At 38.1% G+C, this 72,089-nt stretch overlaps 2 protein-coding genes across 13 annotated transcripts in view; both read right to left on the bottom strand.

The window, feature by feature from the left end:
- Positions 1-10,872: 10,872 nt before the first annotated feature.
- Positions 10,873-31,180, bottom strand: AFP (alpha fetoprotein). Its single transcript, XM_035004396.1, has 15 exons — positions 30,998-31,180; positions 29,947-29,998; positions 28,889-29,021; positions 26,637-26,848; positions 25,381-25,513; positions 24,375-24,472; positions 22,026-22,155; positions 19,898-20,112; positions 18,168-18,300; positions 17,550-17,647; positions 16,816-16,954; positions 14,211-14,434; positions 12,937-13,069; positions 11,587-11,641; positions 10,873-11,025 (listed from the first exon to the last, which is right to left on the bottom strand). The coding sequence occupies exons 1-14, from the start codon at positions 31,131-31,133 to the stop codon at positions 11,597-11,599; spliced, it is 1,881 nt and encodes a 626-aa protein (XP_034860287.1). The 5' UTR covers positions 31,134-31,180; the 3' UTR covers positions 10,873-11,025; positions 11,587-11,596.
- A 14,876-nt stretch (positions 31,181-46,056) lies between these two features.
- ALB (albumin) overlaps positions 46,057-72,089 on the bottom strand; it is a 134,360-nt gene continuing 108,327 nt past the window's right edge. For 6 of the 12 annotated variants that reach the window (XM_035004832.1, XM_035004829.1, XM_035004827.1 and 3 more), the window contains exons 3-15: positions 60,421-60,478; positions 59,414-59,546; positions 57,456-57,667; positions 56,723-56,855; positions 56,113-56,210; positions 54,622-54,751; positions 53,497-53,711; positions 52,194-52,326; positions 50,721-50,818; positions 49,540-49,678; positions 48,734-48,957; positions 47,167-47,299; positions 46,057-46,542 (exon numbers count right to left, since the gene is read on the bottom strand). In XM_035004832.1, coding sequence (XP_034860723.1) covers positions 46,501-46,542; positions 47,167-47,299; positions 48,734-48,957; positions 49,540-49,678; positions 50,721-50,818; positions 52,194-52,326; positions 53,497-53,711; positions 54,622-54,751; positions 56,113-56,210; positions 56,723-56,855; positions 57,456-57,667; positions 59,414-59,546; positions 60,421-60,478 — 1,748 coding nt within the window. In that variant the 3' untranslated portion in view covers positions 46,057-46,500. Of the gene's footprint in view, positions 46,543-47,166; positions 47,300-48,733; positions 48,958-49,539; positions 49,679-50,720; positions 50,819-52,193; positions 52,327-53,496; positions 53,712-54,621; positions 54,752-56,112; positions 56,211-56,722; positions 56,856-57,455; positions 57,668-59,413; positions 59,547-60,420; positions 60,479-61,386; positions 62,223-72,089 lie in introns of those variants that run through there. The other 6 variants (XM_035004825.1, XM_035004824.1, XM_035004828.1 and 3 more) reach the window with 4 other exon arrangements.

Genomic DNA, 72,089 nt, shown 5'->3' on the forward strand with positions numbered 1-72,089 from the left:
ATATTCTCTTTTCTTAATTTTCTGGAAGTGGGTAGAATTAGTAATATTTCTTCCTGAAATGTTTAGTAAAATTCACCAGTGAAGCCTGAAGTTTTCTTTGTGGGAATGACCTTAACTACATTTCCATTGCTTTAATAGATAGAGCAATAAGCAGATTATCTAGTTTTTCTTGACTGAGCTTTGTTAGTTTGGTAGTTAATGGCATTTGCCCATTTCCTCTAAGTTGTCAAATTTATTGGCAAAATATTTTTCAAACTAGCCCCTTATCATTTTAACTTCTAAGGTGATGTCTCCTCTCTCATTCCTGATATTGGTAATTTATCTCTTCTCTTTTGTTTCCCTTGGTAAATCTGGTGAGAAGTTTATCAATATTATTGATCTTCTCAAAGAACCAGCATGAGGTCTCATTTATCTTTATCTGTTTTTTTGTGTGTGTTTTCTATTTTGTTGATTTCTCTTTTGGTCTTTATTATTTCCTTTCTTCAACTTTCAACTTACTTTGTTTTAATTTGCTTTTTTTTTTTTTTTTTTTAGTTTCTGAAGGTGGAAGCTGGAAGCTGGGTTCACAGTTTGAGATTTTCCTTTTTTTCTAATATATGTGCTATAAATTTCCTTTAACCACTGTTTTACTGGCATCCCACAAATTCTGATATGTTGCTTATTTTCATTCAGTTCAAAATATTTTTAAATGCCCTTTTTATTTTCCCTTTGATTCATGAGTTCTTTAGAAGTGTATTATTTAGTTTATGAGCATTTGGGGATTTCCAGAGATCTTACTATTATTCTTTATCAATTTAATTCCATACTATCAAGCAATTCTCTGGAATCTCTCTTAACTCTTTGAAAGCAGCATCACAGGGAGAAGACAAATTCATTACATGGAAATCCACCAGTGCTGGGGAACTGGGGAGTGGCAGGGAAGAGTTGGAAGAGCTAATTCAGGCTGGTCTATATTCACCAGTTTCAATAGTTTGTCATCCCAACAGTTTAGTCCTATCCTGATATTATGCTGTGGACACCAGGCAATCTGGGCTACTGCTTCTGATTTATGGCAATGGGACAAGTGACAGTCTCCTTTGCAATTTAGCATACAGACAAGAGCACAAGTTAAAATCTATCCCCTCCCCAAACCCTCTTACACTGTTGGTGGGAATGCAAACTGGTACAGCCATTCTGGAAAATAATATGGAAGTTCCTCAAAAAGTTAAAAATAGAGCTACACCATGACCCAGCAATTGCACTACTGGGCATTTACCTAAAGGATACAAAATACTGATTCGAAGGGGTACATATACCCCAACGTTTATAGCAGCAATATCAACAATAGCCAATTATGGAAAGAGCCCAAATGTCCATCGACTGATGAATGGAAAAAGCTGTACACACACGCACACACACACATACACATACAATGGAGATATATATATATAATGAAATATTACTCAGCCATAAAAAAGAATGAAATCTTGCCATCTGCAATGACATGGATAGAGCTAAAGAGTATAATGCTAAGTGAAATAAGTCAGTCAGAGAAAGACAAATACCATATGGTTTCCCTCATATGTGTTATTTAAGAAACAAAACAAATGAACATGGGGGGGGGAGAAAAAGAGTCTTAACTCTAGAGAACAAACTGATGGTCACCAGAGGGGAGGTAGGTGGGGGCAGGGGTGAAATAGGTGATGGGGATTAAGGAGGGCACTTGTTGTGATGAGTACCAGGTGTTGTATGGAAGTTTTCAGTCACTAAATTCTACACCTGAAACTAATATTATACTGTATGTTAACTAACTGGAATGTAAATAAAAATGTGAGAAATAAATAAATAAATAAAATCCACCCCTCCCCCATCACCTATCCACCGTCTTTGAAGCCAGCTGCCCTAGACTGCTACACACATCAGATCTTAAGAGACTTTAACTTCCTCAGTGGTTTCTCATGTTTTTATGTTAATTTCTTAGACCTATGTTTCTCCTTCTTCCTGGTGTGACCATTAGAAGATGGACCTAGCAAAAGAGGAAAAGATGGCGGAGGAGTAGGGGATCCTATTTAACCAGTCCCCCGGAACTGAGCTAGGTATCTACCAGACCACTCTGAACACCCACAAAATCAGCCTGAGAGGTAAGAAGATATATTTGGATCTCTAAAAATAGAATATTGGAGGCAGTTGGCTTCAAGGTATGAAGCGGGGAGCTGTGATTCCACAGGCAGATATCGAAAAATAAACGGAAGGGGGAGGGAGCCATGGGGATCCTGCACCCCTGGTGAGCACAAGCCTCCTGCTCTGGGGACAGGGCACAGACTAGCAGACCGGTAGCAGTGGGGAAAGGATGTTAGGGCAGCCCATTGGACTAAAACCTGGAGCAGTGGGCCGAGTGTGTGAACTGGGGATGGCTAGCGGTTTTAGAAGCAGAGAGGGCAGAGATGTGCCCCGACCTGGAGGCAAGGACTGGGAGTGCTGCTGAGGGGCTCACAACCCAGGACGCTGAAATTTATAGCAGCACAGACAGAAATGGAGGTAGTGTGGCCTGGAGACCTCACTGAAGAATAGACTGTGATCTCTCTGCTCTGAGGCAGAGGGTTGGAAACGATCTCTTCTGCTCTGACTTTTGGAAGAGATGTGGAAAGCCGCCAGGGTAAGGCACCAGAGAACAAAAGCACCCCAAAACCAGTTTTCACTGAGCCCATCCCCCACCACAGGGGGCAGGGCAACTCTGCCCAAACAGGGTTGCCTGAGTAACAGCATGGCAGGCCTCTCCCCCAGAAGACAGGCTGGGAGAACAAGAGGCCGATAACCCTAAGGTCCCTATAAAACAGGTGCATCTTCCTTGGGTTGTGGTCAATAATTTGGCATCTGTACATTCCCTCAACCACCCCTCAACAGAATGACTAGGAGGAGGAACCCCCAAAATAGGAAAGACTCAGAGACTGTGACCTCTGCCACAGATTTACAAATGGATACAGATATAACCAAGATGTCGGAGATGGAATTTGGGGTAGCAGTTGTGAAGACAATAGCTAGAATGGAGAAACTGATTAATGGCAACATAGAGTCTCTAAGGGCAGAAATGAAACCTGAACCAGCAGAACTTAAAAATGCTATCAATGAGATCCAATCTAATCTAGATAATCTAACAGCTAGGGTAAGTGAGGCAGAAGAATGAATTAGTGATCTAGAAGACCAACTGATAGAAAGGAAAGATAAAGAGAAGGCCAGGGAGAAACAACTCAAAGTCCATGAAAACAGAATCAGAGAAATAAGTGATACCATGAAACGTTCTCAGAATTATTGGGATCCCTGAGGGGGTGGAGAGAGAGAGAGGACTAGAAGATATATTTGAGTAAATTGAAGCTGAGAACTTCCCTAATCTGGGGAATGAAACAAACATTCGTGTCTTAGAGGCAGAGAGGACCCCTCCCAAGATCAAGGAAAACAGGCCAACGCCCTGGCATGTAATAGTGAAACTCGCAAATCTTAGAACCAAGGAGACCATCTTAAGGGCAGTTGGGGGGAAGAGATTCCTTACGTACACAGGGAGGAACATCAGAATAACATCAGACCTATCCACAGAGACCTGGCAAACCAGAAAGGGTTGGCGAGACATATTCAGGGTACTAAATGAGAAGAACATGCAGCCAAGAATATTTTATCTGGCAAGGCTGTAATTTAGAATGGATGGAGAGATGCAGAGCTTCCAAGACTGGCAGAACTGAAAGAATATGTGACCACTAAGCTGGCCCTGCAAGAAATATTAAGGGAGGTTCTATAAAAGGAGAAAGACCCCAAGAGTGATATACAACAGAAATTTAGAGACTATCTATAGAAACAAGGACTTCAAGGACAACATGATGACAATAAATTCACATCTTTCAATAATCACTCTCAATGTAAACAGCCTAAATGCTCCCATAAAATGGCACAGGGTTGCAGATTGGATAAAAAGACAGGACCCATCCATATGCTGTCTACAAGAGACTCATTTTGAACCTAAAGATACATTCAGACTGAAAGTGAAGGGATGGAGGTCCATCTTCCATGCCAGCGAACTTCAAAAGAAAGCTGGGGTAGCAATTCTTATATCAGACAAATTAGATTTTAAACTAAAGACTGTAGTTAGAGACACAGAAGGACACTATATCATTCTTAAAGGGTCTATCCAACAAGAAGATCTAACAGTTGTAAATATCTACTCCCCCAACACAGGAGTAGCCATCTGCATAAGCCACTGTTAACCAAAATAAAGAGTCATATTGATAACAATACATTAATTGTAGGAGACCTCAATACTCCACTCTCAGCAATAGACAGATCATCTAAGCAGAAAATCAACAAAGAAACAAGAGCTTTGAATGACACACTGGCCCAGATGGACCTCATACCTATATACAGAACATTCCACCCTAAAACACCAGAATATTCATTCTTCTCAAGCGCACATGGAACTTTCTGCAGAATAGACCACATACTGGGTCACAAATCAGGTCTCAACCAATACCAAAAGATTGAGATTATTCCCTGTATATTCTCAGATCATAATGCTTTAAAACTGGAACTCAGTCACAAGAAAAAATTTGGCAGAAATTCAAACACTTGGAAGCTAAAGACCACTCTGCTCAAGAATGTTTGGGTCAACCAGGAAATCAAAGACGAACTTAAACAATTCATGGAAACCAATGAGAATGAAAACACATCGGTCCAAAACCTATGGGATGCTACAAAGCTGTCCTAAGGGGGAAATACATAACCATCCAAGCCTCACTCAAAAAAAAAAAAATAGAAAAATCCTGAATTCACCAACTAACTCTACACCTTAAAGAACTAGAGAAAAAGCAACAAAGGATGCCTAAGTCACACATTAGAAGAGAAATAATTAAGATTAGAGCAGAGATCAATGAATTAGAAAGCAGAAACACAGTAGATCAGATCAACGAAACTAGAAGCTGGTTCTTTGAGAGAATTTTAATAAGACTGATAAACCACTGGCCAAACTTATCCAAAAGAAAAGAGAAAGGACCCAAATTAATAAAATTATGAATGAAAGGGCAGAGATCACGACTAACACCAAGGAAATAGAAACAATTATTAGAAATTATTACCAACATGCCAATAAATTAAGCAACCTGGAAGAAATGGATGCCTTCCTGAAAACCTATAAACTGCCAAGACTGAAACAGGAAAAAATTGACAACCTGAATAGACCAAGAACCAGTAAGGAGATTTGAAGCAGTGATCAAAAACCTCCCAAAAAACAGAGTCCAGGGCCTGATGGATTCCCTGGGGAATTCTACCAAACATTCAAAGAAGAAATAATACCTATTCTCCTGAAGATGTTTCAAAAAATAGAAACAGAAGGAAAGCTTCCAGACTCATTCTATGAGGCCAGCACTACCTTAATCCCCAAACCAAGCAAAGACCCCATCAAAAAGGAGAATTTCAGATGAATATCCCTGATGAATATGGATTCCAAAATTCTCAACAAAATCCTAGCTAATAGGATCCAACAATACATTAAAAGGATCACCCACCACAACCAAGTGGGATTTATCCCCAGGATGCAAGCGTGGTTCAACATTCGCAAATCAATCAATGTGATAGAACACATTAATAAGAGGAGAGGGAAGAACCATATGGTCCTCTCAATTAACACAGAAAAAGCATTTGACAAAATACAGCATCCTTTCCTGATTAAAATTCTTCAGAGTATAGGAATAGAGGGAAAATTCCTCAAGTTCATAAAAATCCATCTATGAAAAACCCACAGTGAATCTCATCCTCAATGGGGAAAAGCTGAGAGCCTTTCCCTTAAGATCAGGAACACGACAAGGATGCCCACTCTCGCCACTATTGTTCAACATAGTACTAAAAGTCCTACCAACAGCAATCAGACAACAAAAAGAAGTAAAAGGTATTCAAATTGGCAAAGAAGAAGTCAAACTCTCTCTCTTTGCAGATGACATGATACTTTATGTGGAAAATCCCAAAGACTCCACCCCCAAATTACTAGAACTCATACAGCAATTCAGTAATGTGGCAGGATACAAAATCAGTGCATAGAAATCAGTTGCTTTCTTATACACTAACAATGCAACTGTAGAAAGAGAAATTAGGGAAACAATTCCATTTACAATAGCACCAAAAAACATAAGATACCTCGGAATAAACCTAACCAAAGAGATAAAGGATCTATACTCTAGGAACTACAGAACACTCATGAAAGAAATTGAAGAAGACACAGAAAGATGGAAAAACATTCCATGCTCATGGATTGGAAGAATAAACATTGTTAAAATGTCTATGCTACCCAGAGCAATCTATACCTTCAATGCCATCCCGATCAAAATTCCAATGACACTTTTCAAAGTGATGAAACAAACAATCCTAAAATTTGTATGGAATCAGAAAAGACCCCAAATCACCAAGGAAAGGTTGGAAAAGAAAAACAAAGCTGGGGGCATCACATTGCCCGATTTCAAGCTATATTACAAAGCAGTGATCACCAAGACAGCATGGTACTGGCACAAAAACAGACATATAGACCAATGGAACAGAATAGAGAACCCAGATATGGACCCTCAACTCTATGGTCAAATAATCTTTGACAAAGCAGGAAAAAGCATGCAATGGAAAAAAGACAGTCTCTTCAATAAATGAGGCTGGGAAAATTGGACAGCCACATTCAGAAGAATGAAACTTGACCATTCTCTAACACCATACACAAAGATAAACTCAAAATGGATGAAAGACCTCAATGTGAGACAGGAATCCATCAAAATCCTAGAGGAGAACATAGGCACTAACCTCTTCGACATCGGCCACAGTAACTTCTTTCAATATACGTCTCCAAAGGCTAGTGAAAACAAAAGCAAAAATGAACTTTTGGGACTTCATCAAGATAAAAAGCTTCTGCACAGCAAAGGAAACAGTCAACAAAACAAAGAGGCAACCCCCAGAATAGGAGAAGATATTTGCAAATGACACTACAGACAAAGCGCTGATTTCCGAGATCTATAAAGAACTTCTCAAACACCCAAAAAACAAATAATCAAGTCAAAAAATGGGCAGAAAACATGAATAGACACTTCTCCAAAGAAGATATACAAATGGCTAACAGATACATGAAAAAATGTTCATCATCATTAGCATCAGGGAAATTCAAATCAAAACCACATTGAGATACCACCTTACACCAGTTAGAATGGCAAAAATTGACAAGGCAAGAAACAACAAATGTTGGAGAGGTTATGGAGAAAGGGGAACCCTCTTACACTGTTGGTGGGAATGCAAGTTGGTACAGCCACTTTGGAAAACAGTGTGAAGGTTCCTTAAAAAATTAAAAATAGAGCTACCGTATGACCCAACTGATGCAATTGCACTACTGGGTATTTACCCCAAAGACACAAATGTAGTGAAAAGAAGGGCCATATGCACCCCAATGTTCATAGCAGCATAGCAGCAATGTCTTCAATAGCCAAACTGTGGAAAGAGCTGAGATGCCCTTCAATAGATGAATGGATAAAAAAGATGTGGTCCGTATATACAATGGAATATTACTCAGCCATCAGAAAGGATGAATACCCAACTTTTACATGAACATGGATGGGACTGGAGGAGATTATGCTAAGTGAAATAAGTCAAGCAGAGAAAGTCAATTATCATATGGTTTCACTTATTTGCAGAACATAAAGAATAGCATGGAGGACATTAGGAGAAGGAAGGGAAAAATGAAGGGGGGGAAATCGGTGGGAGAGACAAACCATGAGAGACTATGGACTCCCAGTAACAAACTGAGGGTTTTAGAGGGAGGGGGTGTGGGGGGATGGGTTAGCCCAGTGATGGGTATTAAGGAGGGCACGTACTGCATGCAGCACTGGGTATTATATGAAAACAATGATCATGGATCACTACAACAAAAACTAATGATGTTTTGTATGGTGACTAATGTAACATAATAAAATTAAATTAAATTTAAAATAAAAAAGAAGATGGACTTAGTAACCCCTCTAGTTCACCATGTTATAAAAAAAAAAATACAGCCCATGGCATGTGCAATTCACCCACATATCCAACAAATATTTATGGAATGTTTATTATGTTCCAGGAGATGTTCTGTATGCTGAGGATAATAGAAGTGAACAAAACAGACAAAATTTGCTCTCCTCAGGGCCTTACACTAGTGTGGATAGACAGAAAATAAATAAACAAGTAAAATCAAGTGTATGTCAGATGGTGATAAGTGGTGTGGAAGGTAGGTAAAAGGGTACAACTTAAAATAGGTCAGTCAAGGAAGACATCATCCTGCAGATGATAATGAGTTGAAGCCCGAGGAGGTGTTGGAGTGAGCCCCATATATCTGAGGGCAGTTTTCCAAGTGAGAAGAATCACAAGGGCAAAACTCAGCAGGAAATGAATTGGTAACTTGAAGAACAGCAAAGAAGCAGGCCATTGTACCTGAGCAAAAAGACCCAATGGAAAAGGGGAAAGAGAAGAGGACAGAAAGGTATCATCATGTAGGGTCAGTGGACAGACTTTTCATTTTACTCTGAGTGAGATGGGAAACATTAGAGGTTTTAAGCGGAAAAGTGGTATAATGTACTTAGGTGTAAAGGATCATTTCAATTACCATGTTGAGACCAGAGCTGGGGGTTGGTCAAGGGTACTTGAGGGGAGACCAATTAGGAAGATATTGCAAGAATCCATGTGTGGTATTATTGTGACTGGTACTAAGGGTATGGGGAAAGAGTCAAATTCCAGATATACTCTGAAGGTTAGAACCAACAGGCTTTGCTCATAGGTTGAATGTAGGGGTGATATGGAAAAAGAAATCATAGATGACTCTAAGACTTCTGACTTGAGCAAAAAGAAGGATGGACAAGACAAAGGGAGACACAAGTTTGGGACAGGATGGTGTCCAGTTTGGAATGTGTTATGTTTGAGTTGTCTCTGCATTATCAACATGAAGATGTCAGGGAGAAAGTGACACAGGAGCCTGGAAAGAAAGGAAGAAATCCAGGGTGGAGATAAAAATATGTGTTGTCAACATCTAGATGGTATTAATACACAAAGTCTAGATGAGATCGCCTAGGGAGCGAGTTTAGATTCAGGAATAGTTGCTCTGGGACACTCCAACATTTATAGGTCAAAGAGTTGCCGAAAATGCAGTGAAGACCGAGTAGACACAGCCAATAAGATTGGAAGAAAATGCAGATGCCAAGTAGGTAAATGTTTCAAGGAGAAAGGAGTGATCAAATGTGTCAAATTGTGCTGCGAGAAATCAGGTAAGGACTGAGAATTGACCACTGCATTTTGCAGCATGGAAATCATCATAACCTTTACTATGCACTTTTCTACTTTATGGTTTACCCAACTTGTTTTTCCAAAGAAGTAGAAATGCTCTAAAATTTCCAGTTTACTCTTGTGTTTGTGATACTTTGTCCTCGTGTTTCCAATCATTTTCTTTCTTTATATATGTCAGTGAAAGGTCATTTGGCTCATAAATTTTCCTAACAGTTTTATCTTCATTGAACTTTCCTCTTAATAATAAAAAAAAAAATTTCCTGTTTAAAGCTTTTATACTGAATTCTACCTTGCCTTATTGTGATCTCTGAGTTAATACCTTTTAGAACTACACCAAAATCAGACAAGGTCCACAGATGTGACAATAGAACTGAAAGAAGAATATCAAGTACTAAGCAATTGAGTTAGATCTGAAACTCATTTTGTTGGTCTGGAGCAATTGTTTTCTCCTGGAGCAGAGGCCAAAGCATGAATGTAATTTTTAGATTTCTATTTAGAACTAATATGATAAACAGCCTCCCTATTGATGGGCTAATCTTTTTGCACCACTTGCTGACCTTGGCCCTCTTCTTCCCCCCCCCCCCCGCCCCCACACATACTCCCCATCCTCCATATCTCATGAGTTATCTTCCTAAAAACTAACCATGGTCACTCTTCTCTGCTTAGATATCACTTTGATCCCTGTTACTTATAAGATATTACCCAAACCCTTTGGAATCAAACTCATGAGAATCTTCTCAATCCTACAGTTGATGTATCTTGCTTCATCTTCTAGATCTATATCCTTCCTACCCACCTAGTACTGCCCTAAAACAATTTATTGGGTTTTGTCATAGGCTATGTTTTCCTCTCTAATGAATTGGACTTCTCCTTTACGTGAACTGACGAATGCCCACTCATCTTCCAAGGTTCTTCTTAAAAGTCTGTCTCTTTCAGTGTGAACCTTTCCCCAGGCAGAACTGGCTTCATCTACCCATTGATTTGCTCCACAATTTGTTGCCACCTCTATGGTGACCATAATCTCGTTGCATTGCTATTAGTTGCTTTCTTCTCTACTGGAGCACCGGGAGGACAGTGACCACACCCAGAATGGGAACTTGTACCCAGTGAGTGCTCAATAAACACTTGTGAACTAAGAAAAATCAATGGCTAAATATATTAATATTTAATCAAAACAACTACAATAAACCCTTACTTAGATTTTAAAATGTCTGTGAATAAAGAACTGAACAAGATGGAGAAAAAAAGATGTTATATTTTGAGTAGTATCATTCTTGATGGATCCCATGAAAGCATAATAATTTCTTTTTTCATCTCCAGTTTATCTGTTCGAATACATAAGTGGTCATTTAATGAGCAAAGTGCCCTGGCATCACAGTGCTTAACTTGAACATCTTTTTAGTGCACCAAGGCATCTAGCCTTTAGGGTTGTAAATCCATCCTTGAGTGGCTTTAATCTCCTATAACAACCAAGACCCAATGTTTTTTTATCAGAATCTGCTTCAGACAATGGTATACATAACTATTTTTAAAGGTCATCTATAAACTTTCATAAATAAGCAGGCTAGGTAAAAAGGAAAAAATTGGAGATACTTTATTTATATGATAGAGAAATCTCACATTAAAGTCTTCATCCTTTCATTAATTCACAAAAAGCACTATCTCAGTTACAATTAAAGGAAAAGATTCACACCAAACCATAAAGACTTATTTTGTCTTCTTTTCTTCCCCCTGTAATAAGAACAAAAATATACTAAGTACCGATTCAATGAATGGGTGCAGAAGGTAACTGGTTCTATTATTTTACATCAGGGAAATACTAAGTAGAAGGGAAGGTCTTCTGATGGCATTTGCTGAAACCTTAGAAATAACCTAAAAAGACATAACCTAAGAGAATTTTGAGGTTGTTGAGTCACTGATTTACCATGGTGGACACAACTTTGTTCCAGTGTTTTTAAAATAAACTTTCTGCTGCATTGCATTTATTTTTTAAGAAAAGAATTTAATGGGGGCACCTGGGTGGCTCAGTTGGTTAAGCGTCTGCCTTCAGCTCAGGTCATGATCCCAGCGTCCTGGGATTGAGCCCCGCATCAGGCTCCCTGCTCTGCGGGGAGCCTGCTTCTACCTCTCCCACTCCCCCTGCTTGTGTTCCCTCTCTCTATGTCAACTAAATAAAAATAAAATCTTAAGAAAAGAAAGAATTTAATGGTAGGTCTCAGGACATATTTCACTATGGATCAGTACTTTGGGAGAATGATCGTTATATTTATCCTTGTCTGAATTTTTTGTTACCTGAAGTAATTTAAACTCCCAAAGCAGCACGAGTCTTTGCAATCAGTTTTGGACCCTGAAAAATATAAACAAATAAGAATCAGCCAACGAAGACATGGATGACTGTGTCAGTTACACAGTGAACTCTCCACTATCTAGGGGTGAATTCAAGTACATCTCTGATGCCAACAAGCTGGGACAATGGAAGTCAGAGAAAAAAAAAAATCCACTCACCCCTACAGTATAGATAGTGTGTTCTTCCTATGCCAATTTCCAGATTGTGACCAATCGTCACCACACCCCTCACCTTCCTCCACATGTCAGTCATAGCAACTGGAAGGTTTGCAGAGAAAGTATAACCACTGTGTGCTAATGGTCTCTAAATCTAAATGAATGTCTTCTCTCATCAAGGGACATTTTTCTTTTTGTAGCTTATATATCAGAATATATCAGAAATGGTTTGCATCAAACCTATGTTATCAGTTTTGTTTCATCTGATTTGGTTATCGGTGTCCCACCCTCTTCTACTAAAAACACAGACATATACTGGTAAGTGTACACTTGACAAAAAGGCAGAATTACAGGATATCTTTTAAAATTATAATGATGCATGGCGCCTGGTGGCTCAGTCGGTTAAGCGTCTGCCTTCGGTTCGGGTCATGATCTCAGGGTCCTGGGATCGAGCCCCACATCGGGCTCCCTGCTCGTGGGGAGCCTGCTTCTCCCTCTGCCACTCCCTTTGCTTGTGCTCTCTCTCTCTCTCTCTCTCAAATAAATAAATAAAATATTTTTAAAAATAAATAAACAAAATTATAATGATGCTATATTCAAATATATCTAGTAACATAAACTAAAGGCTTACTAAATGTAGCCAATTATAAATCCAGTTAAAATTGCTAAATAATAAGATTAAGATAATTCCTAATTACTAGTCTGTTGGAATACCAAGGTATGCTCCTAAATGAGTTTAAAAATATTTTTTATAAATATTCCCCCAATATCTTGTTTGCATAATTAATTTGCTATTAAATCCTCTTAATCCATTTAGCTGAATTGATCAGTTTTTAGGCCAGAAACTGTCTAAATTATCTTCAATTAATTACATATTCACTTTATAGTTTACTCTACCAGGAAATAAATCAAACTTACTAATTCTCTTAACATATTTGAAAATTATGCTTCTTCCTAATATTTAGTGAGAAAATTGGGATTATTTCTTAAATATCATAAAATCCCTTAATCTATTTCTAAGTAAATTTAAATCTCTCTGGCATTATTTTCAAGTTATAGATTAGTGGAATATTCTTTTCATTATGCATTACAGAAAATGCCCTCCCAAGGATTTCGAATGTGAAAATGAGCTGCACGTACCTCTTCCTCAAAGCAGGCTTCCTGCTCTTGGCCTTGGCAGCACTTTTCCAGTAGACCAGAGAAATCTGCAATGACAGCCTCAAGTTGTTCTTCTGTTATTTGTGGCTTTTGCTTCACAAGGTTAATGAGAAACCTATAATTTAAACGAAATAAAAGAGAAATCTGTTACGCAAAGGTATTTTTCTAAAGCCTTCCTAGTGGAGAATTTTTAGGGCCCTCTCAACCCTCTGCCCCCAAACCTTACTCCATCAACCCATCACCAGACTTACAACCCCTACTCTGTCCAATGCCTGCATCAGAAAGACTGAGGCTAGAAATAGACAGGTGTTCTACTGGTCTGGATTTGTGCAGATTATAGCTGAAACATGATTTTATAGTTCCACCGTGCTTACATGTAGTAAGACACGGTCTTTTTCTTACTTACCTGGAATATCCTTTCCAGTTCTCCACTCTAGAGTACATCCTATCCATACTCAAAGGCCCAGATTTCCAAACTCCTGCCGTCCATAATTATCACACCCTTACCTGAGCACTGGCTCCACTAATCATCTGTGCTACTCAGTTAGCAACACTTTCATATAGGAATTGATGTTGACCGGGGAATAGGGAAGAAGACTTGGCAGAGGAGGCAGCATTCTTACTGTACCTCAGGACATGACACAGATTGTGACAACGGAAAAGGGAAGAACAGGTTTTCCGAAATGAAGGAAAACCATTTCCAAAGCAAGTGGGTATTAAAATGCATGGGAATTTGGAGAACATAAGTTCCATTGACTTGGATTACCATCACCCCATTACAGGATGCCTCATACAATGAAATGAAATGTGCATTCTATCTCATAACACCCATACTTCATGGTTGAATCAAATATTATGGTTATTCTCTTCAAAAAGTAAACAGTGTAAAAAAAGGTTCAATGGTGTTTTTCCAGTGTTTTGGAATGGAAATACCCAAACTTACTGCCAAGACATATCCCAATTCTCCAAAATAGATTGCCCACTTTCCCTCAGTCCCAACACATATCACAACAATAGTTACAATGGAGACTATTTTTACAAACAAAAAATCGTCTGCCCTTGTGAATTTTTCCAGACCTATGTTCCAAGGAGGCTGTGAAGACACTGAGACAAAACTATTTTAAAAGCCACTTTCAGTGCTTTGGGGCAATAATTTCTCCTAATGAGTCCAAGATTGTTGGGTGTGTAAGGCAGAAATCTCAACTACTATTTATTGTTGTTGGTCTTCTCCATGCTAGCAAATGACAATTTCTTACTGTTGCTTCATTCTTTGCAGTGCTACACCCTGAGCTTGGCACAGATCCTTATGGAAGATGAACTTGTCAGAAGAGAAGGGTGAAGGGGTGTATGTTTCATCCACCACTAAGCTGCTGAAACACGGCCTCCTGTTGGCATATGAAGAAGTGCAGCACTGACCAACACCAGGGTTTACAGGAGTCTCCTCGTGCCTGATGCATAATTGTCCAATAATAAGGTCAGCCTGGTTAGGAAAATGAGAAAGAAGACAGCAAAGCAACTCAGCATTAGCCACTAAGTTGATTCAGGTTTCCAGAGAATCGTTGCGATTTTTAATGCCCAGTAATTTATAAATATTACAGAAAAATTTGCTACCTGTGTAGGGTCATGTGTTGCCACATTGCAGATTCTTTTTTACCCATTTGTTTGGGATAAACCTCACCATTTAGTGGCAGATTTTCCATAGGTAATGTTGAAGATAGTCCTTTCAGCTAGTTCTGTCAGCTATTTGAAATACACTTCCACTTACACACCTACTTCCAAAGGGGAAAAAATTATGCGCCCTGACCTAGGAAATCAATACATGGCTTAAATTTCTTACGTATACCTAGCTGAGCTTTCTATTTTATTTTGCAGATCCAGAGAATCGCTTTCTGAAGGTAAGAATAGCACAAGCCTAACCCATTCATATACATACATACATGCACACATGCATGCATACAGCTAATATATAATCCTAATTGAAAAGAAGTAAGGCTGGGGCACTGGGTGGTTCAGTCGGTGAAGTGTCTGACTCTTGATTTCGGCTCAGGTTATGACCTTAGAGTCTGGGATCAGCCCATCTGCGGCTCTGTGCTCAGCTCAGAGTCTGCTCCCTCTGCGCCTCCCCACCCCCTAAAATAAATAAATAAACCTTAAAAATAAAAAAGAAAAGAAAGAAGGCCAAAATGTGTGTGTGTGGGGGGGTGTCTTTTAAGGCTTTCCTAATGTAGAATCCTCCTACCTTCCACATGTCGGAGATATTTCTTAAACACCTAGCAATAACTTGTAATAAGGGTCAACATGTTTTGTGTGTATATTGTGTATCAGGCCAGTGCTGAATGAGTTACAAGGATTACCTCATTTAAGACAGTGTGGGTGGTAACAATTCTTACTCCCAAATGTCAGATGAAAAAGCTGAAGCCTAGAGAAATAACTCGCTTTCCAGAGTGACGCTACTAACAAGTGGTGAAAGTGGGATGAGGATGTGGGCAGGAGGCTTCCAGAACCTACACTTCTGATCTGTTACGAAGTCCTGTGTCCCTGCAGCCTCTCAATGTGTGGAATTCAATAAATGATGAAGACGACTCTGAATCACAGGAATCCTTTCACTCCTAACTTTTGGTGGAAAATTCCAAGACACGACGACTAGCTAGCAAGTAAGTCCTCAGCATCAGAAAAAGGAAAAAGAGGATAAGGGCAACAATAAATGTACAACTTTGTTCACAACTGTGATTTTAAGGGGAAAAATAATGAAAGAAAATTCAGACTGTAATCTGACGTGTGATGCTGGTGACATTAGAAAATAAAGATGACTGGCATTGCTAACTAGAAAGTCCTGTTATTATTCAGAAGGACTTACCCTGCTCTATACTCTTTACCTTGTTAAAGGGGGAAAATGTCCCTAATATAATAAGACTATACTACAAAAGGCAAATATGTAAGTATGGCTGAAAATAAAATGACTAATTTTCATCTCTCAGAAGTGAAGCTTTCTATTTTATTAACTCAATTCACATTTTTTTCACTGCATCCATTAGACCAAAGCCAGTGCTCATGGGTGCACAATGGTGTAACTCAGATACATGGGTGAACTAGATGCAGGGGGATAATAACACCAGTGGAGGTGTGTGAGACAAGCAAGGAAATTCTGAAGAAGGTATGGCCTTGGGTGCTGGAGCTTGGGCTCCAGGAAGAGGTGTACATGCATTCAAGTATCAGCCCCACCATTTCCTACCTGGGAGACATTGGTCCTAACATAACTTCTTTGAGCTTCATTTTCTCTATCTATAAAATGAAGATGATAATGGGGCATTTCAAAAGGGAGTAGTATAATTGTTAAATGAGAGAATACGTCTGTTAAAAGAAGTGCAGTGTGGGTCTTTAGAATAATCCTGAAGAATTGCTATGTTGTTATTAGGGTGAAGTGATGGTCTCCATGTTGGTTTAGGAAAGGTGGCTGGTGAGAAGCAGGGCCTCAAGGTGTAGGGGAGTTTGAAGTCCAGTAGGCTCACTCCTTGGTTTTCTTTTTCTTCTTCTTTTTAACAATAAAGTATATAGTGAACAAAAAGAAGAAATCTTGAATTGAACGACTTGTTGGTTGTTATATCTTTCCCATCCATAAATCTTGCTCAGACAGTGCTGGATACACCGGCCGCACTCCCACCAGCCATTCTAGAAGGACAGGCGGCCTAGCCACATGCCAACTGTTCAGAGCTGAGTTCATGCCCTCTCCAACTGTAATGAGTTGAACAAGCCTGGTAAAGCCATCTCCACAGTGGTTTTTACCATTTGCCCTAGGTGGGAATCATGAGACTATTTCAAGCCACACGGGGCAGAAACAATGGGACTAAACAAAACACTCACCGCTCCCTCGCCACAGGCCAACTGTTTGTCCTCACTGAGTTGGCAACAAGTAGCTGCTGCGGTTGCCATTTTCCTGGTGAAGGCCATCAGCTCAGGTGGGGTCAGCTGAGGGGCCTTCTTTGTGTATGCAACAAGAAACCTGGAAGAAGCATTTTTCACCAAATCCTGAGCCATTTGTGAGTTTTGGGACTCCTCACTCCTCAAAGACCCTCTTTTGGTATCAGAAGCCATGAAGTCAGCTCATTTGCTTTATCCTCATGGCACTGGGACCACCTTTCGAGATGCATTTACTCTAACAACCACCCCCTGTACTTCTATTCTATCAACATATCACAATGGGAAAACAAACGCTGGATGATAGGCTGACTTCTATTCCCAACCTCAAAGCTTCACTGATTGTAATTTTGATCTATTTCATGTTTTGCAACAGAATAAATAGCTTTTCTGCAAAAATCTGCACAATTTGGGGAAGCCAAAGCCAGTGCCAAAGATCAGACCTTCACAAATCATTCTTCCTCCTCCCTAAAAGAGGGAAATGGGGATCCCCACCTTCTCCCAAGGGAAACTGGGTGATCAGATTACACTGATTTCCAATCTGAAATAGGGGCTGAAATTAGAGTAGTGTTGGGTGACTAATTTAGGTTGCTATTTCCCCTCACCATTTCATCATTTTAAATCACTAAAAATACTGTTTAAAAAAACATACACAAAAAAGCAAGAAACAAAAAACATACGCATTTTGTAAGTAATATTCTCCTAGCTTCTGGAAGAGGCCACAGCTTCGTTTTGCCAATGCTTGACTTTCTTGGATGTATTTCTCTAATTCCTCTTCCTGAAAATACAAGTATTATTACATACTTTTTTCTCTTCCTGAACACAAAACTTTGTAAAAATTGATCAATAATATGTTATTCTATTATGACACCAATCTTAGAAAAAACAATTTTAGAGGTTTTTAATACTAAGGATAATAAAGTGTGAATTGCGAGAATTAAAACAAATGGACTTTGGGGAGATTAAAATTTTGTGAATCACACAGAATTCAATCTTTGGATAAAGGACTACAGTTCTTTCTGTATAAATTCCTGCTTTTCTGGAACTGTTCAACAATGATTATTATTTTTATTCTGTGTGTCAAGGAACTTTTGGTTAACATTTTTACTTCTAAAGTAGACCACTAGTTTTTGACTACTAGTTAATAACTACTTAATATCTAGATGACTACTCAATAGATATAACTCATTAGCTACTAGTTAATAACTAGATGTTCTCAAAAAAAAAAAAAAACAGTATTTTTAATGGGTAATATCCATGCAGGTTTTCAGACTCTCCCTAAAGCTAGAGCAAATTACCCCTTTATCCTGGCATTCAAGACGGTTTTCAGACTGGGAGCACTTCTCCAATAACTCCTGGTATCCTTTAGCGACTCTTAGAACAACTGGGACAGCAAGTTTCGTATGTCTTCTTGAATATTCATAAGTAAATCTGGAATATGTGTGAAAAAATATCATGTTATTGGAATTAAGAGACAATTTATTCCTGGGTTATATGGCATGAAAAAGTTAAAATTCAAATACATAAACCTGAAATCAAATTATGACTTGAACTATATGCATGGTAAAACTAATACAAATAACAATCCCTCCAACTGTTTTAAATGGTATTTTGTTTTCTTCTGCACTCTTCACCTGGGTTTTTCAATTATGAGCTTCACAGTCATTCATTCAACAAATGTTTTTCCAGTGCCGACTCTATGCAAGCATTTCTCTAAGCAGTAAGGATTCAATAATGTATAAGATAAAATGCCTGACCTCTCAAAAGCATACATTATTGAATAAATAAAGCATACAGAATTGAATAAGCGAGAAATAGGTCATCAGATTCAGGTGGTGATAAATCAATGAAGAGAAGATACAACAGAAGGGGAAAAGTGACTCCTGATTGACAGCATTGGTTAAGAAATGTCTCTTTGGACTGCTCTTTTGGAACAGAACCTGGGTGAAGGAAGCTACATAAAGATCTGGGGGAAGACCATTCTCAGCTGAGAAAATTTCTACTGCAAAGAACCTTTCTAAGTGAAGAACTGTTTCTGTTAAGCAATTAGTGTTGGATGTGTGGGTGGGTGAATTTAAAAGATAATTCTTGGATTTACTAATTGTATTTCCAAGTTATAGAAGTAAGTCATATTTAGTTCTGCCACCAATAAATTGTCAATGCAGGTTTTTTCAATCTGGACTTTGTTCTTGTGTGCGTAATTTTATTTAGCAAATGATGTGTGAATGTCCAATCTGTAAGCAATGATAAAGTGATATCCTTAGGGAATATTAAAAAGAAAATCGGGCCATTATTTTCATTCTTACATTAGAACCAGACTCTTAAATTTATAAAGACTCTTGGAGATCATTAGGCATAATATCCTAAGAGTTGCAAAAATCTCTCCTCTGATGGTGTCCATAGAACACTGTACAATAAAGGGCAATGTATTAACTTGACTGCTTGCTTCCCTTAAAGGCAAATAGAATGAGAACATGTGCTATCAATTATATCGATACAATTAACTACTATACTGCAAGTGTCTCAACATATGTTTTGATTTTCTTACAAAAATAAAACATACATTAAATAAATAGCAAATAAACTGTTCTAATAAAAGCTCTTCTATCTACCATTATCTATTGAGTTATACTTTGGGAGAAAGTTCTTAAAACATGCACAATGAAAAAGCACATTCTTAACCATGAGCCCTTCTTATCACAAAATACTCGGATCTTATTTGGAAGCTCAGTGGTGGTCTTTATATGAGTAATCCATACAAAGATGACAATGCTTCTGATCCCAGAGAAATTGATACAAAATAAAATATAACCTCAGTTAATATAGTGAAAGTCCCATCAGTGTAAGATAGATCCCATTTCCTTATTCCCTACTCACCTGCTTAATATATTTTGACTTTACATTCTAGTATCACCCTCACATGCTGAGCTCAAAAACCATAGCTATCATTCCCCATGTCAGCCACACAAAGCTGTCAGCTACATCCTAATCTTTACTTATGTGAACATACATTTACCGAGTGTGTTACCTTGCCATGAAAAGATCTTTTTCCCTTGAAGAAAATTGGTTGAAATCTCTTTCTCCTAAAAACCTATTTAGATTTGGAGATAAGCCTTCAGGTTTGTCATCATTTTCTGCATGAATTATGCATTGACCCAGTTCAAGTATGGGCAATTTGCAGCATTCTGCTATTTTGCTTGACAGAATATCTTGTTGAGAACATATGTAAGACATAATTTTTTCCTGTAATAGGAAAAATGAAGTATAAGTTTTACGGGTTTATTCTTTAATGAGGGACCTCAGGGCCAATTCTAGGAAGGAAGGGAGGGAGGGAGGATTGAAGGGTGGGAGGAAGGGTAGAAGGGAGAGAAGGGGGGGAGCAAAGAACTAAGGAAGGAATAGAAAGAAAGCATTTTACTTTGTCTCCCATTTTAGTGCTTTCTCCCTAGTCTGCCTTTCCTCACTCCTTTTCACCTACCCCTGTTTGTTCAATTCTTCCTTTCATAGCTGTCAACTAAAACCTATTTTATTTATTGGGAAGATTTTTAAAACAAGAGAGAAATATACGCTCCAAACCAAATGACATGCACATTGGTATATATCTTTCTATTACTACTGAAATTTGCTACTGGACGTTTGCTGTTGACGTCCTAATACGGAGAGCAAACTTTCTGCTCCATTGTTAACAGAACAATCTGCAGTGACCCACTGTGACCTCCAGAGGGCAGGCTATAGATAATGAAATGGCAGCTCATCTAAGTGGCCAGAATGAAGCCGAGCTTACATATCACTGTCACGGGACCAAAAATTCTATGCATTCTCAATAGGGACAATTAGAAAGCATTATTCAGCCATTAAAATCAATTTGCATACCATACTGAAATTAATTTTGCCATTTTAAAGGAAAAGGGTGGTTATGAGCTCCAAGAATGGAAAAATAATTTTTTAAGTGCCTATAGAAATTAGTAAAATTGTCAATTAAAACCAAGAAAACTAACTTCAAAAAAAAAAAATAGTTCTTATTATGGTGCCTACTATGCAGGTAAAAACTTTTAAAAGGAAAAATAGATGAAATCGGAAATCTGTCTTTGGGAATCTTCCCAGGCTCCTCGCACCAGGATCTCTGCGGGTGCTCAGAGACCGTGCCGCTCAGGCCTCTTCCAGCCTCAGCTTCCGGCTGCCTTCCAGGACTCTTTCAGCCAAACTGCGGAGGGACCTGCTGAAATAAGCATTTATCCTCACGTTCGATCTTTTGGAAACCATGTTCAAGCCCAGATTTTCGAGCCATTTGAATATCTAAGAGCAATAATTTTAAACCTTCTTGGAGAAGAAGGTGTCTCATCAGGGACTGGAGAGGGAGTAATTTGGGGATAGACGGGCCTCTGGTACAGTATAAAGGAAGCCTCAGGTTGGCCCAAAAGAGACCAATGCCACGCTGCTTAAATGGTGACCAACTATGGCATGCTCGAGGATTCTGTGTTGGGGGCTTGGGGGTTTTGGTTTTTAATTCTCCTAGCGCCCAATATCCACACCTCTCTTTGGCGCGGTTAGCTTTGTACCTTGTAGAACAGTTTCTTGTGTTATTTTTGTTGTTTCTTGTGCTATTTTGCTGTCTTCATATAATAGATATCTCTATATGATAGATATAATCGAGCCCCTTCTGTGTGCCAGGCATCCTGCTGTCAGCCTTTGGAGATTAACAGTAAACAGAAGACAGTCCCCAAGCGTCTCATCTCTATCAGACTATAAATTCCCTGAGCTTAGCTTGTGCCTTCATCACAAGTGCCCTTCACAGTGTCTAGCACACAGAAAGTATTCAATATATAGTTGTCAAATGAAATAATAAATGGATGGAAAAACAAATTTGTTAAAAGAGTCTGTCCCTCCCCAACCAAGATCCTGTGTGGAATTTACAATCTCCTTCAGAAGAAAGAATGAATGAACAGGGCACTAGTCTCATGAGAGGAGAACACCTCTTAAGTGAAAGGTAGGATCAACAGAAGATGGTTTCAGTTTCACTGTCAAGATGTCTGTGACTTTCCTCAGCCAGCTAGTTACCCTAGCCTGTGACCAGCTCAAACAGCCTTCTCCCGTTTAGAATGGGAGCAGAAGAAAGAGAAGTCAGTGGAATTATGTCAGGAGGCAAGACTCTTTACCCCATCCTGCAGACATTCCAGCACATTTCCTCTACAACATTCCTCATGTATGTGGGCCACATCCAGGACCAGTTTCTGAATTTCAGTAAAATTAGCTTTGGAAAACTTCTGACTCAGTTTTGTAACCGTTCTAGAGGAGGGGAAGAAATAGAAGTCAATCCTGGTTATCTACCAACATTAAATAATACTTAGAGTATTAGTGTAGTTGCTGCTGCAAAGAGAAAGAACTGAATGAAGTGCTCCTGCCGTCCCAAAAGAAAAGGAAAAGCGTTCTAAGTCCAGTATGTTCCAGCCCAATCTTTCAACGCAGTGGCTTTCTAAATTGACCTGTCCCCACAAGTAGTTTGGACATGATGTATTTGTCTTCAACAGCTTTCCTGTGAATTGGGATGAAATCTGTCTTTTCACTGCTCATCTATGATGCTGGGTGTTTGGAATCACCTTAGTGAGGGGGCAGGAAAAAATTAAAAGGACACACAATTAAGAAAGAGAAAATTCCATGAGAATAACAATCATTTTTTACTTGGGAGAAAAAAAACACTTGTGGGACTACAGGAAGGGGTGTCTATGTGCAAACCAACGAAGTGAGACAAGAGAGTAGAGCAGACTAAACATCCAGACGTGTCAGCACGCCAAGCCACATAGTGTGTGGCCCAAAAGGGAAGGAAGAAGGAAAAAGTCGTGTGACTTCTACATATTTCCTTAAATTTTAAGAGATGTCTAGATGAAGGCTCTACTCCCTAGAGCAACTGGTGGTGTTGCTGCTTCTGCTAAGGGTAGATTTTCTTTATGAATGTATAACATTTAAGTGTAATCACTTATGGATAGTAAATGATAAATACAGTCATTATAATAATATTTTAATTCATATTTTGTTAGTAATTCATGAGTCCATCTACGTTTCCAGTAGAGTTGGAAGGTAGTTAAAGCAACATCTGACCTATTCCAAGAAAAAAATTTCAGGCAGTCTTGGAACTAACTCCATAACTACAAACCTTATCCTAGATCTCCACTGTGTATAGTATGTTTAAATGTGTAATTTACCAAGCAAACAAATAAATAAACTGTGAATGCAGGGACTTAATAGTCTTCCATTAGCATCTCAGATACTTTACTCGACTAGAAACATCTCATCATAAAAGTTGAAGAGCACTTCAAACCAGTGACGTAGTTTCAAATTTTCTAGTAGCCACATCAAAAGGGAAAAAAGAAACAGTTAAATCCATCTTAATAATATTTGTTGATCCCAATATATCAAAAATAATACCATTTCAACATATGATTTCCTTCTTCTGTGGAAGCTAAAAAGTAAAACAAATGAGTAGCCCAACAGAAAACAGAATCAGACCTATAAACACAGAGAACAAACTGATGGTTGCCAGAGAAAAGGGGTATGAGCACGAACCTGAGCAGCATGGGGGAAGGGGAGTGGGAGATACAGGCTTCCACTTAGGGAATGAATAAGTCATGGGAATAAAAGGCATAGTATAGGGAGTATAGTCAACGATAGTGTAATAGTGTTGTGTGGTGACAGATGGTAGCTACATTTGTGGTGAGCATAGCGTAAGACAGAAATAAGTTGAATCACTACGTTGTGCACCTGACACTAATGTAACTTTGTGTGTCAACTATAGGCGAATTAAAAAATTCTTTGAAAAAGTTATTTCAATATGCAATTAACATAAAAACCTATTAAGACGATATTACACGTTCCCTTTTTTCATACTAAGTCTGTAAAATCTGGTATGTCTTTTCCACCTGGAGCACGGTTCCTCACTCACATCAGGCAGATTTCAACCGCTCAGGAGCTGCATGGGGCTAGCGGCAGCCATGCCCTGTAGCGCAGCCTTCAACCATTGGTAAGTCTGGTTTTTACATCTCATGTCCAAGTCTCAGCTGTCAGGAGACAGACAATTCAAGATCACTGACCTAGCAGACAGTAAGGAAAATAAATCCTGATCAGGACCTAGAAAACTGGGCTCTGCTGACGCGCAGTGTGGTCCTGCCTAAACGGCTTTCATCTCTCTGGGTCTCAGTTTATTCACATGTAAAAATGAAGAGGTTGAGCTAGATGATTAACTGTCTGGGGGTTTTTTGTATTCCTCTTTATCCTAACAACAAAGATAGAATATGAGACAGAGGTAAATTAAGTAGGCTTTAAAAAGTGTTAAGCAGCAGACTATCAGTTAGCTTCCTTCCAATCCTGGGATTTCATGATCCTAATCGCATTAGCTCTCATCAAAGGAACCTTCATTCTCTACAACAGTGACAACGAGAAAAATGAGCTCAAACGGCAAAATGGTAGTTTTGCAGATCTCACCTTCTTCCCTAGATACAGCTTAAACTTACATGGCTCGGAAGGTTCGGGGTCCAAAATTTTTCATTACTGCACATATATGTTGATTTAACAAACTGCTGTCTCTTAATTCTTTTATAATCAATGCTGTCTAGATACAGAAGAAATAAGTTGTCAGGAAAGGATGTATTTTCCTTTACAGGCGCTAATATTTAGAAAAACAACCAATACAGGTAAAACATCAAACCATAAAAAAATTTTACTAAAATTATAGATGTGATACATTTGTACAGAACTTTATCCATTCTTTCTTTCTTTTAGATTAGTTTATATACATCGAAGCCAGACAGATTTATTTAAAATACCTCAAAACAAGAACGTTATAACTTTCTTACTTGGGATAATGAGTAAACAACTGTACTTTTAAACAAATTGAAACCTGATAATTTCTTAAACGTTTGCTTTATCACAAAAAAAGAATGTCACAGCCTGACATTCTGGGAATAGTCACAGTTCTTAGGAAGTTTTCTTGTAGGACTTCTGGTGGCAAGTGATTACTTGTGGATGTTATTCTAGCTCTCCAAACCTAAGAAAGCTACTCACTTCTCTAAACCGAAGTTTCCTTTTGTTAGATGATGATGTTTACACCTCAAATTTGTTCTAAGGATCAAAAGAAATAATGAGCTTAAAGTGTTTGTTTTCTTTTTCTCCTCTCTCTCCTTCTGTACCTCCTTTTCTCCTCCTGCTCCTTCTACCCCATCTTCTTTCACCTCTTAGTCCCCTCTCTTACGCTTATGTTATCACCCATACCCTGTCTTCTTTCATCTCCCCCCCGCAATCTCCCGTCCTTAGTCTTATAATAATTATTGACCAAAGGAATGAATACAAAGCAGCAAGTCCGGCTGTTTTAGCCCAAAGAATATCAGACTGCTGAAATATGCTCAATTCTGAACATGGTATTCTGCATGCAAAGCATATTTCCATTTTTAACTTTGTTTGGTTTTAATGAGTCATAGCTAGATTAAAGTATTAGTTCAGATATCTATACAAATAGAATACCTTTGTTTGGAAGCATTCAACTGCATTTTCAGCTTTGCAGCAATGTGGAATTATTTTGCTATAGTGGGCAGCCAAAGAAAGAATCGTGGGTGCATACAGAAAAGGGTGCCTTCTTGCTATCTCATAGATGTACCTATGAAATGAAAAGGAGCTGTAAGATTTGCAAACATATAAAAATAGGACTACTATTAGAACTGGACTCTGGAATTTGCTTAAAGAGTCAGAAAACAGCCATATTTTTTTCCACATGCCGAGAAAAATTTTGCTTACTAGAGATCCCCAGGGGGAGAAACAATCTGACCACCAATACCATATTTTATTATGAGAACCAAATAGGCAGAAATGCTGAATATGATTCTTATCAAGGTGTCCTTTTCAATAAGCACATTCAGACATGCTTGGGGGGTCAGTAAATCCAGACCTCCACTAAGTAAGATAGGAAGGTGGAGTTGTTTTTTTTTTTTTCTTCATCAGTACAGAATGGAATCATCCTCCTTGACAGTCTCCATAGCAGAGATGGTCTAAGGGCAGGCTCTCTATTTCTCTGGCTCAGGCGTGCAAGAGAGCAGCGTGCAAGACAGACGTGATGGAGAGTCAGATATAGGATTCCCCAACGGAGAACCTGAGTTCAAGTCCCTGCTTGGGAATGTACTAGCACTGTGCCCTCAGTCCGCAGTGTGAATTATCTTAACCTTCTAAACCTCAGATGAGGACATCTGCAAAATGGGAGGAAGAATGACAGGAAAAAGGACAATAGACTTCAAAGGCAGGTCATGAGCACTAACCCAAGCAGACGTGCAAGAACACATGGTCCTACAACATCCTAAGTGCTCGGTAATTGCTAGCCTTAAACCTTCCTGGAGCTCTAAAATTTTTTTATTTCCAGGCATTTTGGTGAACATGAAACATCAAATATTTGACTCCAGAAGGAATCACTTTGTGTGGTACTAAAATATTCTTAGGCAAGCTAAAATGGAAAGATTAAAAGGGGGGGGGGAAATGTACCTCTCAGGAGACTAAGGGAAAAACTGGTGGGTCTGGTGCGTGGTCTGTACCACATCTACCACTCATGCTGTGGAAACAAAGTTGCACTCAGAATGGCTCACCTAATTTCCCAGGGCAGGACCTCAGTAGGTGCAACATTATTGCCACTTCTCCATATTTTAGAGTATATCCCTAAATTGCAGTAATTCTAGATTCTGCTTGATACTGCTCTCCTACGGGAGTTTTAATTTACCTTTAAATTGGATCTTTACCTGTTCATGAACATATCCCTGTTTTCTTCATATGCTTTACAACTGGTGACAGGTTCTGGAACTTGGAAGGGAGGGATCGATGCTGGAGCAGCCTTTTTGTGTGCTAGTAAACAGTTATGTCTTTCCTCTTCGCTTTGGCTGCAGCAATCTGAAAGTCCATACTTTTCAGAAATTTCCTTCTCATGGCAAATTTCTTCCAGAAAGATAGATAGCTATAAGAAAGATTTGGATTTTTTGATTGTTTGTTTGTATGTTTTTTAAATGTATTCATTTGAGAGAGAGTGGGCGAGTGAGAGAGAGAGAGAGCGTGACTTGGGGGAGGAGCATAGGGAGAGGGAGAAGCAGGTTCCCCACTGAGCAGGGAGCCCAAGCAGGCTCCATCAAAGGACCCTGGGATCATGACCTGAGCTGAAGGCAGACGCTTAACCCACTGAGCCACCCAGGCGCCCCAAGAAAGATTTGCTTTTAATGAAAGACAACTAAGTTTACTTTGAAATTCTGTAAAACACAGGAGAAGTTTTCTAATATCCAAAATCAGAACTACAGATTAAAAAACAATTCCCTATACAAATCCCAATATATTTAATTTCAGCCTATGAGAGCTTTCTTTCATGCCTTTTTGGAAATGGAATTTTGGTTTCCAACCTTGAGAAATACACGTGACTGTTAGACAAAATTACTTTATCTTAAAAAGAAAAAGGCCATGCAATATTTTATTTCCCCCCAAAAATATTTGAAATATTTTATTTTTCCCTTTTATATTATCAGCAGTTTGGCTCCATGATGTCTAGAAGCTATTTAAAAAATACATAAACCACTTTTTTTGTTGCCTTAATTTTACCAAAATCAGATGATTACACCAGTAGTCTAAAGAATGCCCCTGAGAAATACAGGCTTCATTTTTCTCAGGAAAGTTTTATTTAGCTTGTATAACTGCTAAAATTTAGGAAACCCTAGAAATTTTAAGTAAGACTTTCAAATCCCAATCCACATAAAAATCATGCCTTTAAGTTTACAATGATAAATCATCAACCTATAACATTATCATGAACCTCGCATTGGACATAAAATTGCAATACAGAATGTATTTTGCTCCTTTTATACATGCTTTTAGATTAGCAAGATAAGCCAAAAATAAAGATGCCAAACAGGGAGTTTAATTAAATCATCAATTTCAGAATTGGAAAATATTTTATATCTTTAAAAGGGCATCTCCTCTACAATATTCCAGATATAATGACTTTTGGCCATTCATCAATTCCACCATGACAGACGATTCTTTGGGCCTTTCATTCCATAACTGGGTCACTCTAATCATTATAAAGTTCCTAGTTTTCTCCATTGAGATAAAATAAACAATAAATGATTTCTTGACCTTCTACATTAAGATATACTAAAAAAAACTATTCATTGTTTAACTGAAATTCAAATTTAAGTGAGTTTCATAGTTGGTTATGGCTTGTTTGCTAATCCTGGCAATCCTCAGTATGTGCTGTGTTCCTCACATTCACTATTGTGTAGAGTGTAGCAAAGCTGCTTAAGGTGGTACTTTTGGAGCCTGATGGCCTAGTTTAAATCCTGATTCTGGGCTCCCTTAAAAAAGTTACCTCTCTGTGCCTCAGCTTCCTCAACTGGAAGAATAGCATTTATCTGCTAGGATTATTGTAAATATTTAATAAATTTATATTTGTAGGCAAAGCGGATATTCTACCAGTGAGCCCAGCAAGGGTCTCCTGGCTCACTGGACATCCACCTGATTCATCAGTGCTATGCTCTAGGTCAAAAAATATTTTTATTATCAATGGGTATGTAATACTCTCTAGAATAATGCCTGTCACATTGTGTGATTAATAAAAAGTACCTTCTATTACTATTATTATATCTATCTTAATGACAACCCTGAAATGGAAGCTATTATTATTCCTTATTTTATAGATAAGGCATCTAAATCTCAGAGAAGTTAAGTAACACGTTCATGGTCACCCAGATACTCGAATTTCAGAACCTTAGTTTTTAGTCACCATGCTTATATTGTCTCTTTACAACAGGCACCCACTCTTTTCCGCCCTCTTCAGCAGTTCAGAGTTAACCCAGTTCCTCTTTCATGCAACAGCTCTTCAAATATTTAAATGTATTTCTCATGCCTTCCCTGTGTCTGCTCTTCTGCCTGCTAAACTTTGGTCAAATATCACAGTGGGATATTATTATTATTATTATTATTATTATTATTATTATCATCATCATTCACTCACCTGGTTTTCTAAACACTCTACAGGATGCACACTGCCAGTGGATTTTTCAATTACAGTCAGTGTATCTTTCACCATTTTGCTTACTTCTTTGTAAGTGGCTTCTTGAACAAACTGAGCAAAAAATATGGTAGCTCTGAAACAAAAATACATATGAATGCTTAAGGAACAGACATGTCAAACTGCTTTTGCTCAAGAGTAGTTTTTGTTTGTTTTGGTTTTCTGTTACGTGACCTGTTTAAGGGGTGACTTTTGCTAAAAATGTATGTGAAATTAGGTTCTAGTCATCCAGAAAGAAATGTCAGTCTTTTTGCCCCTCCCCCTAAAATATACATATATCTATTAAAAAATCAAAGTGGATTTCCCATAAGAGTGGTTCCTGCTTTTGTGGTCACCTACCCACTGCAGTGTAGCTATAACTGAGGGTGTCTATATTCTATAGTTCCTTTTAAATTTAAGCAAAGAATTGGTCATTAAACCTCTATCTGTATCGACTCCCAGCGTGATCAAGATCTGATCCAAGACAGTGCTCATGGATTGACCCAAAGAATTGTTTTAACAGGTTTCTGGGTGCAAGTAGGAGCAGTAACATACTACTTTAAATTCCTTACTAAAAACTTCAGGAGTGTGGAAAGGACAGCACTCAAAAGGAAAACACTCTCTACAAATAACAGAAAGTAGAATGTTTTACTTCCATTATCTGCTACTAGGATTTACATAGTATTCAGAATAGAGCATATTGTAATATCAATCTATCAGTATTGATGTGGGAAATTCCTACCTTTATAGATGGTGGTCACCACTGATTTGATACTAATCTTGAGTTTCTAAAATCTGATTTGGTTTTTCCCGTGGAGTTTCAAGGAATCTAGAGGTTAATATCTAAGGCATGGGCCAACAGCTCAACCTCTTCAATATCAATTTGATATCCAATATAAGAAAGGTCTTCAATTCACTTTTGTACTTTCCAGAACTCATAGGGCTATCCAACTTCATTTAATTACCCCACTAAAATTATCATTGCTTCATATTTGAAGTGCATTTATATGAGCAAAACTTACAGGTCAACTAAATTCATCTCTGCAGGACATTGGGAAGAATCCAAAATGGAAGCTGAAAAGCAAAATAAACTCCATGAGAAATGGCAACTGCACCAGGAAAATGAACATTGTTACACAGAAATGTTTGTGTTTAAGTTAGAACTATACAATTTTGGAACCATACAACTGAGAAGACATTAAGGAGCATCTATCCAAATCCCTTAATTTTGTATTTGAGAAAACTAGAGACTCAGGAATAGCTAAGTTAACAAGAATAATTTATGGTAGAGCTAGCACTAAAATCCAATTGTTTGGTTTCCCCCTGTACTGCGACGTTCTAATTAGCTTGGAAATCAGAGGATTAAAAATGCATTTCAGGGGCGCCTGGGTGGCTCAGTCGTTAAGCGTCTGCCTTTGGCTCAGGTCATGATCCCAGGGTCCTGGGATCGAGCCCCACATCGGGCTCCCTGCTCAGCGGAAAGCCTGCTTCTCCCTCTCCCTCTTGCCCTGCTTGTGTTCCCTGTCTCACTGTGTCTCTCTCTGTCAAATAAATAAAATCTTTAAAACAAAAATACATTTCAGTCCTCCTTTTGAACATGATTACACCACAGTTCGCTTGCCTATTTATATCCCAGTCACACCGTTTCTTCTTTAGTCAAATAATGGTCCATTTTTTGGAAGTAAAGAACAAAGATGTTACTTATTTTACCAGTCTGAGGGGGTTTTGTAGGTAAAGGAACCAGGATTATAGACACATATATAGAGCTAGATAGAGATATAATATAGATACACATATTTCAAGTTAATATGTATACTAATTAAATAAATAATATACAAAGCATTAATTCAATGTTAACTATATAAGCCATTCATAGATAATGTTAAGCACCCCATGATTTTGTAAACCTCTTGTAAAGTCACAAGTTTATCATTCATTTAAAGATATTCACCATTAAATATTTTTCCTCTGTGTGGAACAGAAAATATAAATAAATCAGGACAAATGAATAAATGCAAATTTAAGAACTTTGATATAGAGAAAAGACAAAAAAGAAAACACAAAATATCTTACCTATTCCATATGCATTTCTATGCATTGTTCTGGATTCAGAAAAATTTAGTAGGAAAATTAAAGAAATTGATACCACCCACTTCATGGTTGCTATTTTGTTGTTGGCAATGGTGGGGGGGAGAATATTGAAAATCATGCTGTAATTCTTTTATACCTTTCTCAAGCAATGCCTGTTAATTAGTAATCTTTTGCTAGTGTATGGGGATATCTGTTACTTTATTTCCTTAGGTTGCAAATGGGACAACTTGTCGATAATTAACAGCACAGGGATTATTTGCATTTTATGTTCAAGGACACAGACTTCTTTTGGGAGGGGAAAAAAAAGGGGAAAAAACTTGCAAGTTCATCCCATTTTGCAAATATAACAAATACTCTTCTCAATCTACAGCATGTTTAAAGAAATCTTTTTTTCCTAAATTGCACAATAATTAATTCCTTTCAAATTAAAAAGTTAATGGAGCCATAAAGATAAAATCCCCAGGCTTCTTATGAAATTCAACTAAATGCAATCATTCATTTTAAAAATCTTAATTGAATGCCTATCATATGCCAGGCACTGGACACCATATTTGACCAACTCAGATTTCACTGAAGAATACATTGCTTATTACATTGTTTAGCTCAAAAATCCTTTTCACCTGATTCTATGTCAATAAGGTCCATTTTTAAGTAATCTATACTGTGTATGGCTTAACAGAAAACTTTGAGCACACACTCTGGTGAACGAAGCCCTATAATAATTTCATTTGTTACAAAATAATTTTGCATGTATATTCAAACTGAAGTGGATCAGTTGCATTGTTCATTCAGCAACTCAAAATGATTATGTTAATACTAAGAAGAACTTATGAACGCCTGCCTCACTCCAGGAGCGGTTCCGCTCCTATCTGCCCTGTCTGTCAGGGGCTCTCTATCTTAGCTGCACATTTAAATCACTAGAGGAACTTTTAAAATCCCCATTGCCTAGACTGCACCCCACACCAATTAAATCAGAACCTTTGGAGGTGAGACCTACACGTCAGTATTTTCTAAAACTTCACAGATTATTCACTCTTCCAAAGTTAAGATTAAAAAAAATAATGAACTACAGGTAAAAATAAATAATATGGTGCCTTCATTGAGTACAGTAATACACAGCCATCAAAATAATTTTGTGGAAGAATATTTAATGATACAGAAATAGGCTCATAGTATGTCACTAAGTAAGAAACAGGGAAAAAGATATCAAATAATCCCATTTTTTGTAATTCTCCTGTCTTTCCCCCTGCCCCAAACAACAACAACAACAACAACAACTACAACAACAACAAAAAAAAAACAGTGTAGAAGATCACAAAGTTTTAACACTGGGTTTCTCTAAATGGTAGAATTACAAGTGAATTTCTCTTCCTCACTCTTTTTCTCTTTCAAAACTTGTTCAATGAAAGGTTGATTATATAATTTAAAAATAAAGTTTAAAAAATTGAATGTATTTTAAAAAAATAAATTATATTGCATAAGTCAGAGAAAGATGAATACCATATGATTTCTCTCATACATGGAATTTAAGAAACAAAACAAAAAGCAAAGGGAAAAGGAGAGAGAGAGGCAAACCAAAAAACTGACTCTTAACTCTAGAGAGCAAACTGATGGTCACCATAGGGGAGGTGGGTGGGAGGCAGGAGTTACAAAGATTTAGCATAGCAAGATAAGTTCTTCATTGCTGGTCAAGTAAAATTCCCATTTGTTTGATAATTTTTGTTTATTTTCTGCTACATGTGGCCCCCCCCCCTAGGTTTTGTCTCCTAAGGAACACGCTGACGGGCACAAACCTTGTTCCTTCCTCCGTAGTGAGAGGCATGGCTGACTTGTCTGCCCATTTGAGTATGAGTGGGTCACCACTCTCCTACTATCCTGAAGAGGGCTCTTTACTCAAATATATGAAAGAAACAGCATTGATTATGAAGAACTGAACGCATTTTATGGAACAAACTGTAAACAATGTTGCTAGGCAGGGGCAAAATATCCCAAAGCCTTTCACAGTGCCTGGTCCATAATTCACCCTTAATAACATTTACTGAATGGATGCTGAATGTATTTGTTCAAAGACAGGAATTGAAGGTAGAGGATGAGAGTGCATCTGGCAAATCTCAGATTCTATAAGCTCTGATATCTTTGTGACTTGACAAACCATATTTCAAGTTTTATGCTAATGTGTATATATATATTATATATATAATCTGATTATTATTATATTATTATCTGATATTATATATTATATATATATAAAATCTGCAAGGCTGGACAATCTAATCCCATCCTTTCATCAAGAGATTAGAGGGTCATATGCAAAATGCCTGGCAAGTAGTAGGCATTTACTAAACGTGGTTATTTCAATATAATAAATAGACACATAGCTATAAATAATAGGTGCACATCAAGCTGAGGCATATTCTGTCAGCCACTGACTCATCAGGACTGACAAGACTAAACCAGGACTAACAACTCACCGTCAGTCCAGGTCCTATTTGAATCTTTCTTGTGATAATGAGCTGGTTTGGTGCCGTCCTTTGATCTCCTTCCACGTTCTCTCTTGCGGAGCAGGTCTTTGCTCTTCCCTGCCCTGTGATCAGAAAGGCAGTACAGTGTCACTGTTAGACAAGCGAGCTCAGGCACCCGGTTTGAATTTTTGCCCTACGCCTTAGCCCAGCATGACTTCGAGTGAGTTATTTAATCCTTCTGAGCTTTATTTTCATCATCCATAAAATGAAGGTAGTGATAATGCCTCCTTCGTGACTGAATGATTAATTAATGAATGTAAATGGCTCAGAATAGCGTCTTGCCCCGAGTAGCACTTAATAAATGGAAGTTTTATGTATTCATTCAAAAGTTGAAGTCTGCATACTAGACACTGTTCTTTGATGGGAATAATCAGCAAAACCTCTCCGTGGGGTGTAAAGAGCAAGGACTGTTTCTGTTAGCCTGTTCCTTAGGAGATGAAACCTAGGGTGGCCATGGGGAACAGAAAATGAACGGAAACCATCAAATGAATGGGAAGTTTACTTGACAAGTAACAGGCGCCATCACCGCTCTCACTGAACTACACCTAATAGGAGAGGCAGACAGTTATGTCGGCAATCACAACATGATGATGGATACAGTGAGAAGAGGAGTGAAAAGAGGAACACCTGATATTCTTCAGGGGGCTTAGGGAAGGCTTCAAAGAATAAGTAACCTCTCAGTGGAGACCAGGAGGAAAAAATGGAGGTGGGCCAAATAAAGAGAGTGAAGAATGTCCTGGACAAATGTAGAGAGCAATGCAAAGGCCCAGAGGTAGGAGCATGGCGTATTTAAGGAACTGGAAGAAATGCAATTTCTTTTTTTTTAAGATTTTATTTATTTATTTGTCAGAGAGAGAGAAAGCACAAGCAGGGGGAGCCGCAGGCAGAGGGAGAAGCAGGCTCCCCACTGAGCAGGGAGCCTGATGTGGGACTCGATCCCAGGACTCTGGGATCATGACCTGAGCCAAAGGCAGACGTTTAACCGACTGAGCCACCCAGACGTCCCAAAATGCAATTCCAATGAAACACAAAGGTTTAAAGATGGCGAAATTTACTCTGCAAAGGGAATTTCTGGCACGGTTTGCAGGGTCCCATCTCAAAGACCTTTTATATCAAGTTTACACCTCATCCTAAGAGAATGGCAGACTAAAGAGGGAACTGATAAAAATCACATTTGTGTTTTGAAACCATCTCTCTTGTTATAAAAGGGAACAAGACTATGAAGGAGACCACTTAGGAAGTTTTTGCAATAAAGTGGTCCAGGAAGCAGCCTGGATGAGAGTAGTACTAATGGAAAATGTCAGTTGTGGGTAGAGTCAAGTGATATGAGTGAGACAAAACCGCAGGGACTTACTTACTGAACACACATTCAGTTTGGGATGAGCTTACTGAGCTTAAGAGAGAGTGGCCAGTTTACTCAAAAAGTCAGGGTTTTAGCCTATTGACTTAGTGTAATTATTAAGCTGAACACCTTGGTTTTGCATGTGGAGGTATCTTTAAGACCTCCAGGTGGAGAAGTTGATGGGCAGTTGAATAGTGTTCCTTGTCCTTTGGGACAAGATCAAGGCTGGAGATGGAGATTCAGGAATCATCAACTTATAGAGGGTCTTTGTAGGCATGTGATTGGAAGAGAAAAAGAGATCATCGTGAAGAGAGGTACTCTCTCTTTTAAGAGACAACGAAAAAGAAGAGCTTTGAACCACAGTTTGCCTACTAACTGCAAACAACCCTTGATCTATATGTGTCATTGCTCAAAGTATAGCCCTGAGTACACAGTTCAGGTCAAACGCTTTTCCATTGCTGATTCTGTTTACTTTTTCATAAATCTATGAAAATGCTCCAAAGCAACATAGCATGGTAAACTGGATGTTGGTATCAGACAGATTCTAATCTCAGCTGTGCCAATTATTAGTCATATAACATTAGGCAAATAATTTCTGATTCTTAATTTTCTTTATAATGAAATTATAATATTTCCCTTGGATTTTTTTATATATAGATGAAATAATGTATTTAAAGTATCTGATACCTAAAGACGTTTTTTCAATAACCATAATTATTATCATGATTACCATTGCTATCAGTGTTAAATATTAGATGTACTCTTCTTCCAAGCAGTTAAGCTGTACATGTGGTTACTAGAAAAATGCCTTCCCCTCAGACAATACCAGACGACTTATTCTTCTGGGATCTATTTTGATCTTTGTGGGTTTGAGTGGGTAGTTGTTTGAAAGTTTGGTTTTCATCCTTTAAATTTTATGTCACTTCCCCTCCTCATCAATGCTTGTAAAAACTTTATCCATCCTTTAAGATCTGTATCAAATAATTTTCCATGAATGTATATTTGATTACTCCCTAGCTAGAAAAGAACCCTCTCGGGGCACCTGGGTGGCTCAGTTGGTTAAGTGGTTAAGCATCTGCCTTCAGCTCAGGTCATGAGCCTAGGACCCTGGGTCGAGCCCCTGCTCAGCGGGGAGTCTGCTTCTCCTTCTGCCCCTCCTCGTGCTCCCTCTCACTCTGTCTTAAATAAATAAATAAAATCTTAAAAAAAAAAAAACCAAAACCCTCTCACCTTTAGATTGTTTTCACATGGGACTTCTTTGACCTTCTATCATGTTTGTAGGCTTATGCGATTCTTCCTAAATAGTTGACTTCTTGAATTCAAGGACTCCTCTTGGTCACTCCTACGATGCTTAGGACACTGTCTGGCACAAAGCAGACCTTTTAAGTAGGAAATGCATGGCACTGAATTAGATTGTTCCAGCCAGGATTTATGTACTAACTGCCCTCATTCATTCATTTGACTCAAATACCCTTCTCATGTTGGCATTTATATTTTCTCTGATATTTAGAGTCTAGAGGCCCTGGGACAGATCTAAGAAGAGGACAATACCTAGGGTCTCGGGAGGAAGCTGATCAGTCTAGCTGCAAGTCCTGTAGCTTAAAATAAACTCCACAGAGGGCGCCTGGGTGGCTCAGTTGGTTAAGCGACTGCCTTCGGCTCACGTCATGATCCTGGAGTCCCGGGATCGAGTCCCACATCGGGCTCCCTGCTCAGCAGGGAGTCTGCTTCTCCCTCTGACCCTCCTCCCTCTCATGCTCTCTGTCTCTCATTCTCTCTCTCGCAAATCTTAAAAAAAATAAATAAACTCCACAGAGCAGACATAACCCACATTCCAGTAGGATGAATGTCTTCGAAGACCTTCAGTCCAATTGGGTCCTCCTGTCCCTTCAGATTTAATTACATTTAGCCCCATGCTATCCTACCTATAGCGAGCAACCAGAATTGCCACCATCACCCTCTCTAGTTTTCTAAGAATCCAAGAGTAGGGGAGGACTGCTTGCATTTATCCTTGAAACCTCTGGTTCTTATTCCCTGGTGCTGCTAAATTCTCTTTCTCTGTGCTTTATCTTCTCTCCTATACGTGCTGTCTCTTCCCTGTCCTGCACCCCATATTGCATATCCCCCAATCGCTTTTTGAAAGAGCCCCCAACACAAGTTTGTATCAAAGAACTTGAAATCAAACATGAAAAGGACTTTTCAGCTATATCAACACCACCTAACTCCTCGTAGAGCCCTGACCAACCTCCTCTCTTCTTGTGCTCTCTCCCCTGCTCTTTTCTTATCTTTTCTCATCTAGCTCTGCCTCCTACTCCCCTTCTTATTACTATCTTCAGGCAGAGCATATCATCTCTCCCTTTGTTTCATTTGAGCCTGTCTAAATCATGCTTTGGAAGGAGGAGGCCACCTTTCACATTTGCTTTCCCTCTGCCCGCACACGCCCCATGAAGCTATCAAAGTATTTTCCTTCATTCCTTCATCAAAGGGATTTTGCCTCTGGTTTTCAGGGAGAAAACATGTTTTCCTTCCCTCCTAGACCAAAAACAAAGTGAGAGGGTCAGAGTCAGAAAAAGCTGGCAATCTGCCTGCCCGACTTGAAAGGATCACAGTGTCACAAGGTCAGCAAGGTGAAGTAAGACATCAGTGTGAGTCAAGCAGAGATAGAGCAAAGTCAGTTAAGGGTCAGTTGGAAATACATTTCACAAAAACCTATGTTCCATTAAAAGCATCTCTCCTTATATGGGTCTGCTGCTCCTGCTAGGCTAGTCATGGGTCCTTGAAACAGCTGAGCTGGCCCACAGACTCAAACAGATGATAAACTACTGGAGAGAAACCATCATACTTTGAGACCATCTCCCAAAAGTCCCAGCACAATAACTTGTACAGAAAAAGCACTTTCTATGTACTTTTTGGCAATGGCATATACTTTCTCTGATGAGGAAATACGTATGGCCCCTCTCTTCCTACCTGCTGTAGCCATGGCACATTATGAGTAATAGCAAAGGGAGTCTTTGGCCTTCTGCCATCATCAGGGTAATTGTTAGATACTTCCTTTCCATAGCAAGGTTGAGAAAAGGCTCATTGTCATAGGAAATGTAGAAAAATCATCTACATGATCCAGAGATTTCATATAACTGTTATCGACTGAATGTTTGTGCCCTCTCAAAATTCATATGTTGAAGCCCTATACCCCAATGTGATGATATTTGAAGATGGGGAGGTAATTAGGTTTAGACAAGGTAATGAGGGTAGGATATTCATCATGGGATGAGTGTACTTATAAGAATAGACACAAGAGAGCTCTCTCTCTCTCTCTTGCCATGTGAGGACATTGCAAGAAGATAGCCATCTGCAAGCCAGAAGTGAGTGCCCACCGGAAACTGAATCTTGGACTTTCCAAAACTACAGGAAAAAAAATTTCAGGTTAAGCCACTCAGGCTATGGTATTTTGTGTGGCAACCTGAGCAGACTAACACACACACACACACACACACACATATCCCTGTAAATATACATTCTTCTCATAGAAAATATATGGAATAAAAAACCTAGAATTATTATCTATTGTTCTTAAGCAAATCACACTGCTTCCCAGAACATAGACTTTGTATTTCTAAACGAGTCCTCTTTATTTAAGGCAATGTTGCTTGATTTTGATGTTCCTAAAAAAGAATAAGAACATACGTGTTTCCAGTATTGTGTAGGAGATAAGAAGTTTGTGAGTGGATTGCATTGTGGCCTCACAATTTCTGTCATGAGAAAGGTAATAAAACGGGCCAAAGCAGACCTGCATTTCCCTCCTCAGTATCTCACAATCATCCTTGCATTGAGTCAGTTTTGTCTCAAGCAATGACTCTGTAGTCCACCCCATCACAAAGTTAGAGAGGTCAGCTCTCTTATCCAAGACTGTTCGGAATATAGAAGAGCTAATCTTTCAGCATTAAAAGAAAGCAGGGACGTCTGGGTGGCTCAGTTGGTTGAACGACTGCCTTCGGCTCAGGTCATGATCCTGGAGTCCCGGGATCGAGTCCCGCATCGGGCTCCCTGCTCGGCAGGGAGTCTGCTTCTCCCTCTGACCCTCCCGACCCTCCCCCCTCTCATGTGCTCTCTCCCTCAAATAAATAAATAAAATCTTTAAAAAAAAAAAAAAAGAAAGAAAGCAGTGGATCCAATATCTGGGTACTTTTGGTGATGATCTACATTTTTTTCTTATTGCAATTTTAAAAAACAGAAATCAGGGATCGTCTTTCCAGTAATGCAGAGTCATCTTAATTTTGGCACACATTCTGCTTGATAGCCACTGGAGCTAACTCTGCATGCTGCTCCCTCATGGCCTCTACTCTTGTGCCCAAGGGCCAAGCCCAAAGGCATGGGTTAGTCATATCTGAAACTTCAGAGTGTTCTTCTGCCTTGTTGATGTCTCCTTCCATCACTGGAAGTGCTTGTGACTCCTGATACTCAGCTGTGTGGCTCCTCACATCACCAAACTAATTACTTTACCGGAAGTGGGTAAGAGCCTTCATCCACCCAAACAGGATGCACTTCCTCTCTCTGCCACTTACTACACCCCCGGGGATACTGCTCCTTAGTTTCCAGTGGCACTGTCTTTAATTCAATTCCTCCCTTGAGATTCTTAAGACCAGCTCTTTAAGGAACCAGCCCTTAGGGTGCAGGTATCAATTGACTAAGTGAATAAAGGAAGAAATATGCAACATACAGAACTAAGACCTGAGTGGAGACAAAAAGTAAATATGGAAAAAGAATCTGTTCATTTGCATGAGGTACTTTTCAGATGTTGTCCTCGTAACTGCTAATAGTCCAGTGCTAAAGAAATTACACGAGGTTCACATGAACTAAGTGGACAAAATACATCTATCTATAGGTCAACCATCATATGTAACATTTTATAAACAAAAACAAATTTATTAGTCAGAAAAAATATTCTACCTTTCCCAAAAGACATATCTCAAAATGCTAAAGCACTTTCTTTGGTGTCATACAAGTATTCATGTACTTACCTGTCAGTTACTCACCTGAGAGATAACTTGGATAATTTTAGATCAATTGAGCTGATGCAAAACTGACACCATCATATGGGACATTACTAGGACTTTCAGTTCTTGAGGTATCATAATTTGGGGTAATCTTCATTATTTCACATTTTTTTAAAGATTTTATTTATTTGACAGAGAGACAGACAGAGAGAGAGCACAAATAGGCAGAGCGGCAGGCAGAGGGAGAGGGAGAAGCAGGCTCCCGCTGAGCAGGGAGCCTGATGCGGGGCTCGATCCCAGGACCCTGGGATCATGACCTGAGCTGAAGGCAGCTGCTTAACCAACTGAGCCATCCAGGTGCCCCTTATTTCACATTTTTAAGTAAAATGTATCATTATTATTATCTTAAAGCACAAACTTGCATGATTCAAATTCGCATAAAATTCATTTTACTATATCTACTGTTTTGGAAGTTCGAGAAATTATTGTAACCCAGATTCCATAATTTGTAGTTTAGAATATTTATAGCCCTTAGCATAAATCAGCTTATTCCTCTAATTTTTATTGAATATGCATTATGTACCAGGTTATGTTAAGTGCCAAGAGAGACACATGAACTTCCAATTCATGTCCCTTCTGGTGAGAAACACTATCTAGTTGAAGAGAGATATAGAAGTGAACTGATACCATTAAATGGGCTTGCTCTCAAGAGTCAGCACCATGTGTGTTCAAATTCCAAGTCTAGGTCTCAGATTTTACATGTTTAAAGTAGTATACTGTGTTAAATAAAAGATATTATTAAAAATTTAAAAAATAAATATAAAATCTACCATAATTATAATAAAGTGCGAATGCTATAATAATTCAAGTTCAAAAAGTGAAGGGGCATCAGGGAAGGAAGTGGCTAACCTAATGCAGGGAAATTTCCTCAAAGAAGGTGACCTTTGAGTTTAATTAAGCAGATAAAGTAGAGAGAGAAAGACATCTCAGGTAGAAGGAGAAAGCATCCATAAAAAAGCATGGTGTGTTAAGGAATAGCATGAAGTTCAAACTGCTTAGAATCTTGAAGGGAAGGTGAAAAAAGAGATGGGGACGATAATCACTTTATAAGGTGCCTGAAGAGGAGCAAAGAAAGTCGTCAGGTGAGAAGCAAGGGTGGAAACTGTGTGATTCCATGTGTAATGTCCACATAGCCCACACATCCGGTATAAAACAGTGCTCATCACACTGAGCCCATGTGATTATATTAATTTATTAAGATGTAAAATAGTGAATAGAGAGAGAAGTGATACTTACATGCTTGTTTATTGTCCAGTCAGTGCACAAGAAGATTCTTCCTAATGTCCAGAGAGCATATCTTCCTGTTCAGGTCCAGATACCATCTTTTTGTTGGTATATCTTCTTTATTCAAATGCATCTCATTCCTGGCTAATTTTCTATCTGCCATCTCAAGAAAAAGGTGGCAATGCTGTTACTATTCATGATGTGATGGCCCTTTGGAGCCTATTTGTATTGAAACAAATAAATCTCCTTCCTTGCCTCTGTAGTTCTCAACTATCGTCTATTTAATGCAGTATTGGTTACATCATTATTCACAATGATGCATCATTCATCATGTCACCATGAATTCTGGCTTCCAGTGATTCCCCTGAATGTTATCATTGTGCTTCATTGATGATAACCACAAATGCAAGTCTCTGGTCACCTTAAATTTATCATTATGACTTTCTTAGCATAAACATAGATCAGCACATCTTCCACCCATATTTTCTACTGAACTCTTAGATCATAATCACTGCATTTCTAGGAATGCAATCTCTTTCAATGTTAACTGCACTCCTGGTTTCCACACACAGCCACCAACAGGGATGATAGGTGAGGGCCCTGTGGTGAAGTAAGAAGAGTGATTCCATTCCTATAAGGGATATTTGGCAGAGTTTAAGATATTTGGCAGGGGGGGCGCCTGGGTGGCTCAGTCGTTAAGCATCTGCCTTCGGCTCAGGTCATGATCCCAGGGTCCTGGGATCGAGTCCCACATCGGGCTCTCTCTGCTCAGCGGGAAGCCTGCTTCTCCCTCTCCCACTCCCACTGCTTGTGTTCCCTCTCTCGCTGGGTCTCTGTCAAATAAATCAATAAAATCTTAAAAAAAAAAAAAAGATATTTGGCAGGGGAGCATGATATAACCAAACTGACAGAGGCAAGAGAGGACATCAACTGTAAAGGCCCAGTGGCATTTCAGAGCAATTGTCTCCAAAGCCCTTGGAAGAAATAGATATGTCCACTCCTGAAGACTACATGACACTTGATGTGGAGTTTGTGGAGGGACTGGAGTGACCATCCTGGGTGCCAGGGGAAGGGAGTACATAAAGGACTCCTGTCACCACCTACCACCTTTGCATATAGTAGACAGAGGCTATCCTATTGGAACACATACAGGAAAAATCTGCTAGGTAAGCCCATGCATGCAGCTCAAGCCAAAAGTCAGTCAACCTCCCAGGCCCTATATTCGTCTTGTGTCCAATGTGAGTGAGTGAGTCACCCAAAACTCACCAGTCACAACCTCACTGAAGAAGGTAGGAGAAAAATGGAATTAAGTAACTTTGAAAAATAAGGTTTTGACTGGAAATTATAAGGCATATAGACACTGTACTCTAGTTGGTAAATTGTTTTATATGGAGGTATGGGTCAATAATTTTGTATCTGGGGTTGAACAAATAAGTACATGCATGGTAGGTAATGGGAGCCAAGTTTCTCACTATCAAAAAGGGAAGTAATAAATATGCAAGAAAGGAAGGCTTGAGGGATGCCTGGGTGACGCAGTCGTTAAGTGTCTGCTTTCGGCTCAGGTCATGATCCCAGTCCTGGGATCGAGCCCCGCATCGGGCTCCCTGCTCGGCAGCGGGAAGCCTGCTTCTCCCTCTCCCACTCCCCCTGCTTGTGTTCCCTCTCTCTCTGTGTCTCTCTCTGTCAAATAAATAAATAAAATCTTAAAAAAAAAAAAAAGAAAGGAAGGAAGGTTTGGATGAACTTTGTGGTTCTGGGAATAGTCAGAGACATCAGTATGAACTCTTATGTAGAGAGATAGATAAATGATGATAGATAGATGATAGATAGATGATAGAAAGATAGATAGATAAATAGATACAGAATAATTACAGGTATGTGTGTGTACATGGGTTAGTACACAAACCCACATTTCTTAGCTCTCTTCCCTGAAAGAGTCTAGAAGTGGTGAGACCTCATTAACAAGTACAACCAGCGCTCAGATTATTGTTTAAACACCATTATCTAGTCGATAGAACCAGAACTTGAAGAAATGGCTGTTTCCAGGTCTGGGGAAGGGAAAATAACAAGATGAACTTGGATCATCTCAAAGTGCCAGAAAGTAAAGAAGTACTCAAGAAACAAAATATGGGGGGCCAGTCAGAGGGACACAGAAGCCAAACTAAAAGCACTCACAAAGGCCAAAGCTGAAATAATTTGAGCAAAAAAATACATTATGTAGCATTGAATTATAACCCAAAGTACAAAGTAAATATACATGAATTCATACTAATATACAGTGAATAAATAAATAAATGGAGTGAAGTGACAAATCTTTCCTACAGAAGGATTCTAAATAATATATATCAACACTCCTCCTTCGAGGAACTTCATCCTCTCCCTCCCTCAGTTTGAGTGTAGGCTAGATTTAGTGACTGCCTTCCAAAAATAGAGTATGGAAAGGGAAAAATAGTAACTTTAGAGTAGAAAAACCTGGCAAACACTACCTTAACCACGTGCTCAATCCTAACATCCCTGGCGATAAATCATATGAATATCATGTGCTCCTTCATATGAAAGGAAGAGAAGAGCATTTCTCACACACACACACACACACACACACACACACACTCTCACACATTAGTGTGTCTGCACCATTCTGGTGGCCCCAATTCCTGCACTGTGAAGCAAAGGCATACTGCAACAGCCACCCAGCCAGAATAATGTGCTTGCCAGGCTGCCCTGTCAGATGTAGAGCAGGCCTTGGGCTCCTAGACCACTCAGACTCAAATGTCTGAGCTCCCCAGGGGAATCTGACCCCTCAGGAAGCAGGGAAGCTGAACTCTGAGAGTTCTATGTTTTGGAGCATCTTTCTCCAAAAGTTTTAAGTCCCCCTTCGCTGGCTGAGTGACAATGCCATCCAGACAGGGCACCCAGACCTGGTCCTGTGTGGGTCCAGTTCTGTGAAAACATCTTACTCAAAATTTTCTAGATCTGTCTCCAGGGTCTTTGACGAAGTGCCTACCATCTCCACTTCTCCCCTTCCGGGCTCCTCCCACCTTTGTGATGATTGCATCCAATGTGGAAAAGTATCTGATATAGTCAGCAGTGAGGTTAAAATGGGTGGCGGGTGGGAATGGGTAGGGTTAGGGAGTTGGGGGGCTGGGGGATGCAACATTCCAAAAATGGAAGGAGACTTTTTTAACTTGGTACCAAAACCTTTTGTAAGCATCATACTTAAAATGAAACTATAAAGCATCATTATTAGGGCAAAATAAGCAGGTTGTCAATGGCAGGTACATATGAAACCAATTTTATAAAAATTTCTAAAGTACACAAATTAATAAGGCTATAAATGACTTTAGGTATGTAAATTCATAGATAATTGTCTGATATCAGTGGTTACCTCTGGGAACAGGGACAAGAGGCTCAGTTTTGAGTGTAACATCTCAGTTCTTACAAGAACATTTTACGTGCCAACTCTTGAGCTCCCTCAGTCTTCTACATCTTGCTCACTCTCTATTGTACCTTCATCCAGATCTCCTGATTCCCTCCTCCAACAAGGCTTCTCCAACCTGGTTAAGCTTCTTACACTGTTTATGTATTGCCATCCTAAACTTCCTTACATTTTTTTGAGGCTCAGTGTTTTTTTTCCAGTTCAATTAACCATCCTTACAATCATCTCTATCTTCTTTGTCCCTCACATTTCTTAGTCCTTAGTAAGGAAAAGCCTATACCAGTTTTCATTCTTTTATCAGAATTATGATAATGTTAAAATATTCCTTTGCATGTTTATGATCCATAACTCAGAAGATCATTAATGTTTCTTTTAATCAGCCAGCCCCTAAAGAACTAGACTGAAGTGGGAAAAGAGAGAGCAGTGGGACATTCACAAAACCTACAAAATTTCCAGGATGGCAATACATCTGTGAAAAATAACAGTCCTGGACAATAATGTTAGATTCTTTTCATTTTTTATTAATTACAGCACAGAGAAAAGAGGCAAAACATTTAAAGAAATTTGTGTTCTTTAGACAGAGGGTTGGTTTTACACCAACAGAAAAGAAAAACAGATGAATAAGCTCTAGGTCTTCATTTCTCTTTCTTTCTCTTATTCTCAGGGCAGACTGAAAGACAAAAAGACAAATATAAGTACTGTTTGTAAAATGCTATGAGTTTTTGAAATCTATTCAAATGAATGTTGAATTGCTTAGATTGTCTTCCTGCAATTTCCACCAAAGAAAATCATTCAGCCTGTCCTGGACTCTGAATTCTTCTGTTGGGCTGGGGGAGAGGACACACCAATAATATTGTAAAGTCCTCTCTTTGTCACTGATGTCATCAGCTCCTCAGGTTTCAAAGTTCCAAGCTTTTCATCATCACTCCTCAGAGTCACTTGCTTAACACCTACTTCTTACCTAAATTAATTACCAATAAAACAAGTGTCTCTCAAAGACCTTTCAGAAGAAAATCTTGCCATTTAGGATGAGAACAAATCACATTTTGAAGAGATCAAATTTACAGGAGATATGAAGTTGCTTCCTCACTTGAATGCACAATATGTAGGTATTCTCAGGTGGGCAAAGAGTAAGTGAAAACTCCATAGTGGGAACAGACCCCAGAGTTTGGAAAATATGAAAATAATTCATGCTAGAAAATAGTCGGACAATTTGTTTTAAAAAAGAGAGTTGATACTATCTTTTTTAATTTCCCACAAAATATTACAACCAAAATGGGTGAAACATGTTTATGTTCAAACATTTAAATTTTAAAGTGGGCCTCAGTAGCAAGTTATTCACTATAAAGTGCAAGTTCACATAAGGTAGATCTGTCATACTCTCCAATGAAATTAATCTGGTACTGGGCTGTTGGATTGAACCATGTGAAATCGTTGCTATTCAACTGTTTTTTACCTTAAAAAATGCACTTTCATATGGCCCAGCCTAATACCTAGAAACCCCACTGCTAAGCCATTGCTCAGTTGAATGATTCTGTCTACTGTGTCACATTAGGTCAGAACAGGACACTGGTTAACTCTCAAGCTTTGGTTTGAATTTTGAATTGTGGCTTCACCCCTCACGAGCTGGGTGGTCCTTGGGTAAATTATGGAACCCATGTCTATCTGTGCCTTCATGTTCTCATCTGAAAAATGGGAAAAATAATGACACTCAACTTAGGCAACTATTTTGAGAATTAAGTAAGTTAATACATATAAAGATCTTAGAACAGTGATTGGCACTGGTCTATATGGCTCTTGGTAAATGATTGGTCAACCTTTGCTATTTTAATAGTAACTATTATAATTACTTTTTTAAAACAAAAATCCAAAGTATAGTTACCTGAGTTGCTTGTGATGGTGTTCTTTTAGGCTAAGGCAGCTTGAGCTGTGGCAACAAGTTTTGGACCCTGAATACCAAGAAATGACAGATTTGGGGAAAATATTAGCATTACTATTAAGATGAAAAGTTGATACTTATACAGCCATTTGTAATTACAAACTAATTTTACATGAATCACATTCTTTAATTCCAGTTTAGTACTAGAATCTCTACAAGGAAACTTACTGACACCCATTGTTCCCAAAGGAATAAAAACATTACCGTCAAGTCATAGAGGGAATAATAAATGATTCAGACATTTAAATATAAACCTCCTTCATTAACCTATAAAATCAAACTCAGATTCAACCAAATCACAAACCAGCATTTTTCAAGAACATATTTCAATAAATTAATGTTTGGCTCAAAGACTTGAGCCTTACAAATATTTCTATCTATATTCATAAACATCACAACTTTGGAAACAGAGCAAATACTATGAAGATTTACTAATATACTCCAGTGCAGCAGGAGATTAAAAAAAAAAATGAGAGCTATTTAAGTAATTTTGTCAGATAATTTTGTATGTGGAATAAGATTCTGGTCCGGAATGTACAGAGTGTCCTTCAGATATATAAACCCCTAAGCCCTGGTCAGATCAAATGCGACAAGAAAGGAAATTAGCCATATTGCAATGAAGAGACTCCAGTACCTCCTCGGCAAAGCAGGCCTCTTTGTTTTCAGCTGCACAGCACTTCTCTACAAAGGCTCCAAAATCCCCCATAACAGTTTTCAGTTGTTCCTCAGTTGCTTTGGGCTTGTGTTTCACCAGCTCAACAAGTGCACTGCATTTGAATGAAAACAAAACAACAACAACAAAAATCAGAAAAAAAGTTTACTTACATAAAGAAAGTAATGGAATGAGTAAATCTCGGGATTAAAAGGCACAGCATAGGGAATATAGTCAGTGGTACTGTAATCATATTGTATGGTGACGGATGGCAGCTAAACTTGTGGTGAGCACAGCATAATGTATAGACTTGTCAAACCACTATGTTGTACACCTGAAACTAATTTAACATTGCGTGTCAAATACACTTCAATCTTTTTAAAAAAAGGAAAAAGAAAAGTGGAGATGGTAAAGGCAGTAGTAGTATTGTTGAAGATTATGAATCTTGGCCAGGCGACTCTGAGCTTGAGGCCCAGGCTTACCACTATAAGCTTTAATATTCTCATCTGCATAATGAGGACAATAAAAGTCACCTTCATAGGGTTGGTGGAAGAATCAAATGAGATAATCAATGTAAATTGCTTAACATCTCTAGTACCAATAAGTCTCAATAAATCAATAGATCTCTTTTTGGTAAGTCTCTGGAAAGGATGTCATTGTATTTATACATTATTCAGATTTTAGAAATTATGCCATATTAAAAAGAAAAAAAAGAGTTATACAACATCGAATTGAACTTTTAGTGATTTAAGAGCTAAAACTGATCCTTAAAAGCTTAACTATCTTGTTGGACTCCATTAAAAAATTTCTAACCTGAGAGTCTTTATATTTGGTCTGTGAAATTTACCCCATTCAGTTAATACTGGGGAGGCCATAGGTAATAAAACTATCCAAACTTATGGGAGCTGGTGGTTTTCTTTCATTGACATTCACAGAGATAATAGTGCTAGAGGGAGAGGGGGTTTTTGCAATATTACTCACAAGTCTCTGGCTATGATTAAAATCTCTGAGATGATAAATTTATGGAGCTAAATTTCATGCATTTCTAACCCCTGTGACAGCAATAGGGTGTTGAGCCTCAGAACTCATTTTTCTAGATGTTTTTCACCCAAGTTCCATTCTCAAAAGTTATATGTTGAGGATTTGCCTTGCCTGTGGGTTGCCATAGAACAAACTTAAAATAACCATTCATGCCTAGAAATAAATTCTCCTATGATTTCTACTAACTAATTTGCTATTTGCACAAATGCATCAGTTAATCGTTCATATTTTTCTACTGGATTTATGTTAAGACATTATTCCACTGTAGCTTTTATCCACAAGATTATTCTGAATGATTTGTAGGCAAGGTTATATTATAGAGGTTTTTTGCTAAGAAAACAAAAAGTTATCCATTTTATTCTTGACATTTTTATCAGCTTACTAACACCAGTACTTAAATACTATTTTCTAAAGAATATAATCACTACTTCAGAAAAAGTTACCCATTTCAACTTAAAATTCTCACTCTCAAGACTCTAAATGCTTACAATAATGAAATAGTACTCACGATTGTTTCTTGACTTGTTTCTCAGCCTCAGGAAGTGTGCATAAGTCTGCATGGAAGGTGAATGTTTCAGCGTTAAACTCTTTGGGAACATACGCCTCATCAGTTTCCAGGGCAGAAAAGCATGGTCGTCTGTTCACCAAGGATTCTGTGCAGCATTTGGTGACTCTCTCACTCACTGGGGTCTTCTCGTGCAACACGCACAACCGGTTCAGGACCACGGACAGCTAAAGGACAGGTGGGAGACCAGACATTCAAAATAAGGATAATAAAAGTTTTCCATGAACTCCTACTTTCCAATGGACCAAAAGACGTGTTATATTTTAACTAGCAATATTGAATCCAAGGTTGATTTGAGGAAGTTATTTGCTTCACTTTAGAACTACAGATAATGAGGGACTTTTTAAAGTATTTTCTCTTTATGTCTACATTTTAGTAATAGTTCCCTTGAGAAAATAATTGATTGAAATAATTTGACGTGAGTCCTGAGATATGTATTGGAGTGGGAATGAAACAGTCTTATATGGATACATATTTTTAAAAGACCCCAAAGAATATGAAAGGTTTTTTAAATGGCAGGATGAAACATTGAAAACTCATGGAATTTTTGTCAATTTATCATTTTGGGGATCTTATACAAATCCTCATTCAAGATAATATAGGTGACCAAGTCCTGGCTGCCACTACCAAATACACACACACGTGCATGCACACACATGTTAATTCACCCCTGTTTCTGAAAGTTAGCTTTGTCCTTACCTAAAGGCAAAAATTCATCATTATTCACTTATTATACTTAAATGACTCACATAGTCTTCAGCACAGGGCATTCTTTCTGAGTCAGGTTTCTTACAACACCTGGTGCCCACTTTTCCTAGTTTTCTTGAGACCTCCACGAGAGTTGGAGTTGACACTTGGGGTACTTTCTTGGTGTAACGAACTAAGAGCCTGTAACAAAATAGTTCATGTGTTTTCAGCCAGGCATGTCTTTCTCTAACATAGGAGGTCAAGCAGAGAACACTTAGGCAAAATTAACTAAAATGACTTTCCATCCATAAAATTACCTTTGTCTCCAGGTTGGTTGAATGGTATGGGGGAAGACCTTGTCCTGACTAACTAGTTAAGCTTATCATTGTTTCCAGCTGTGCTGTATCATCTTAGGAAAGTGACTTATTACAATTCAGTGACATTAATATATTTATTTATTGCTTCTTTCTTTCCATAAAACCTACTGAGGTCTTAATATATATCAACACCATGCTAAATTTGAAAGGTATGTGTAAGTTTTTTCATCTATAAAACAGGAAAAAGTATATCTGACTCATAGGGATGGTGCAAGTATTAAATTAAAATAAAGTATGCCATCAACCTGGCATGGTATCTAGCATGTAATAATCACATACTAAGAATTCTAATCACCACTGAAAGTCATGTGTGACTACAATCTACTCGAGGGAAAAGATGATATCTGGTTCACTATTGTTATCCCTAGCACCCATAGTTAGAAGAGTGGTAAAATATTTAAACCAAACAATAAATATCTACTGACTGATGTGTCTCTTATCTTTACCTCCATAGATAAGACTCTATGTGGATCAGGACATTAGTCTCTCAGCTTATATATTACTTCTTGAGCTACTATTATTCAAAGGCTACCACTTCCTCCTTTGTAAAGCATTGCTGCATTTTGTTTGCCCACAAGCTATTCCTTAACCTTCAAAGGGCATCCTCAGTTCCTACATTCCACGATTTGCTATTTTCCTTCCTGATCTCAAGAGGCCAACTTTTTAAACTGCACTCAAATATAAGCTTCTCCATCCCACTAACCATTTTATTTCTCCCTCTCTAGTCTTTCTTGATGGAAAGAAATTAGAAGTATATACCGTATTTTCATGATTAAAATTTCTATCATAGATGGTATATATATTAAGTCTTAAATAATTACAAGTTGATCAAGAAAAAAAATCAGCTGATAAACAAAAATACTTACGCATTTTGGAAGCCATACTCTCCAAGTTTTTCAAAAAGTTCACAGTTTGTTTTGACTAAATTCTGAGGCTCTTCCACAAGAGGTTTAAATTCATCAAGCTGAAAGATAAAAGAATTGTGTTGACAGAATTCCACCCGAGGACCACATGCAGGTTCTTTTTCACCACTCTAGGCAGAATGAGATCCTCCCTCCTTTCTGCCCAAAGTCATGTAATTAGATCTTTGATGCCAAATCTATCATAATATGTCCAAACTGTTTATTTTATTTGGCAAGGGTGTATAGTATAAGAGATTAAGACTACTCAGGCTGTGGAGTGCGACTGCTGGTGTTCAAGCCAGGCCATCCGACTCATTTTCTAATTGTGTAAATATACCTCCTATCTCCAAGCTGCAGAACCCTCACCACTAAAATGGAGATTAACAAAAAAGAAGGGAGAAAAAGAAAAAGAAAGAAAGAAAATGGGCATAAAGATGGTACTCACCTCAAAAATTGTTCTACAAACCACCTGAGCTAAAGAAATTAAAACAGTGCCTGGCAGATAATAAAAGCTTAATAAATGATGACTATGACTGTATCATTATTATTAAGCCCTCTCTCCAGTTGGATTCTGAGCTCCCTGAGATAAGAGATTTTACCTTGGTCATCGGCTCTAGTCTGGTGCCTGGCATATAGTAGGTTCTTGATAGAGGAAAGAATTACTTTCCTGTGATTCTGAAGTTTGGAAACCACTACATATGCCAGGAGTGCTAAATATCTTAAACATGTTAAAATCCTCTTAAAGCATAGCTAAATATGGCAAAAATCCTCAAGGTTTCCTCTCCTTAATGACTTGTAAAGCAATTCCTACACTTTTTCCCCGAAATCTGAAAATATTCTAAATGAATAGATTTCACAATCTTCTTTAAGATGCTAATTCTTGATATTTGATAAATCTTGGAACCTGGTTAACTTTATATCTAAGTTAAGTCTCTTAACTAACATTTCAATTTATCAATTATTTTGTCCTCAGGAGTGTAAAAAAGAGAAAAAGCATGGTCAAGATTTTGTGAAATTAGAGATTGCTCCCTTCAGATCTTTCCTTCCTAGACTCTTCTAGGTCTTATTAACCATTCCATTTAAAGCTATTTTTTCCTGTAAGGTTTAAGAGCACAGGATTGAAACCATGTCAAGAAAAGATCTAAATTGCACTATGTAGCAATTCACATTCTTGGGTTACTTTTCTTTCTCATGATTAAAACTGAGGGTTCTAGAGGGGAGGGAGTTGCGGGGATGGGTTAGCCTGGTGATGGGTATTAAAGAGGGCACGTACTGCATGGAGCACTGGGTGTTATACTCAAAATGTGAATCGTGGAACACAACATCAAAAACTAATGATGTATTGTATGGTGACTAACATAACATAATAAAATAAAATTTAAAAAAAAAATGGATCATCCGCCAGAGCGCTACACTGTTTCCCTTTAAGAAACCTACCACTTTGCCATAGCAAGTAGGAGGATCATCGGTGGCACAACACTTCTCCAGAGTGGCTTCATATTCCTTGGCAAGTCTCAACAGCAAAGAGATAGCGTACTCAGGATGCCTTCTTGAGTATTCATACAAAAACCTAATTCAGATGAAAATAAAATAGATTTCGCTGGGTAAAGGAGCAAGAAAGATCACATAACTCACCTCAAGAGTAACTCATCTCCCACAGGTCTGAATTTGACTAGACCCCATGCAGGGAAGATTAGTGGCTAAAGGGTTGCAGTTCAGAATTAAAGCTACCTGCATTCAAATCCTGCCTCTGCCACTTAGTTTACTATATCACCTTAAGCAACTTATTAAAACCATCACAGCCTTAGTTGCCTTCTCTGTAGCACGTGGATAATAACAGTACCGATCTCATAAGGTGGTTTGTGGGAAATACATGATGTAATCTATGCAAAGCACATGCTGTCTGGCACATATTAAATGTTTGATGAGTGACACCTGTTATTGGTATGTATATTTTTATAATTTGGACTATACCTCAAAAGGGTTCTGATAGATAAATAGAGATGAATTCTTGAATTATTCTTTCACCTCTTTGTAGGAGTGAAATCTTGAAGGGTACACAATTATGTAAAATATATTAGGGCACATTACACTATTATAATCCAAAAATAAAAATGCAAAGTTTATCACCACACTTACTGACTATATATCATCATTTATTTTGTCACTTAATTTCATGCTGCCCTGCCATGCTACTGTACTCCTGGTCTGTTCAACCAAATATAAAGCACCTGGTAGCAGACTGCATACTTCCTCTTATACTTCCTTATATAGATAGATAAATGGCAGGTAAATAGATCCAGAAATACAGAGATGTAAAGATGTATTATGTATATTCACACATATCTATTGTAGTAAATTCATTCTTTGAATGAATAAATGAAGGAATAATATGTCTATAATTTATGTACACACAAAATGTTCCTAGAGGTATTTCCAGGAATATCCCTAAGGAGAAAATGAATGGGGTAGGAATAAAGATAGAAACTTTTATTTCTTCTCTTCCCTTCTCTATTCTCTTCTCTACTGATTGAGTTTTTGCCATAAGCATGAATTAGTTTATAATAATTTTTTAAACTAATTAATTTTTCCCCCAAAATTTAAAAGCTAGGAGAGGGAAGGATAAAGCAGCATGTAGACAACATGGAAATTGTAGCAATGTCAAAGGAAAGCCTAGTTTATCTTCCTGAATCCTGAGGCCATATAAAAGCTATGGAAGGATTGTTCTTTATCCACTTACGTGCCCAGGAACACATCTTTTGCCTCCTGATAGTTTTTGCAAACCTCCTTATCTTCAACAAAGTCAGCAGCTATCGGGGACAGGTCACCGGGCAACTCATCTCTTTCCACCTCAGTGAGGCAGTGGGATTTTTCCAACAAAGGCTTATCACAGCATTCCTTCATTTTACTAGAGATTGAATCCTGATTCTCACACATATACTTGGCCAGATCCGCCTATAAGCGAGTTGATAAAAATTTTTCAATGTAAATTGGCATCACTACACTTTCTCCCCAGACCTTTATTCTGTTGGCAAAACATGTTTATTATATTCTAAGACCACACACATAAAACATGACTTCTATAAATACTTTCAGTCCATGTTCCTAAGACTAGAGACTCAGAACTACTAAAATATTTCCACTTAATTACAAAAAATGGTCAGTAACAGTGACCCATCTCGGTTATTATTAATTTTATATCTTGACTGTCAAGGCACTTAAGTTTCTAAATTAAAACTCAGTACTATTTTTCCAAATAGTCCCTTCAGGCATTTTGAAACCAAATAACTAAATAAAATGTGAGCGATCTTTGGATAGTCAAGACCATAGTCACAGGCCCTACTTACACATGTAAAATCTTTGCCTTAAATTTTCCAGAAAGTATCCTGAGAGATTAAGATGCTGGTATTTGGCCATATTTTTAAGTTTGGAGAAATGTGATATCATGCTAAATATGTGTCTAGTTAACACAGATGGTTTACTGAGAGAGAATATAAAGGGGGCGGCGAACTACATAATTTCCCAAGATCTCTTCAGGTAGTAGCCCTTCTCCAACTCCACCCACCTCCCAAAAATGTCTTCTTAGAAATCTCCCTTTGTAGTAGCCATCCTACTTCAGTGTAAGCCTTTGTTCTCACAATATGACTGAAAGGGTTACAAATTAGTGAATGTGTTTGTCAGATCATTTAGTGAATGGGAAGCCAGGTTAAGAAAAAAAAAGTACCACAAAGCAGGGAAAGAAGTGAGCAGATTGGGCATAGAATACAATCTCAACCCACTGTAGGCTTCGAGGATAATACTAAGCAAATTCATCCTACCAACTGAAGCATGTAAGTTACTACAGAGCATACTGCAGATTCTTTACCCTGTCATCTGCACATTCAAGCAGGTCACCGTGGCAGCATTCCTTGTGGATTTTGGTAAGATCTGTCACCAACTTGGAAACTTCTGCAAAGTCAGCTTTGGGGAATTTCTGGCTCATGCGAGCTATCGACCTAAAAAGAAAATTCCGCCATGAAAACGTGATTAACACGCAATATTTTATGTCAAAGCATTAGGAAAATAGTACTTATAACACGAAATTTCAGGACAAAATAGCATATAGATATAATTTGTGAAATCCATTTGTCCTTACTTTACTGCTAGTTCTGAACCACATGGTTATCTGAGGGCAAAATGTTTCCTTAGGGCAAATTAGCCATTATAAGAGTGTGTGTGGTGGATAGAAGGCCAGTGATTCATAAAAGTGGAAATCAAAGAGAGATTCAAAAAGAGGCAACATGTGGAGAGCCATCAGGTTTAGAACCCAGACCTGGCTTCTAGATCTGGTTTTATCACTCATTAGCATTGGGACACTAGGCAAGTTACATAGCCTTTCTGACCCTCAGCCTCTACTTGGTCACAACAGCATGCTAAACTGCAGGACTGATGTGAGGATTAAATTAGTTAATCCATATGAAAGCCTTTTATAAACTGGAACCAAGACATTGATCCAGCACAGCATCTAAGCCTTCTGACAACATGGAAAAGGCTAAAATCCACATGCTTTCCCAAATCATGTCAGCGTCTCCTAATCGGATCAAAGCTGCTTCTTCCTCCAAACCAATCACAGCCTGTTTAATCACATATCATTTCATGTTGGGGTTGTTTTGTTTACTGATTTAGGTAGTTGATCTTGGTGGTTGTGTAGGGGGTAGGGATGGCAGGCAAAGATAGCTCAAACTATGGTTTCTAGAGAGTTTACAGGATGTCTATTATTTTCATTTTATCTCCTGTTGCTGTGGATTCATTGTTGACTAGCAAGTGAGTGGTGGGGGAGGGGATTTTTCTTGGCTTAGAAATTGAAGGATGCTCCTAGAACCAGCTAAGTAATATAAAAACAGAGACCCAGACAAAACCAAGGGATTAACCACAGAGCTAGAGCTATGAGAAAAGGAGAACTAACCCTGATGGCTAAATTTAATTATCAGAACATAAAAGAACAAACATTTCCAGATAATTGGTGTTGTTTGGGGGGATAAAATTAAGAAGACCCTGACGACTGCTCTATAAAAAGAGTGGATCATTAGAATAAGTCCCTAGTCTTTCTAAATAAGTGGGAGTTTAAATCCCCGTCCTAGAATGACAAAAAAAAATACCCTATAAATTCTGTGACTACCTAGAAGAAATATGATAAAAAATAATGAGGAATTGTCACTGATGCTCTGATTTTCACCACTGTTAAATTTCTACCTTCAAAACAACCAGAAAGATGTATGCAAAAGCACCACATAAAATGCCATATAAATGTACATTTTTGTCAACTGAACGATAACCATTTACATCATTATAAAGATTCAAACTAAGTTTAAAATACCATGCTTTGAAGGCTCTATCTCCGAATTTCTGGAGGCTGGCACACTTGAATCTTTCTTTGGCAGATGAAACCAGTACTTTTTCCCTCAAAGCATCAATCTGCAAAAAGAAATTATTTTGGAAAAATTAGAAAAGGAAAATTCTATACAAAACACCCCTTCATTAGTTCAGATGAGACTGTGCCAAATTAAAATTTAAAGAGATAATTTACACCTAAATTCCCAAGTGCCCACTATTGGCAAATAATTATTTTGCAATGCAGGGGGAGCAAAATCAGCCTGGTCCTAGGGGAAGCCCCTAGGTAATTAAGAACCGGAGTGGAGACATTGCCAAGGAAAAGGGAGCTGACAGGAAATGTGGAAGAACAGAGTCCACTAACATCCCAGAAAATATAACTTTGCTGACTTCTTAATTTTGCATATAATTTATCTCCACCCCTCCTCCACCAACTCTCCCAACATCATTAAACTCCCTAGAAGAGGTTGGAAGGGGTTTTTTTGACCATGTAAAGGACTTTGTATCAGAGACATGAATTCCCTAAATCTAGCCATAAGATGCTCAAAGTCTGAGGTTTGATGATGAATTGCTCCTCCTATTCTTCTGGGGAATACCTTGGGTGTCAGGCAGGCAGCCTTATCAGCAGCTTGGCAGCATTCTGCAAAAACTTGTTTATATTGCTGAGCATAGTAAAGGAGTTCTGGGGCATAAAAGTAAGGATGTCTTCTGGCAACTTCATACAGGTATCTACATTTTCAAAATAGAAAAACAGGCAGTCACTTTTCTATAGCGAACAGTGGTATGGGAACCATTGTAATCACCCTTCTCATCTAATTTACCAGTTACTCTCAATTTGCACATGATGACCTTGCCTTTGTCATTCTAGAAGTCAGTGAAAGGTTGAACTTCTATATATAAATTGTGTACATGCATATATATGTTTTATATATATGTACACACATATACACACACATAGATACAAAATAAACTTTGGTAATGCAATGTTTTTGACTAAAATGCAATCAATTCTGAGAATAAATACCTATCTTCATAATATTTTAACACAGGCCAATCTCTGTTTTTCTTACACAGATCACATCCTGTTTCAACGAACTCCAAAAGATCTTGGATCCAATTCTTTTCACCATGGAGAATTTTGTGGCATCAAATATTACTGCTTTGAAAACTGTCATTAGAACAAACGCTTCTAAGCCTTAATATCCAGAATATTTTTTTTTTTTTTTTATTCTTATGTTACAGAATATTTTTTATTGTAGTACTGCCTATAATAAGTCTCGACCTTGGTCGTAATTTTTCATTCTGAAGCGTAAAGATCTGAGGACTCACTTTCCCAGAAACTTCTGTTCACTTTCCTGAAAGGCGGCGCACATGGCGTCGGGCTCCGGGGTCACCAGCGGAGGGAAGCCGGGGTTATCGTCTTTGTGAGTCAGGAAGCACTCGTTTCTCTCGGGATCCTGTTTCTCACAGCAGTCGGCCAGCTCGCCATACTTTTCGCGAAGAGAGGCGACTGTACACAGTTTGTCTCCGAAGAGCGTGTGCTAGGTGGGAGAGAGCAGGCTTCGGGTCACCGGGGGTATTTTATTTCCTTTGTACCCAAAGAACAGTATAAAAAATTGAAAGCATCCGTAAGCCTTGGCTGGGAACTCATGTACACGTACTCTTTTTTCTCAGGTTTAGAGTTTCCCTTGATTTGACCGTCCATGGGATTTTCGTAAGAACTGACCGTCACCCGGTTCCTTAGGGTGGGTACAACAGAACGGCAGCGCGAAGCCATGAACACGGCTCCTACTTCTACCTCACGCTACAGGCTAGGAGAGCTGATAAAAAAAAAAAAAAAAAAAAAAAATCGGAGCGCCTGGGTGGCTCAGTCCTTAAGCGTCTGCCTGCGGCTCAGGTCATGGTCCCAGGGTCCTGGGATCGAGCCCCGCGTCGGGCTCCCTGCTCCATCACTCTCCCTCTCCCCCTGCTTGTGTTCCCTCTCTCGCTGTGTCTCCATCAGTCAAATAAATAAATAAAATCTTTAAAAAACAATCAAGGGAAAATAATCCTCTAAGTTGCAGGTGAATTCACATTAGGGAAGAAAGTATTCAGATAGTTTCTCATTTGATCTGCTTCTTTCCGAAAGGTCCAACTTTGAAGGAGGTACCATCCAAAAACTGAGTAACACAATTTACTGTATATTATTTATTATGTTAAAATATAGATCTTTTTTAGTCTAGAAACATTTGCCTCAAAACACGTTCCATTAAATGTATTCTTCCTGTCCCCATTAATTTTTATTATGAAAGTAATTGGATCTTCAGGAAAATATACTGCTGATGATGGAATTTATTAATTTTCCCCCCAAAAAATATTTTTTTAAATTCATATTTACAGCGCTAACTCTGTGTTAAAAATACCAAGTTAAAGTACTGATTCTACCTTGAGGGAGAGATACATAGAGAGAAAGAAATAAGAGGGGGAAAGATTTCAGTGATACATAAACCCTGGCCTTGCCCTGGAAAGGTATATACAGGTCTGAGTGGTGAGAGAAACATAAACCTCTCCCTGAATTGAACACCTACTGGAAATACCAAAATTTCAAAGTCCTTCAAAGTGAATAAATGCCCTGATTTTTTATTCTATGTAAAAATATAACTATCCCTAAAATGAGGACTATGTAACTGTACTATTATTTTACCTAAGAAACAAAATCAATACAGAAATCAGATGAGTGTCTCCGGAAGATAAAAACCACGCTCTCACTGTTAGCCTCAATGAAAAGAAATCAAACTTCAAATTCTAAAAAGAGACTTTTACAAATCACAAATTTCCATTTAAAGGCACTGTTACTGGGCGCCTGGGTGGCTCAGTTGGTTAAGCGACTGCCTTCGGCTCAGGTCATGGTCCCAGGGTCCTGGGATCGAGTCCCACATCGGGCTCCTGGCTCAGCGGGAAGCCTGCTTCTCCCTCTCCCACACCCCCTTCTTGTGTTCCTGCTCTCGCTGTCTCTGTCTCTGTCAAATAAATAAATAAATAAATAAAATCTTTAAAAAAATAAAAATAAAAATAAAAAAAATAAAGGCACTGTTACTGTTGTGTGTGGTCTTCATAAAGAAATGTCTTTAAAACTGTGGGTATAGCTAGAACATCTCTGTCATAGAAGAAATAATGGCTACCCTCACTTTTGAGAGTTGCTTACAAATTAATAATTGAGGAAACAAAAGTGGGATTGCTCTTCCTTTGAAATAATCAGGACTACTTACAAAAAGAAGAAATAACACTCAAAATCAGAATGTACTTACAAGGGATTTGCCACAGTCGGCCCCTGACTGGTCAGCAGCACAACCTTTTGCAAACTCAGTCACTTCCTTCGCTAATTTCACATGATCTTCAAATGGGCACTGCTGGAGATACTGAGAAAAGGCAACCAGCACCCTGAAACAAAGGACAGAAAAATGTAACAGGGGGCACCTGGTTGGCTCAGTCGGTTAAGCTTCTGCCTTCAGCTCAGGTCATGATCTCAGAGTCCTGGGATCGAGCCCCACATTGGGCTTCTTCCTCAGCAGGAAGCCCGCTTCTCCCTCTCCCTCTACCCCTCCCTTCCACTTGTGTTCTCTCTCTCAAATAAATAAATAAAATCTTTTTTAAAAAAGAAAAATGTAACATGGTGAAATGTTAATATAAAGTAGCTTGCTACGCTGGGCAACAAACTGTCTGTATATGTTCTATATTTTATACACCTCACTATTAGCCAGAAAGTCTATTCAGATCAGCTGTTATCTGAAGCCTAAACAGGCATATGTCGCTTCCTGAGCAAAGAGGACATGTATTTATACCATGTTTAAACACATGTGTGCGCGTGTGTTAATAAAAAATATTAAAATGCTCTCAAGAAACCACAGACCTATTTACTAGGTAAAGGAATTTAGTAAGTGAGCTGCAAAAGGAACCATATATTAAAGTCTTTCTTACCATCAGGTTATGGAAGCGTTCTGGAGCTACACTGTCCAATACGGTAGCCAGTAGCCACACGTGGCTGCATAGATTTAAATAAATCAAAATTAAATGCAACTTTAATTTCTGACCCTCAGTTGCACTTGCCACATTTAAAGTATTCACTAGCCACATGTGGCCAGTGGCCACCTTACCGAACAGCACTGATATAGAATATTTCCATCAATGCAGAAAATTCTATTGGATAGGATGGTCCTAGAAGCTGGACTCTGATGACAAGGGAATATAAGAACTTCAGAGTAATAACCAACACTATTAGAAACATTAAATTTGACTGTTCAGTATTTTAACTTACAGGCCTCTGAAATGTTCTTCTCCCAAATCATTGTACCGATGAGCAACCTCACTCTGTTCTGGAGAGGAAAAAAGAAAAAACAAAACAGATTTGTTTACATTCTGAAGAAAACAACTTAGTTATGGTGTTACTTTTTGTGTTTCTCTCCATGTGACTTAGGTATTCATTTGCTCTAAAATATTGACCTCAGATCCCTACAGAATATCTTGAGATGATGATGAACTATTTGTTCTGCATTTAAACAGATGAGTTATTCAATCACTGATGATACTATTTGAAAAATCATTAAAATCGTTAAATACTTTTAGTTTTATATTCAGATTTGGATAAGATCTAATGCTCTTGTGGTGTCTACTAACAGCTTCTGGGAGGACAGTCTGAAATGAAAAATATAAATACAAGTTCTGTTTATAAGATGAACAGTACAGGTTTTTGTTTTTTATAAATCAAGGTGCAATAGCCTTTGGGAATGTGGAGCTATGAATTCTAACGTCAACTATATTCTGTGAAGTTTAAGTCTCTCTGTCTAAGTTCTTTCAGGTGCAGAAGGAAGTTACAGCTACTAAATCAATTCTCACCATTTTTTTTCACCTAGGATGTTAGAAATGTATTAATAAGATAACTTCCTGGGCACCTGGGTGGCTCAGTTGGTTAAGCCTCTGCCACCAGCTCAGGTCATGATCTCAGGGTCCTGGGCTACTCAGCGGGGAGTCTGTTTCTCCCTCTCCCTCTGCCTATCCCCCACTGGTGCTCTCTCTCTGCTCTCTCTCTCTCTCTCAAATAAATAAATAAAATCTTTTTTTAAAAAAAAATAACTTCCTGAGGGATCACAAATACAAAATATCATCATCACCTAGAAATAAATGCTAAAAGAAAACACTTCTTTAAAGATGCAGGGTTTTCTAAAATTTTCTCTCACTAGGAAAATAAAGTAAAAGCTGAACAATAGGAAAATAGAATTCTTACGTGCTTCTCGACGAATCACGCCCCTGGAATAAGCAGAGCTAAAGAGAAAGAGTAGGGAAATAAAAGTTACCCACTTCATTGTGCCAAAGGCTTGTGGGGTTGATACAAGAGAACAGGTAGGACGAACAGAGGGAAATTTGCACTAATATACTTCTTTAACCAATAATTGTAGATTATTAACCAGACTCATCTTTGTATTTCATTGGCCCCCGACTGATTACAAAATTCATATTATTCTTGCCAAAAAAATTGTTTGACTAAATCCGTTGCGTATGTTTGCCATCTGGACCTGTTTTCTCCACAAGACCTTGTCAATTCATTAGTTATGTAAAACACCTTATCAAATTTTACATAAGAGTTTAAACAATTTGTCCCTATTATTCATTACCATGTTCTTTATCTGTGATTTACCATTTGACCATTTTAGTTTTTAATATTTGCAAAATTCTAACCAAACCAATGATTTGGCTTGAAAATAAGACTTACTAAAAGAGCTAAGGTTTGAACTGTATCTATTATTAACTCCAGGTATGCTTTTGTCAATAAGTAATGAAAAATTCACACACACACACACACACACACACACACACGAAGGCTCCCATGTCTTTTTCACTCTCCTAAAATTGTTCTGTCTAAAAAAAGCTGACGTTGCCTCAAATGCAAACTAAGAAAAAGCCACAGGAACAATAACAACGAAAATGGATGTTCAGAAGTTCTACACTCCCATCCCAGCTCTGGCCCACATGTGATTCAGGTCCTCTGGTAGGATACTTAGATGTAATATAGGCATATCTTGTGGAATTTTCAGTTAAGGAGACATGGGGAAGAAAATGGGGGCACCTGGGTGGCTCAGATGGTTAAGCATCTGCCTTCGGCTCAGGTCATGATCCCAGGGTCCTGGGATTGAGTCCCGCATCGGGCTCCCTACTCAGCGGGGAGTCTGCTTCTCCCTCTGCCTCTCTCTCTCTCTGTCTCTCATGAATAAATAAATAAAATAAAATCTTAAAAAAAAAAAAGAAAATGGACGCAATGACAGTAATGACAATCTTTGCCATAAAAATATATATAGGATAGGAGCGTCCTGGTGGCTCAATCAGTTAAGTGTCTGACCCTTGATCTCAGCTTGGATTTTTATCTCAGGGTCGTGAGTTCAAGCACCATGTTGGGCTCCACACTGGGCATGGAGCTTACTTAAAAAAAATGTAGGTTGAGCCTTGATTACACCTCTAGAGGTTGTAAGAATCTTAAACCTTCACTAGTTACCATATTCTTTCCATCCCTCCTTCACACTTTTTTCCTTTCTCCTTTTTAATGAAAACGTCACATGTTCTTCTTTAATGTTACTTTTTTATTTCAAAATAAATTTAACATTGTGTCTGAAAACAAAGTGAAGCAAAGATGATTATCAAAAACATTTTTTCAAACTGCTTCCCTTATTCTCCCCACCCAAGATTCTGATCTCTACCTATGAAGGGCTACTCTATCTCTGCCTTTTTGCTTTAAAGACAAAGAACCACACATTTCAACCAGTAGGAAAATTGACTTTCTCTGATACTACAAAACAATAATTAGTTTCAAGCCAGTCATTTCACTTAATTAAACAACTGAGTCAGTCAAAACTGTCAGCCAAGTGCCCTATGGCACAGAGGCACAGAGACTAACAAATACTGAAGAGAAGCATTACTTTTTTTCAGTCACATGATGGAAGAAATATACTTTCTATGATCATATTTTATTTTATGTCATTTTCAGGTATGGGTGCTAATTAAATAAACACAGAAGAGACTGTAGATACATAGAAGATAGGAGATAATAGGTAATAGATGGTAGATAGATAGGTGATAGATGATGATAGATAGATAGATAGATAGATAGATAGATAGATAGATAGATAGAAGATAGATGGCCTTTTCCTAAGCAGCACAAGGAGTCCTAATAATGGAGTCCGACTTATCTTTTATGCCACCGATGAACAGAAATAAAAGAATGTCTGCCTGCAGAATTATTCCCATTGGAGAAAACTATTTTATTTAAGTCTGAAAACCTATATTAGAAAAGAAAAAAAGGATCCTATCCTAGCTTTCTAACTTTGTAAATAGAAAAAAAATTTTTTTGGTAAATTATATTTAATTTTTTTGGCTTCTGAGAAAGAGTAGGCATCTTTTATTTGAAGTCAGTGTCCAACCCTAGCTTTTTCTTTATATAAATCCTTGGGGAAGGCCTGATCAAACATGCTGTCCTTACCACTGAACGTAATTGTATTGCTTATTCACAAAACCAGGCCTTTGTCATGCACACATATACTTTGTGCATGTTCTTTCATTTAACAAATGAAAATAATATTAGTCTCTCCATCTACTTTGTACAGCAATACTATACTGTAATACAATGCTAAATATAGAACACCAAAAAAATCAAATTCATCATTGTTCTAGAAACTTAGAATTGATCTTCCTATATTTAATGAAGATCCCATAGTTTTCAATCTCAGAATCTCAAATATAAAATTGAAAACACTTGAAAGAATTTTCCCTTACAGTGTCAATAAGGAGTTTCCATGGATGTATCCTTATTAGAGATTAATAGATGGTTAAGAAATTAAAACATTTAATTCATAACATTATCTGCATACTTAAAATCCATCTTAATTAATAAGAAACCTTGAACATTTACATTTTGTGGATTCCCAAAGTAAGAGTTCCTATATTTATCTTCTATTAGTTCTGCACGTACATAAAGAAATAAAGCCACAAAATTGTTAATTATTTCTAAATCTTCTGTTCTCCAAGCTTTTAAACTCTTATGTCATCAAAGTTAGTCATCAAAGGACTCTGGCATGCAAGTAAATGTAAATGTTTAAACCAGGAGTTATAAATATGGCCTACAGAATCTAGTTTCTAAGTAAATAGGAAACTAGCTCCAATGACTTTTAAACATTTTTCCATTTTTGTGGGAGAAGTTTAAAAAGAGTGAGTGGTTAAGAAAATTACTTCATATGGAAAAAATAATAATATACTGATCATTTAGAAGAGAAAAAAATAGCTCAATTGAAATATAACTGGAAATTAAATCTGAGTCTTAATCCCTTTTGTCCTGTGTTTTGTTTTGTTTTGTTTTTTGACAGGATAGAAAAGGCACAGTTTTCAAGCATATGAAACATCTCCTTGGACTAGTTCCTCACTTCCTTGTCACCTTAAACCTATGCCTTTCTACTACCTTCTGGATCCCAGAAGGTTCTCAGCAAGTCATTCAAACCAGGTTTCCCTCTAGCTGGCCATCTTCTTAGTCCAGTCCTTAATGCTATCTCCCTCTAAAATAGATTACTACTTCTCAATTACCTTCTCCTGGAAATAAAATGGAACATGCATAAAAATGTGAAAAAAAAAAGTCTAATAACAGTCTCAGTATTTTAACAGAGACTTTCTAGAAACAACCGCTTAACCCAAAGTCACTCCAAAATACAAGAAATCTGGATCCATTTGGAAAGATAATTAGTGACAGGAAAATCTTTCCTTAGCTTTCTTCCTACTATTCTATGGACACATGTAGATCCTTGCTATCATGAAGGACCTGGACTGCTATGTAAGGAATACAGAAAGGAGACCAGTGAAAGACCATGAAGCATCAAACTAACCAGTTGAAACACTTAAGCAGTTTAATTTCTTATTCACTTGTGAAGGTACATTTCCCATTAAAAAACAAGATAATAAATTGTCCAAGATGTATAGACTTTCACAGATGTTTCTAACGCAAATTAAAAAATTGTAATGTAATCCAAATATCAGTTGTCCCCTTATCTTCCTCCATAAGCCAGTGTTCCCCAAAATACCCTCTTGCATTAATGAGAAATGTAGAATTTGCTGGAGATATCACAGAAGACAATGGAAGGAAGGAAGAACACTTACATTATAAAAACCACACTAGATAACCATCTTTGGTTTGTTCCATCTCTTAAGTATCTCTCTCCAAAGCTCCCATGACAGAAGGATCCCTTTTTCTGCCTTTCCTCATGGTACAATGGGCCTGTGGAATATACTTCAAATTTCACAACTTTTTACTATGCAGCTTAATTCAGCTCAATGTCAGTTTCTAGCTCTGAACTCGAACACACAGATCCATATAGACCTTCATGCCGTATGGGTCAAGTTGGATAAATTATCTTTAAGAACTCTTCACCTTGAGCATTTTCTGATTCCATATTTCCAATGTAACAGTCTTATAGAATGACAAAACGGACTCACTGGTAGAAGGTAGAATTAATATATCAAGTTAGGGAATTGAGATCCAAAGTTGAGAATTTATTCATTGCTGACCTGCCCAATGGCTCCTCGGGGATTACTCTCTATCTAGTTCAGGTTGTCATTTTTAAGAAATAAAAAGATCCTTTAAACTTGCCTTGTACAAGTAAAATGACACTTTCCCATATCTTTTTATCATTTTTTCCATTCCAAGAAAAATATAGCTAATGTCTGAAAGCCATGCTTATTCATTCTTCATATACGTTAACAACCAATAGAATCTATAAACATATAAATTGAAGTTGATGCTAGTGATTCTTCTCTCATAATAATAGCTACAAATGGAAATCAAATAAATGAATATGCTACTGAGAGTTTAAATGTGCTTAGTCTACTCAAAGTCTATATTTTTTTCCAAACATAATTCAAGAGACTTACTACATAAAAAGAGGTTAATTTAAAGTTACAAAATTGGACTTCTTAAAATCTCTTGCAAAACAACAAAGGTTAGGTAGCTAAAATATTCCTGTGCTAAAACTTCAGGGATCATACACCTGAAACTAATGTAACATTGCATGTCAACTATACTCAAATTTAAAAAACTAACACAATAAATGAATGGATAAATAATCTGTGATACATATGTGTGTGTGCACACATATATGTATATATATAATGAAATATTATTCAGCCATAAAAAAGAATGAAATCTTGCCATTTGCAATGACATGGATGGAGCTAGAGAGCATAATGCTAAGCAAAATAAGCCAGTCAGAGAAACACAAATACCATACGATCTCACTCATATGTAGAATTTAAGAAGCAAAACAAACAAGCAAAGGGAAAAAAAGAGAGAGTGAGAGAAAGAAACTGAGAAACAGGCTCTAGAGAACAAACTGATGGTTACCAGAGGGAAGATGGGTGGGGGATGGGTGAAATAGGTGATGGGGATTAAGCGTACACTTATCTTGATAAGCACTATGTACTATATAGAATTGTTGAATTACTGTATTGTACTCCTGAAACTAATATAACACTGTATGTTAACTACACTGGAATTAAAATAAGAAACTTAATTTAAAAAACTAACAAAAACTAACAACAACAGGGTGCCTGGGTGGCTCAGATGGTTAAGCGTCTGCCTTCGGCTAAGGTCATGATCCCAGGGTCCTGGGATCAAGTGCTGCCTCAGGGTCCCTGCTCAGCGGGGAACCTACTTCTCCCTCTCCCTCTGCCTGCCACTCCCCCTGCTTGTGCTCTCTCTCTCTGTGTCAAATAAATAAAATCTTAAAAAAAATTAAAAAAAACTAACAACAACAAAAAAACTTCAGTGGATCAAGTTTAGAAAGTTTTCATTAAAGTATGATTTTTTTTCTTGATGTGTTCTAAAGCTTAGAATTTGGTAGATGTTTTGTAATCTCCCAGTGCCAGCCTCTAACTAAAAGTTCTCTGGCCCACTACCCAGCTAAGCCTTGGAAGTTAAGTCTTGAAATTCTCATCAAATTTTCAAGCATCTGTGTATGGGCTAACATTAAGAAGTGAATTATTTGATCCAAAAAAACTTGTAACTCTTAAGAAATACATTAAATAAATAATCGACCTAGTTCTCTTTTAAAGAGAAATTCATTTGTAGCATAATTATAATAAACTGTATAATGTAAATGTTTTCAAAATTATATTTTTAAATATAATGGGGTGCCTGGGTGGCTCAGGCGTTAAGCGTCTGCCTTCGGCTCAGGTCATGATCCCAGGGTGCTGGGATGGAGCCCCACATGGGGCTCCCTGCTCCGCGGGAAGCCTGTTTCTCCCTCTCCCACTCCCCTGCTTGTGTTCCCTCTCTTGCTGTGTCTCTCTCACTGTCAAATAAATAAATAAAATCTTTAAAAATAAATACATAAATAAATATAATTATTGCATATTTTGAATTTTTCAAAATTAGTTTTTCATTATATAGACATTGAAGAGAACAAAACTCTTTTATTAAAATAATATTTACAGGACTAAATTTTTTGTATGTAAATATAGTTCATTTAATAATTTATTGCAACAAAAATATACATTCAAGTAGCATAAAGAAATAATTTCAGTAACATATGATGTGGATAATGGCACTCTCTTTCCAAAACACATCAATAGCTTAAATTATTAGACAAAATACATACAATTACTATTTTAATTTAATTTTAATTGTATATTCACACTAAATATTCATTCATTAAAATTACATGAATTAATCTCATGACATTTAATGTCTTAAAGGCAAATGACTGTTATTGATGAGTCCAAATCTCTCTTTGTGGTTACATGAAAAGTTGGCAAAAAAAGGCACATCAAGAAAGATGGTATCTAAAGCAAACATTGTCCTGGCATCAACAAACCCAGTATTTATTTAAGAACACCAGTGTTCTTGCTGACAGGGCACAATCCAGAAAATAATTTTTTATACTTATTTTAAGTAGCACAATCTAGTCTTTCATTCATGCTAAAAATGGATTGACCACTGAAGGTCAAGTATTTGCTAGGTTATGAAGATACAAAAGATTAATAAGACAGTTGCTGACTTCAAGGAGCCCACAATCTAATAAAGGAGACAGACACATAGAAAGATCATTATAATGCAACATTGTAAATCACTGTGCATGTAGGATACAAAATACGTTATCCTGGGGTAGTAAAGTAGTAGTAGAGAAGGTCTAAACACAAAGGCAATCTCATACGCAAATAAGATGTGTGGGCTCTTAACCTCTTAACTAACTATAACTCAACAGACTATAAAGCTTCAAATTTGCATTCTCTGAGTTCATTTTTTTTTAAAGATTTTATTTATTTATTTAACAGAGAGATAGACAGAAGAGCACAAGCAGAGGGAGTGGCAGAGGGAGAGGGAGAAGCAGGCTCTGCACTGAGCAGGGAACCCGATGCGGGACTCGATCCCAGGACCCTGAGATCATGACCTGAGCCGAAGGCAGACGCTTAACCATCTGAGCCACCCAGGCGCCCCCTGAGTTCATTTTTGCTTATGAATTAACTCTTCCCAAAGAAACGGAATGAGTAGGTATAGGACTAAGGGAAATAAGGAGTGTATGAACATATGTAATTTCTAAATGTTTGATAAAAGGCCAAAATGCAGAAAACAAAGAGTTAGGCCCCAATTTAGATGATGGAAATTCTTGCAGGAGGTAAGAAAGAAAAGAAAGGCAGACTAGCAGGCAGAAAAGAAAAGCAGAATTTGCAATTATTTGGATTTCCAGGTAAAGCTAAGGATGAGATTGGCCATTTTAATATTACAAGCACACACAATAAAAATCGTTTTTATGGAGAGTTACAAAACGTCCATGGGAAAATAGTTTATCTAAGATGATTGACAAAGTTGTAGAACACCCAAATATTTAGTGATGAAAAATTATTCCTGATTCAAGACCTATTTATTTAACAATACTATGTGCCTAGAAGTCAGAGAGGGCTTTTCTAGGGATCTAACTTTAAACTGAGAATTTTTTTAAACGGACATGAAGAATGAGGGAAGAAAATAGCCTTCCAGGCACAGGGGACATCATGTGCAAATGCTTGAGGCAAGAGAGAACATGAAAGAAACTGAGAAACTAGGCAGAGTTGGAGGGAAGCACTGTGTGAGATGAGATATAAGACTAGATGCCTTTGTATGTCATCCTGGCTACAATATTTTTGTTTTATTCTGAAAGCAATGAGAAGAAGTTGAATGATTTTATTAGTTCAATGATATAATCTTATTTATGTTTCAGAAAGATTAACTTGGCAGCAGCATAGGGAAGAGACTAGAGAGCGCAAGCATATATTTAGGAAGACTAGTCAGGGGACTAATGCAGTAGTCCTAGCAACATATGGTTACATCTTGAGTTACATCAATGATGTAGAAACAAAGACAGGTGGACAGATTGAAGAGATGTTTAGGGGTGGCACTGGCCTTGGACCCAAGCAAGAAATCCTCTTCTCTAAAATCCGTGATTTAGAAGGCCTCCTCTGGCTATGTTCTGCCTCAGGGGGCATAGAGTCAGTAAAACCAAGGGTATGTGCCCACCAAAACCTGTCTTCCTCCTTTCCCGAACCATGATACAGCACCCAGACTCTAAAACTCCCTGTCTAAACAACCCTGAAATTTTTTGAGAGCCTGAGAGGGCCTCTAACTTGATTATATCTTCCCAAAGGCAGACCATGTCACTGATGTATTTACTCTTAGGCCTGAGAAGTGGCCAAGAGACAACTGTTTGGAGGAGGTGTGGATAGAGCTGGGACATATGAGGAGGCATTTCCACATGTACATACCTGAGACCTCTTCATAATACAGAATGAAGCCAGAGGTAGGCAGAAAGGAGAGATGGGCCAGAGGTTGGGGCTTGTTCTTCCCAGCACAAAACTCCAAGAAGATAAAATTAGCAGGATTTGATGGGTTGAAAATAAGCTGTGAGAAAAATTGAGGTGTCATAATGATTTCTAGCTTTCTGCCTTGTATAATTCAATGATTGTGGTATGACTCACTGGTGTATGGCACATTGGACAAAGACCAGAGCTATGTAGAAAGATCATTAGTATGATTTAAACATGTTTGATTTCAGGCATCTTTGAGACATCTAAGAAGAGATGTCAAGTAGATGGCTACAGAGTCTAGAGGTCAGTGGTGAGGCCTAAGCTTGGAATATTATTTGTGAGTCATTAAGCAGTACAAGATTGAGATAGCCTGGGGAGAGTGTAGCATGAAACAAGGAGAGGCCCATTATGGAGTCTTGAGAAAGACCAAAGATCAAAACAAAGAACAGGTAGCCAAAGAAGAGGGGGAAAAAAAATCAAAGCAATGTTATCCCAGGGAAGGGAGGAGGGTATTTAAAGTGGAATAGGTAAAGAGTTACAAATATTACTGACAGGGACAGTAGACAAGAATTGAAAAAAAAGCATCTGTTACATGGGGGTTACTAATGTCCTAAATAGAGCTGTGTTTGGTAGAATGATGAGACTGAAAACCAGATTGGAATTGCTAGAGAAGTAAATAGGAGGTGAGGATAAAATCTGCAGTATACATAACTCTTCCAAGAAATTTGGATGTGAAGGGGGGCAAGGAAACAGGGTTGAGAGTCAATGACAATGATTACTTGTGATCATTTAGAAGCCAGTGAGAAGGGTTCCACTGATTGTGACTTTATTTTCTCTGTAAAAGAGTGATTGTTAAGAATGAAGTGTTTGGGTGTCAACTATGCTCAAAAAACAAAAACAAACAAAAAAATTTAATAAAGGGCTTGGAGTTGAATATTTGGAGGAAATGGAGAAATCTGTAGTCAGAAGAAATGAGGGTATGCACTGAGCAGAGACTTACTGCCTTGGGCTAAATTGAAAAGTAAGAAAAGTTCATCAGGGCTCTCATCTTCCTTTCTGACCCCTCATTGGGGCTCATAATAATCCCTTTCTCACATTCCACTGCCCTCTGCAAACCTCAAACATATGGCTTAGACTCACCCCAGCACTACTCTTCTTCTAGGTACCTCAAGCCTCCACTGGTACCCTGCCTCCAAGTTCCATGTGCCCCCGCTCTAATGGACACACCATGCCGAACCTGTCATGTCTGAATTTACAGGCAAAGTCAGGTAGGTGTTAAAGATCAACAATCGTATGAAACTAAATCCACAAAATCTAAGAGCCTCTCCTTATCTCAGGCCCATGCTCTCAATCTTCTCAACACTGTGTTTCCTCCACAAAACCACACCTAACTTTACTAGAAAAAGAGCCATTTTAGAAGGGACTGCTGTTCTGTCAGTGAATTCCTAGTGGATTGAATCTCAGAGAGCTAACAAAGTGAAGGAAAGAACCTGAGGCAGTGGTCCCATGGTTCTTCGAATCTCACCAGGTAGGTCCTAACCTACTAGGACAGAATATTCACTGACCTTATAAATACCACTGGGGCCTGAACAGGTGTTTGTACTTTGGAATCTCTATTTGGTTGTTCAGAAAGTTCTCTCTCTCTTTTTCTCTCTCTCTCATTTGACCATTAAGGTTGTTAGGTCAATGTTTCTTTACAGATGAAACGCTGCAATTTATGTCCTACATCCCCAACATAACAAGGTCCTTGAAGGCATAAACCATGTCTTCTGCTCACCATATCTAACACTGGATCCAAGCATTCCTTGGCTATAGGAGCCATTCAAAACTTTCGCTGAATGTCAGTTTAATTTGACTAATCAAGAGGCAACTGCACCCATATGATAAGAGGCCTTGAGTAATCTGATATTCCTACTGTATGTCCTCCCATACTCTTCATTCTCGTTGAACTTCAACCTGGGAATTTGTTTAGTTGGAGAGAGAAAATCAAGGTAAACAGGCTAGCAGAAGTTGACTTACTTTGATCTTGAACAATTTAAGAAACTAAAAACATTCTGTCCAGTAGGCATACCAGGTCTATTTAAATAGCTCAGTGATATACCCTGTTGGCCCAGGAGCCAC

This window comes from Mirounga leonina, unplaced genomic scaffold (genome assembly GCF_011800145.1).
Source record: "Mirounga leonina isolate KUSES-001 unplaced genomic scaffold, KU_Mleo_1.0 Mir_129, whole genome shotgun sequence".
Lineage (NCBI taxonomy): Eukaryota > Metazoa > Chordata > Mammalia > Carnivora > Phocidae > Mirounga > Mirounga leonina.

Coding starts and splice junctions, on each gene's coding strand:
- AFP (XM_035004396.1), bottom strand. CDS start 31,133: ATGATTTTCAATATTCTCCCCCCCACCATTGCCAACAACAAAATAGCA. Junction 22,156..24,374: donor CCCCGAACCTTCCGAGCCAT/GTAAGTTTAAGC, acceptor CCCCTCCTCTAG/AACGGTTACAAAACTGAGTC. Junction 20,113..22,025: donor TGGAATGTCTGCAGGATGGG/GTAAAGAGTCTT, acceptor TTCCTATTACAG/GAAAAAATTATGTCTTACAT.